A 72,089-nucleotide genomic window follows, 5' to 3' on the forward strand; every position below is an offset into this window, starting at 1 on the left:
CCAACTTGTATAATAGCACTTGTGGCATCACTGGGGAAATTGAACATCGACTTGTTACTAGATAATACCAAGAAATTATTATTTATATTATGATATGCCATTGCGGTTATTAGTAAGGCTTGCACACACCTCTTAGATTTTAATCTGTATAAAAGGTATTCATTGGTTAAATTATCCAACACTTTGAATTTTCTTTAAAATAATCCAGGGGAGAAAAAAGTGTGTGTGAGGATAGGTATTGATGAGATAAAATAAGTAATACCAACAGTTAAATGTTGATAATTTTTTTCAAATAGAGTATATTTTCTGTTTTCTCTACTTTAACTCCTGATCCACAGTAATTATGAGAAAAATGTGTGCTGTTTTAGGATGTTATATGCAGTAGTTTGTTAAGTAGCAATACAGAACCAATACAGTTACCATTAAATTACTGAGCATAAACCAGTTGTTCTACTCAACTGTGTAATTAGCACAACAATCAATGTCAGATAATATTCTCATTCTATAGAGTTTAATTTTGAGACTCAAACCAATTAACAGATAATTGAGCCAAATTCATATTTGATTCTGTCAAATTGCAAACTCCATGGTATTTCCTCTGAACTTCACCCCCTCCCTGCACAGACAGACCAGGGAAACTCCTCAGTCACATGAGAGAACACCGGCCTGTGCACACCACTCGGTCCCCATGCAGGCTGTGATGTTGACTGCAGTTGGGTGGAATGTGAGGTCGCCAAAAGAAGGGGAGTACCTGTGGCTAAACAACAGACACTCAGTGAAACTTCCCTCTCGTGACTTTGTTCTGTCCATTTTTGTTGATGAAAGTGTTCTTGTGGAAAGTGAATGCTATTATAGGTGGAGTAGAAAACCACTGTAGAGCCTGAAAAAAAATTCAGGAAGAGAAACTGTCTTGAAAAACACGGATATCTGTAAATTAATTACTATTTTAACATGTTCTTTCTTTTGAGGAATACTTCAGTATATCAGTTCAAAATATTTATGAATTCTCTGTGGAGGGTACTAACTCTTGCTACCTAATAACTAAGAGAAGGCTTGGGTTTTTTAATGGTATTCTAAATTCATTAAATAGCATACATACATACAAAAGCTGATGGTCAAATGGAATACATTTCGGATGCATTATGAAGGGCAGTAAACTTTATTATTTTGACCTGATTGTCAAGATTTTAAAAATGTCTTGTAATGACTCCAGTAATTACAAATAGCCCAAAGAGGAATACAATCTTTTAATCAACAAGTAAAATATTCATAGGAGCTCTTATCAGCTGTCAAGTTAAGTTATGAATCTAATTATTAGTCTAAGAGTTATTAGTAGCCAGGTATGTGGTACTTTTAGCAAGAAAATATTTCTCTTAGTGATGACGGAAAGTTTCCATTTTTGTTCTAGGTAGAAGAGCTGCAGTGGTAAAATCCTATTAAATCATTAAACTTTGAATGGGTATCTGGAAACACTAAAAACAAACTAGTTTCATAGGAATATGGACTAAACTAAAGAAAAAGTCTGTGGGATAAAGGAAAGTCAGCGTTTTTGGTAAGGCTTAAGCCCATTTAACTGTGCAGTCAACTGGACCAGCAGCTCCACGCCTGGGTAGATTTGGGTAGAAGGATTCCTGGGGTGCAGCACATTCCTCCTAAATATTTCAAAAGAAATATTTGTGTCTAACGGTGTTGAAAAAGAAACGTGACAATGCAGCCTTCTTGCAGTTGAGGTTTTCTTGTGCTAAGTCCCACACAGATTGAGTTGTCTGGCCCTAACCCTTCTAGTTTCAGGCTCAGGGGTGAGCGTGAGGATACCAAACATAACAGAAGTGCCTGCAATACAATTAATCATCTTAACTCAGCGCCTAAGAGAAAACATTAGCACTATATCTGGAATGAAATCAAAGAATTGGAAACCAGAAGAATCAGAAATCCACCAGATCTAGGCACAATGCCAACCACATTTTCCCAGAGCTAAAACTGAGTAATTTTATGGAAATCTATCCCTAATGCTGTTGGAATTCAAGAAATATGAGTCAGGTGTACCAGGGATTTCAGAGGTACAACTGGTGACATACATTTTTGTGTTTGTATTTATTCATCTTTTGTAACTTCTCAATGTTATTTTGGTTCACTCTGCTGTCTGTCCACAAAAAAAGTTTCTGAAATACATTTTAAAGACACATCCTTATCTCTATGAAATAAGGGTCGAAGAGAAGTTGAGAAACGGTCTTACATTATGTGGACAGAGCAGATGATCTAAACGTTGGGTGTGAAGGACAGTGCAGAGACTGAAAATGAAAGCCCAATGTGACATATAGTGAAGAGGTAGTTACAGCTACGATATGTAGACTTGGTGGCACTTTAAGAAATGTTGACTTTATTCTACATGCAAATGAAAAGTTACTAAAGGAAACTATTTAAGAGAGAAGTGTGGGGAAAAGAGGCAGGTGATGATGTAATTCAATATGTATTTAAAAATTGAATAGACACAAATTCCAGTGTGGTTTTAATAGAACTATTGCCTTTGACAATTTATTTAAGCTGTTGAACCCAGTTTTAGTATCTTTAAAATGTAGTCACTACCTGTTTACACTGCCTGAGTAATAAATGGGATAATGAAGACAAAACCTCTATTGCAGTGATTTTCAAATACTGTGTCACAAGAATTTTAATTACAGGTGATGATGTAATTCACTATGCTTGAAAAATGTTAACTACATCTGTATTCTGAGGAATAGATCTGAAGGAAGAATGGATGAGGTAGGAAGCTACCTGAATTTTGAAGCTATACCAGTAGTTTATTAAAGGTCTGCCTTAAACAAAAGTGGTGGCAGCCAAAATGGACAGGAGTGATCAGATTTGGCAGGAGGTAAAATTGATAGGAATTTGTATATTCGAAGGTCTTTGAAATATGTCACATACAGGGATAGGCAGGAAGAATTGGATGAAAATACAGGCAGGAAGAATTCCACAGAGAAGGCTCATGTGATAGCATGAATAAAGGTGCGCATATATTTTGGGTAGAGCAAGGAGAATGGAATACAAGAGGCTGATGCAAAATATTTCTAACTTGCCAACACTTGAAGGTAGAGAATATCCCCTACTCGTCTTTGTGATACTTCTGTAAGACTTTTCCAGACTAAGTAAGTGAGACTCTTGAGGAGGAGAGGTAAGAAATTTGTATCTGCATAGGTTCTAGAAAAGCATCTTAGAAAGCCAGACTGGCACTGATCTATAAACAACACTTTCAAACACAGCCCTTCGTGACCTGCGAAGAAATATTAAGTAAGTACACTGAAGCACAGGTTCTATTGGAAATATTAAAAAGATAAAATATAAATAAACAACAGCAACAGAAGTCAATCCTTAATATTTATACTTAATATTTGGGCCTTTAAAATTTAATGCTATACATACTAAGCCATTTTTCTGTATTTTGATAATGCTTATGTTCAAAGTAATAAAAAAAATTGTTCAAAATTTTATGCTCTAGTTCTACTGGAGCTTCCATACAGAAAACAGTAGGGACCTGATATATTGTAGTTAGTGTTATTTTCCCAGTGCTGGGTAGATGTGTGACCCATGATAGGGACCAAATAAACATATATAGAATAAATAATGTGTAACACAAATTGTAAAACTTTATTCTATGTGTTTAAGAACAAAACTATTAAACTGCACTGGCTTAGAAGGGACATGAAGATCCAAATATGTGTAAGGCCCAGTTCCCAATCCAATCGTTCTTACATTGGTGGGGGAGGTTGGCTTATACAAGACTTTCTGCAGTACAAGGCAGCCAGTGCTCGATTAAATGTAGCTAAAATTATTATCAGACACAAATTCCAGTATTGTTTTAGTAAAACTGTTGCCTTTGGCAATTTATTTAACCTCTTGAACACTGTTTTAGTATCTCTAAAATGTAGTCACTATCTACTCATATTGCATGAGTAATAAATGTGATAATGAAGATAACCTCTATTGCAGTGATTTTCAAACATTGTGTCACAGAATTTAAAAAAACATACAATACTTGACTGTTTAGAAGAGGGCACTGACCTCTTTTCCCTTAGCTTGTCAAATAAAAGTTTGACAATAGCCAACACAATAATAGCTCTCTGGTGTGAATGAATCAAAATTATACCTATTTTTTCAGATCAGCAAAAATATATAGTATGTTTATTGGTGTGCCACAAATTTTCAGTAATTAGTTTATGTGTGACACGAAATAAAAAAGGTCAAAAATCACTGCTTTCTTGTAATGCTTGGCTCAGAGTAGACACCAATACATCACACCTGGCTTTCAGTGACAATGACAACAAGCACCCCAAACCCAATACAGATTTTTAAAAGAAACAGAATTTAAAGAGACAAAGCAAGCATCAGACCTAGACTCAGCTATAGTTCTAATGGGAAAAGTACAAAGCACACAAAAATGTTTGTATAATATAAGCAGAGAAATGGAGATACTGATAGAATGAAAAGGAAGTGCTAGAATCAAAACCAATGTAACAGAGATGGAGTATGCCTTTGGTGGATTTGTCAGTAGTTTGGAGTGACTTAGGAATGAATCAGTGACCTGGAAGATATGTGAATACAAACTTTCCAAACTAAAATTAAATGAAAAATAAGAAAGAAAGAAAAAAGAACAGAGCATCCAAGAACTGTGGGACATTTTCAAATGGTTTAACATGCGTAATAGAAACATCCAATGGAGAATAAAGAGATAGGGGAGCAAAATAATTATTTGAAGTAATAAAGTTTTGAGATTCACAAAACCACAAGTCCAAGGAATATCAGAGAACACCAACCTGTATAACCTATGTACATACTAAAAAAAATTGTACTTAATTGTATCATAATTAAATTGCAGAAAACAAAAGATGAGGAAGAAGGAGCCATAGCTGTAGAAGAATAAGAAAAATAATTGCATCATACTTTTCATCAGAAACCATTAAAGCAGGAAAAGGATAGATGAAATATTTAGTGTTGAAGAACAACTCTACAATTCTATACGCACTGAAAATGTCCTTCAAAAGTGAATTAATATTTTGATAACAAAATACTTTAATATAAATTAGCAAAATATGTAAAGGGTTTATATGCAGAAATTCATAAACCCCCAAAAAACAAATATGAGACTTAAATAAATGGAAAGATATTCTGTGTTTATAGAATGAGAGACTCAATATTTTTTTAATTTTAATTTTTATTGTTATTCAATTACAGTTGTGTGCCTTTCCTCCCCATCCCTCCTCCCCACCCCAGCCAAACCCCCCTCCCTCCCCCACCTCCACCCTCCCCCTTGATTTTGTCCATGTGTCCTTTATAGTAGTTCTTGTAATCCCCTCTCCTCACTGTCCCCTCCCCACTCGCCCCTGTCCATTGTTAGATTGTTCTTAACTTCAATGTCTCTGGTTATATTTTGTTTCCTTTTTTTTTTCTATGTATTATGTTCCAGTTAAAGGTGAGATCATATGGTATTTGTCCCTCACCGTCTGGCTTATTTCACTTAACATAATGCTCTCCAGTTCCATCTATGCTGTTGCAAAGGGTATAAGCTCCTTCTTTCTCTCTGCTGCGTAGAATTCCATTGTGTAAATATACCATAGTTTTTGGATCCACTCGTTTGCTGATGGGCACTTAGGTTGCTTCCAGTACTTGGCTATTGTAAATTGTGCTGCTATGAACATTGGGGTGCACAGGTTCTTTTGGATTGGTGTTTCAGGGTTCTTAGGGTATAATCCCAGCAGTGGAATTGCTGGGTCAAAGGGCAGTCCCATTTTTAGTTTTCTGAGGAAATTCAATACTGACTCAATATTTTTAAATGTCAGTTCTATCCAACTTGATGTATAGATTTATCATAATTGCAATCAAAATTCCAGCAAATTATTATGAAGTTTTTAACAAACATATTCTAAAATTTATATGGAAAGGCAAAAGACCTAGACTTATCAACACTACCTAAAAAGAACAAAATTGGAGAAATAAAAAATTCTATTAAAAATGGCAAAAGATCTGAAGTCACTTAATCCAAGAAAATATGGAAATGGAAAATAAAGGTATAAAATATACAGATGCTCAATATTATTTTATTTGGGAATTGCATATTAAAGTAAGAGTGAAGAACCACTGTATATGTATTGGGCAAAAAAACACAAACAAAGGGTTATCAACAGGGGAGTGGGAGGAGGAGAGAGGGGGGAAAGGTACAGAGAATAAGTAGCATAAATGGTAGGTAGAAAATAGACAGGGGGAGGGTAAGAATAGTGTAGGAAATGTAGAAGCCAAAGAACTTATAATTATGACCCATGGACATGAACTATAGTGAGGGATGTGGGAGGGAGGGGGTAGGCAGGATGGAGTGGACTGAAGCGGGGAAATGGGACAACTGTAATAGCATAATCAATAAATATATTAAAAAACACACAAACAAACAAGCAAAAACACAACAAATTCCGGCAAGTGAGCACCAGAAGCCCTCTGTTTGTGATATGACAAAATGGTAAAGCCACTTTGGGAGATAGTTTAGTAGTTTCACAGAGCTACACATAGTCTTACCCTAAGACTCAGGTAATCACCCCTTAAATATTTTCCTCCTTGTTCTGAAACCCTATGTGCATGCAAAAACCTGCATGTGAATATTTATAGCAGTTTTATTCATATGCATGAAACTAGCAACCAGCTAAGGTACTTTTCAATAGGGGAATGGATAAGAGGCTGTAAATACATTCGTACACTGGAATACTAGTGAGCAATAAAAATCAATCACTATTAAAAGGACACAGGAATCTTAAATGTGTATGCATAAGTGAGAAATGTCCGTGCGCAGAGGCTAGTTACTGTGTGATTCCAGTTTTATGACAATCTGAAAAGGGCAAAGCTACAGAAACATTGAAAAGATCAGTGGTTGCCAGTTTTGGGTAAAAGATCCGTTGGTAAAGCACAGGGAAATTTCAGGGCTGTGAAATTATTCTGCAGGATACTGTAATGATGGATACATGAGATTATGCATTTGTCAAAACCCATAGCATTTATAACACTAAAAATAAAACTTTATGTAAAATATTAAAAATTATTCAGTAGTTTGAGGGGTCCCATAAAGGCACGCAGAATATGATGAAACTATGTAAGTACATTACAAATATATAAAACAATGTTACTGCAGGTGATGTGGACAAAGGTGTTAAACTAAATACCTTGGGAAATGAGTGGAATTTGGAAGATCCGAGGCATAAGGAACAACCACCGAATCAATGAGCTTGTTTTCTGTGGGATGTGCCTTCATAATTCTAACACTTCTATACAATTGCTCTATACTGGAGCTGAACAATTAATTACATGGATGGCTGATGGTGGGGGCAATGTTCTCACTGTTAGAGTTTGAATTTACAAACCCTAGCTAGGGATGTTTGTAGCTAGTTAGGGAAGGAAGCTGGATTTTTCCATTTGGTATGAATTAGGGTTGGAGAGATCACTACCAGCTCATATTGTTTTAATATTGTTATAGATGTTTACATATATAAGTATATACAGATACAAGTATTTATAGACATGCGTATATACAGTATATATCTACACATTCTCTTTCTCTGTGTGCTGAGAAGACTTAAAAACTACCACAATCCATTCATTAGCAATGAGCATAGCTAGTTTCAGATCATGGTTTTCAATTTCATTCTTCAATAAAAGCAACCAGGGATCCCCCAGGAAAAAACGTTTCATTCAAAACTGAGGCAGATATATATTAGATGAGTCTGGAGCATCTTGAAGTATAAGAATGTGTAGGGAAGTGCTCAAAAAATAGAACCAAATTGATAGTTTTTTATACAAAAAGCACACAGGGGTCAACCAGTAGCCAAAGGTGGGACGATTTGAGTAACAAAATAAATAAAGTAGAATAGGATTATAAGCCAAAGAATAAAATAAATACCCAGCAGTCCATAATGATATAAATAAGTATATGAGTACTGTCCAGAAAGTGTCCAGTCATGCACTATGAAAAATAGACATTTATTGAAGAAGATACAGGATACAGGAAACATTGTGCATAGGACAATGACATCTCAGTCGCCTTCAAAGTAGGCACTTTGGGACCTTGCACAGTTATCCTAATGTCCCTTTCACTGTTCAAAATGCTCTGAAAAATCCTTTGTTTGAATCGCCATCAGCTGCCCCATTCTTTCTGCTCTGGTAGCAGAAGCCACAGAACGAATCTTGCCACAACATTTCATACCAAGATCCTGCATCAAAATCTTGGACGCAGTAGTTTTTGAATTCCCCAGATCAGCTTCTAGTTCTAGCACTGTCAGTCGCTGATCTTTATTCACTGTGGCCCATACGTGTTCAATGTTCTCAGTTGTTCTGCTTGTTGCAGGCCTTCCAGAAGGTGGATCACATTCAACAGATTCTTGATCATCCTTAAAGCATCTGTGCCACACTTTCATTTGTGTTGCACTCATTGCATCGTCCTTGAAAGCCTTCTGAATCCTCCAAATAGTTTCTGCAGAGGTATGTCCAAGCTTAATGCAAAATCTGATGCAGATTCATTGCTCTACTCACTCAGTCATTTTCAATTTGATGGCCACTCGGTATACATGCTCACTCAATGGCATCTAGTACACCCCACTGACTAGTACAGTGAAGTCATCATTGTTCACACATGCGCATCCCAGTCCACTCTCCTTGGCTGCCAGGTTACATCAATGCCACACATACTGTTCTCATTATATTAATAATAGCTGGACTTTTTCTGGACAGACCTCATAAATTAGAAGAAGAGACAAATCTCCCATGCAAAAGAATTCCAAATAATTTTTTGTAAATATTCCACCCTCAAAGAAGGGGCACATCACTCCTAATTCTTTAAGTTTGGGCTGCACACAGTTATTCTTTCCTAATCATTACTGTAGGGGGAAAAAAGAGAAAAATAATAATTTTACAGGGAAGAACCCTAACAAATATTACTCTAGCCAGGTCACCAAAGTCAACGCCAGCAGCAATAAGACATGTTGATTTGTATACTTGATATGATGTGATGAAAATGACACTTCCTCTCTATGGTCCTCTTCCCTCAAACCTATAATCACAGTTTAATCATAGCAAAATCACAAAATTCCAATATAAGAACATTCTAAAGAGACTTGGCAAGCACTACTCAAAACTGTTAAGGTCACCAAAAACAAGAGAAGTCTGACAAAATGTCACAGCTCAGAGAAGCATCAGGAGAGATGATTGTAACACAATGATATCCTGAATGGATCCCTGGACAGAAAAAGGACATTAGGCAAATATTAAAGACATCTGAATAAAGGGTCAAATTCAGTTCATAATAATGTATCAGTATTGGTTCACTGGTGTGAACAACTACCAGACTAATGCAAGATGTTAAGAATATGGGAAACTGGATAAGTAGCACATGATACAAATGTATTTTGTTTTTGCTTTTTTTTTTCCTGTTAACCTAAAATGGTTCTAGCATATAAAGTATATTTAAAAGATATCCTTCATGTTTCGTAGGTCATCTTGATTCTCCTTAGATTTTGAGACTTCTGTGTGTCCATAAGCCTCAAGTAGGAATGCCCATTATATATAGACAATTCCTTCTCTATTATGTCCTGCTCTAGCCCCTTTCACTGGAGGAAACCACCTTCTCTGATCATAGTTTTCCCTAGATTTGTTTTCACTTTTGCTTCTAGCAAACCTTGAAACATTTTACTTTCAGGGTTAGTATTATTTCTATCATTTTAACAGCCGTATTGGTTCGGCATTGGGGAAATAAGAGGCTATGAAAAAAAATAATTAATGTTAGAAAATAAGGGGAAAACCACTACTGATTCGGACCAATCCTGAATTGCAGGTGTTCTTGCCTGCAGATGTAGAGCTCACAGACAGGGGTGGATTCTTAATCTGAGAAATTCACATTGGCTAAACTGAACAAGCTGAAAGGCAGCAACGTATAAAGAAAATGAGAGGTGAGACCCGAAGAGGCAAGAGGCTTAAGCTCTGATCCAATCTCCGATCCAATATCTGCCTCAATCTAAGAGTAGGATATTCAGTGAGAAATTTTAATCTTTTGGACCTATTATTTCTACCTTCATAACCAGGAAGGATAGGTTTAGATGTACCCTATCCAGTATTCATTTCCAGTATTCTATGAATTTTATAGATCAACAGATAATAGTAGTGGTTTTAAAAAGTAAGGAGATGACCAAAAGAGAGATTGTATTTATGTTTTTTATTGGTTATATTCTTTATCCACTCCCAACTATTCTTTTCACAGAAAACCAAAATAAAAAATTTGTATTTAAAATCATTTAATGATTTAACACTGTATTTTTAATATAAGGTAAACATCATAAAATATGTTAAAAAGTCCCGCCTGATCTGGCTCCAGCATCCTTTTACTCTGTGAAGGTTATCTTGCCAGTCTCCCAGGAGTTCCAGCCACACTGGTCTCTCGTCCATAGGTGCAGCTCTTTCCTGTTTCGGGTTCTGCACTCATTACCGTAAACTGTTTTTCCACCTCTTTGGTTTTCTAATTCCTGTTCATAATTCAGAACTGTTTCAGATCGACTTTTCTGAAGAGAATTCCTTCACCCTGAATCTAAACCAGGTCTCACTGTTTTATTACCTCATTGCACCTTTTACATCCCCTACAAAGCACTTCTCACATTTTAGATAATATGTGTGAGGTGGTTTTAAAATGTGTTTGCAAAATCTTTGACACTCTTCCCGTTGAGAAATAAGCTCTTCATTCCCTTCCCTAGAATCCAGGTCGACATTAGTGATTCACTTGTAACCAATAGAATGGATCTGACATGATACAATACAAATTTGAGGTCAGAAAAGCCTATGAAAGGTAATTCAGATTTCATCTGACTCACCTCAGATGCTACCTCTCTGGAATCCCAAGTACCACATAAAAAGTCTGGCTGTCCTGACAAAATCGTGCTGCAGAAGTGACCTGTGGAATCCAGTCAATAGCTAAGCTGAGTTTCAAGCTGCCAGCCATGTGGGTAAGTTACCTTAGAGTTGACACATGATTGCAACCCAGCCAAGAGCTTGTTATAACTGTGTAAGAGACTCCAAAAAGGAACTGTTCATTTAAACCATTCCTAACTCATGACCCACAGGAAAAAACATGGTTATGCCAGTTTGGTGGGTGATGTGTTATGTAGCAATAGTAACCAAAATAACAGGTGTGTATGTGGCTATGTGTTTGATATCTTGTTATTCTCTGCGCTGCAATGTGTGTATATGGGGAGAGACTGTGCCATTTTCCCTGCTACACACCCAATACATGGGATGGTGCACATAGAATATTAACATTGAAAGAACGATGGGGATGTTTCACAAAAGACTTAAAATGTTCATTATAAAATGTTCATATAATGTATTCGATATTAATCCTTTTATTAATACAACATTTTCAGAGGGTTTTAGTATACAGCACAATTTAGAAACTCGTTTTTTTTTAGAATATATTTAAACTATAACACTGGAATTTTACTCTTTCAAACAACTTTAACTATATTGCAATCTCACACATTGCTGAGGTTGGATTGTTTAATGGTGCAGACACTTTGGAAAACACTTTAGCAGTTTCATAACATTTTAAACATAATTTATTTTTCAAATTTACCCATGGTCAAGCAAGTGTACTCCCAGATATCCAGAGAAGTAAGAACTTGAAGACTTGCTTGTGAAGGTTTGCGGCAGCATTATTCATAACAGCAAAAAGCAGCACAACCCAAATGCCTATCAGCTGGTACATAGACTGTTGTGTATTCATATAATGAAACACTATTTGGAAGAAAAAGTGAAATATTGATGTATACTACAACATAGGAGATTTCAAAATATCATGATAAATGCGGGACCCAGAAACAAAAGACCACACTGTGTTTACTTTCTTTTATATGAAATATTCACAAACAGATAATTTATGTATATATATGTTCATATATATATATATATAATCATTCATACATACAAAAAGTAGATGACAGTTGTCTGCAACTTGGCAAAGGGAGAAAATAACAGTGATTGCAAGTGGGCAATATTCTTTATGGTGTCATAGAACTGTTTTAAAATTTGCTCATATGCTCTACAACTCTGTAGTACTGCCAAAAATAATTAAATTACAAACATAAAATTAGAGAATTTCATGGTGTATAAATCATCCCTGAGAACAAAGAAAATGCACCGGTCTCTGACATTGCAGAGGTCAGATGCCTGCAGTTTTGAAAGAAAGAGCAGTTATTATAATTATCTACTAATTCTCAGAAACATATTCCTGAATGTGATTTACCTCATGAACAAATTTATAAAAATTTTTTGGTGAATATAGAAATAAATGTAAACATCTATAGATATAGATGTAAAACAGTGAGCTTAAGTCAAAAGTAGAAACTAAAGCAAAGGGAGAAAGACAAAATGTAATGAGTTAACTGAGAAAAATGGAAGCAATTTGTAGCAAATGGAGAGGAAAGGGAACTTAGAAAAGTCAACAATATATCAAATGGCGCACAAACTAGGCAATAGCCTCAGTGCATCGTCTTCTAACTGCTTTACACCACACTTCCAAAGTCCTGTGGTGAAAACATATTAAGAAACTGTGACCTACCAGAGTAGAAAAACAGATACCTGAGTACATCTTGAGACAAGAGAAAATAAGAAAATTGATCAAGAACGAAGCCTTCTCTATGTGATAAATCAGAGATATAGATAGTGCTCTTCAGCAACAGCTAAAAATTGAAATGAACACATCAACAAACGCAACTGATAAAGTTAATCCCTTTTCTAAAACGTGACTTCTGTCTTTGAAACATTATAATATTGAACAGCAAGACATATTTAATAGACAATAATAAAATATCCATAGTTATAGACATTTTATATATTTTAAGAATTTTAATTCAAAATATAATCGAATTCATGTGTAATTTTACAAGCATTCTTCCAGGACTGCTAAATTCACACTAGCGAATTATGACTAACAGAAAAAAGAACTACTTGAGCTGTTTTTGTTTGAAATGCTACAACAATGGTCACGTGTAAAAACTACCCATGACTGAATAATGAAATGACCCTTTAGGGTAGAACATTGTGATCGGCGGTCTAGTCTGAGCAGTGATCTTTGCGTGTGTGATGATATCTCTAACATTTGAAATCGTTTGGATGGAAGTACGGCCCTTCCTCATTAAAATTTGTGTCAGCCTGAAGTTAGGGCTCCCTGATGTCTCTGGATCGCCATCCAGTCACGTGCAATTTTTCAGCCTGAGGATACATTCACTGGGAATTGGGAGTTTTTGACCAAATGGACTCATTTAATTTTCCACAAATGGCTGCATAATTCTTCCTTCAGTACTGGTTTTTATTTCTTCTTGTTTCTGTCATGTGGCTTATTTGAAGATAAATACTCACTTCCTGCATCTAAACTGCTTTCTAATGTGAGTTATAGCTAAATAGAATACCAGGATTATAGGAGAAATGAAGCTTATTTAGAAATTAACTGTAACTTAATATGTGGCGTGAAGTCAAGAGGGTGTGGACTGAAAACTTCAGAGTAGCCACTTTCTTTGCAAAAACAATAAAATGCATAAGATTTAACCCGATATTCAGCGATTTTGCATTTACTTGTTTTTATAAATAATCTGTATATATTTTTATTATTGGGGTGACATTGCTTAATAACATTACATAGGTTTCAAATGCACAATCTAGATACATCATCTGTATATTGCATTGTGTATTTACCACCCACAGTCAAATCTTCTTCTATCGCCATGTATTTGAGCCCCGTAACCCGTCACTGCCCCCACATTTCTTCCTTCTCTTAACCACCATATTGTTGTCTGTGTCTCGGAGGGTTTTTGTTTTGTTTTGTTTTGTTTTTCTTGCTTATTCATTTGTTCTTTCAGTTTTATATCCTACATATGAGTGAAATCATGGTTCTTGATTTTTCTATTTTTATAGATTGTGTTTGTTAGTCTGAATACTTGATAAGTAAAATGTTACTTCATCAATGACCTAAAGTTTTCAAGGTTGTAACTAATTTTTCACTCAATCATTCTGAAATATTTCAAAAAATATTCCATATGTGAAATTTTACTGTGATTCTACTTATTGTCAAATATTTAACCAGTTTCTATATATTCACAGTCCTTCAAGTTGCATCTTACTTTGTAATTTTCTCAGTCCAATTGCTTTTTTTTCTTCTTAAACACAACTTTCTGACAGTGATCAAATAGGGCCTGAAAGTCAAATTATTGGAAAAATTATTTTCTTCCTCCTACTCTTATAGTTCATGTTGACTGCCATTCAGAATGACCTGGTTTATCTCTGTAGATTTTAGTATTTGTGTACTTAAACCTGAATTGTCTTCCTAGTAGTTGGGAAGATTTTTCCTTCCTCTCTAAGAATGGGAAACAATAATTCCTCACAAATACTGATGTTGTTAGAACATGGGGAAACCCTGAACCGGGGCCCCTGGCTAAGAATCTCCCACATGAGCAGTTCATGACTAGTAACACTTAGAGAGTCAATGGCAGAGGAATAGTGCTGCTCTCTGCTAATTCATATAAAACAATTACAGTAAAAAATGCATCAATGAATCCATTTATTTTTATTGTTTTTCCATCTACCCACCAATCTCCTCAAGTGTCTTCTTAGAAACCAAGGATTGGACTACTCTATACTATTGAATCTAAACAAAGGGAACGCTTTTGAAAAATGTAAGATTAAAATATGAGTGCACAAGTGAGATCATAAAGTTATCAAAGTTCTAATATAGGACTCTCTAACTTTTAAATACGTATTGTTTGAGGCCTCCTTCGACTTAATTCACAAATAACAAGAACTATTTCAAGAGTGTATTTCTTGTATTGTGAGGAAATAGTCTAGAAAGCCGCCTTCTCAAACATTAATTTTATAAGCCAATTGAGAAAACAAATCCAGATGTTCAAAACAGCAAGAGCTACCATCACACAACATTATTGTCTTCGCCTATCGGTAATGAATCTAAAAGTTATTATTGAAACGGGAAGAGCTTGCAGAGTTCGTGCTCCGATGTTTGCCAGCAGACTGTCATAGCGGTCTTATAACAGGAACCGAGGGATCTACCTTACTCCCCCGGGAACTGGAAATTAACTAGGTGAATTTAAGTCGTGTGCTCCATGGTGCATAGAAGAAATAATTGTACATGGTAGAAACATGGGCAAACGTAGATCTTTTCTCTCTCAAAATCTGTGCGAAGTGTTCATGCCTGTGAGAAAATGCTTGAACTATCTGGTTGATAGTAGGGGAACATTTTGAATGAGGACTACCATGCAAACTGGATCACACAGTTGTTCTAATTTTTATGAGTCACAAAAATGGCAGTGCTTTAATTGAAGTTAGAAGAAAATGACAGCTCAGAAAAGAAATGTCTTAGGATTTGATTCCCCTAGGTCTATTTCATTCATTTGCTACAGTGAATTTAGAAAGCTATGCAGGAAAACAACACCAGTATAAAAAAAAAATTAACTGCTTGAACTTCCTTGTGACAGAGACTATAATGTGTTCGCCAAAACCTATTTCATTTTCCTATCACATACTCTGTTAGAACTTATTTTACAATTCCCCTTGCACTTAAATGAAGTACTTTTCTAAGTCCTGGCCAATAAAATGTGAGAATAGTCATCTATGTCTATCTTAGGCCAAACGATTAATATTAGGAGTGTTCTTCCTGTACAGTCTTTCTCCCTGTCTTCTGGGAGGGTGGGAGGATGCCGAGGACATGGGCAGTGGTGGCTCACGAGAGCGCCTGAGTCCCTGAGTAGCCAGAGGGAAGGCTGCTCCCCCAGAATACTGCCATTGGACTTTGAGATAATTGATTCTCCTAAGTGACTGATAAATCAAAAAGTGTACATAGCCTGGCTGATGTGGCTCAGTTGGTTAAGCACTGGCCGGTGAACCAAAGGATCACTGGTTGGATTCCCAGTCAGGGCACATGCCTGGGTTATAGTCCAGGTCCCCAGTTGGGGGCGTGTGAGAAGCAACCACACATTGATGTTTCTCTCCCTCTCTTTCTCCCTCCCTTTCTCTAAAAATAAATAAATATTTAATATTTAAATAAATATTTTAAAAAGTAAATAAGTCAAAGTAAATAAAATAAAAATGTGTTTATAGCAGTGAGTGATAACTAAGCTAATAGAGAAATTAGCTCTTTAGGGTACTGCAATAAAAAATCATAAAATTTTTGAAATTGGATTAGCAACTGGGCTCCTAGCAATGAAGTAGCAGGTTGGGAAGCTAGAGATCCATGTTATCAAATGCAAAATATTTAGTTAAATTTCATTTACGGCCTCCTGGAAGGCAGATGAAGCAAGTAGCCAAGGGAAGTGGCAGGAAAGACTAAGTGTATTTGTGTGTTTTTGACGCTATTGACTGCCTTCCACCAGGTACTATAACAAACGAAGTTCATGAAAAAATTGGCTGGATTTCAAAATAAGATTAAAGAGAGCATAGACTGGTTAGAGAGCAAGAGCTCTTAACAAATAGAGAATTGTTTTAACACTCACCTACTCACACTAACATTCTCCCTGTTCTGCACAGTTACTTAGGCGCATCTGTTTACACACTGCCTCTCACCCTGACAATATCTGGAACATAGTATAGTTGCTTGACCAAAGAGTGAGAAAACTGTTTATATTGCTTTCTCAAGTGTTACCAAGCATGCAGAAGTGTGTCCACCATGTAATGGGCATTGAGAAAGATATCTATTGGATGCATTTACATGTTTAAAATATTAATTTAAAGCATCACAGCAGAAAGAAGGGCAGGGTCAAGTCAAGGAACATGTATAATGGATCCATGGACAAAGACAATGAGGGGGAGGATTGAATGTGGGAGGTGAGGGATGGCTAGAGCAGGGGAGACTAATGGGAGGAAAATAGGGACAACTGTAACTGAACAACAATAAGAAATAAAGTATTAATTGAAACAGATTAAAGAAAAAAGAAAGTTTCAGTTTCTATTCTGATATTCTCAGGTACACACAAGTCTAAAAGAGACATGAAGTCACCCACAAAAATAAATCACGAAAATGCGAAGAGGAGTTCTTGTACATGTTTACAGAATTCCATGTATGAATAAACAGTTTCATGCATGTACATAATCACTACTGTGCAAAGTCACGCTACTGTCCTTTAGTCAAAGATTACTAGGAATGTATGGGGGCAAATGACATTGAGGTCACTGGCACACTGAGGCAAGGAAGGCAGCTTACCATTGCATAATAGGGGCATCTCAGTGAGAGGGTACGGAGTTTAGCAAACAACTTAGAAACAGGCCTGGATACATGGAACAGACCGAGAGCTCTCAGAGGGGAAGTGGGGAGGAGAGAACAGGATGCAAGAAGGTGAGGGATTAGCCAAAAAGAAAGAAAAATACACCCACAACACGTGACATGGACAACAGTGTGGTGATAAGAGGGAGGGGGTGCAGGGGGTAGACGAGGGGGAGATAGGGACATCTGCAATAGTGTCAACAGGAAAAATAAAGTTAAAAAAGAAGTTGTGTCATGAGTTGGGCTTCCATTAGATGATTTTTAAGAAAGTTCAGGAAGGAAGTGTTGTTTGCTCCATGGGTAGCTGTTGGAGAGCAAAAGTAATTCTATAATTGGGCATCTTAAAATGTTTTGTGTAGACAGTGAGAGAATAGAGCAGGTCTAAAGCTACAATCGGTAAGAAAATAAGCATCAGTAACTGATGTCATAAGGAAAAGGGGAATGCTCGGTCATTGATGTGGCTGGGACAAAGTTCTTATTTTTGTCCACGCTCAGACGTGATTGAAGAGTTGCCCTGTTTTTGGTCACTTCCATCATGGTTTAGAGTGACTGCACCTGATGTTGGGATCTCCGAAATTGTGTTCAGCAGGGGAAAATGCATGGCTGACCTCTGAAAGCCATGGCTTACCTGTCATGGATCGCTGTTTCCTTTCTTAGTAACGTGTTTGCAAATGAGAAGTGATGACTGGTTGGGTACAATGAAAATATAGAAATCATAAAAACATTGTCATTTTCAATAAAGTGGGAAAATGTTCAATTGCTTTGCTCAGGAGAGGAGATAGGAATTCTAATACCATAAATTTAAAAGCTCAATATATTCCAGATCATTCTTTGCTCAGGTTACCCTCTTCTCAAATATAAATAAAAAATAGTAAAGTTATAAAACCCACTTTGGCTACTGCCAGTCTTTTTTTTCCTTCCAGAACAATTCTATATATTAAGAACACATTTTATTACAATAAGTTAACAAAGCCAGTTGAAATTCTTAGAAAAAAATATTTCTCTTCTATATCCCTTCAGAATGAAACTTCTTTCTAATCAGTGTAACTTATTGAACAAAGTAATCAGAGCATAACATGTATAAACATACTTGGCTTCCCTTTCCTTACAATTTAAAATAGTGCTTCAAACTTCAAGAAAAGTCTAGCAAATGTGTATACCTATGCATGAGGATAGATATATTTAAAATAAGCAACCAAAATTTGATTAAAAACCTAATACGTATAAAGCAGAGTTTTCAAATCAGTGGTTGCATTTCCTCTTGAGTCAGTGTCAGAAATAAGGAATAATATCTTAGTGACTTTTTGAAGAAGTAGACAATTTCTTTTGTGAGTTCTATACCGATATGCACGAAGGGAAAATGTTAAAACAATCTAAATGGTCCCATAGAGGCCAAGGATGAGATTCAAAATTAGATCAAGATACATGATCTAAAATTTCCTTGTGTCACCTAAAACCACAAAAGTCATTTGGCCTCTCTGAGACAATGTATAGATAAGCCTCCCTGCCATTTATGCTTTGATAACAGATATCACATATTATTGGATCTAGCTTTTGTAATTCCTTCTCCCAGAGGACTCCTAATGCCTTAGTAGCAATTTTAATAGAAAGTCAGGATCAGTGCAGGTGATAATCAATATGAAAGAGTGGATTGCGATTCCTGAGTAGTGAACATATGATTACAGAGTGCCGTGATCCCTGGCCTTCTTTCTTCTAAATAACAAGGAAAAATAAAGATACAAAGTATTCCTCATGTTTTTCTTTTGATGTATTACTACTTTCTTTTCCCATAGCAAATAATAATCTGGTAAAATCTTTACATCTTCCATATTTTTTTAGTATAACTGATACAGACCTTTTGACCATGTATATAAAGTGCCTTTTTATTTATTCATATATTGAATATATGATAATTTTTCTTTTCTGATTCACTGAGAGGAAAACACAGTAGTGAAACTTAAATCTTTAAGAACTTTTTTGTACATTTAAATTTGTGACTCTTTTCAATAGGCTTGTATATGGTGTCACTCGGTAATAATTATAATTTAAAACAAATAATATAATTGTTTTAAAATATTTGTTGATTTGTGTCATGTCATAAGTCAAGTTTATGTTTAACATGTTGGCAGTCATCTAGAGTAAATGAATCAGTGGAAGTGGAAGTTTTAAATGTAAAGCTTTAGTTTACAAACAGTTTTATTTGTAGAAAAAATCTTGATTATTAAGATCTGCAAGTATTAGAAATTCTGCTGAATTTCTCCCCTGGTGAAAGTAAGACGATGTTAAATAAGCCTGTAGTAAGTTGTAGGTTATATGAGGTTCTTAAGAAAATCTGAATGGGAGAACATATTTGCCAATGGTACATCTGATAAAGGGTTAATATTCAAAATTTATTAAAAACTTATACAACTCAACACCAAAAAAAAATCCAATTAAAAATGGGCAAAAGAACTGAATAGACACTTGTCCAAAGAGGCCATACAGATGGACAACAGACATATGAAGAGATGCTCAATGTCGCTCATCATCAGAGAAATGCAAATTAAACCACAATGAGATATCATCTCACACATGTCAGAATGGCCATCATCAATAAATCAAAAAACAAGTGCTGGTGAGGTTGTGGAGAAAAGGAGACCCTCATGCACCGTTGGTGGGAATGCAGGCTGGGGTAGCCACTGGGGAAAGCAGTGTGGAGTTTTCTCAGAAAATTAAGAATGGCACTGCCTTATTACACAGTGATAGCACTTCTGGGCATATATCTGAAGACACCCAAAACACTGATTCAAAAGAATATATCCACCCCTCTGTTCATTGCAGTGTATTTACAATAGCCAAAATTTGAAAGCAGCCCAAGTGCCCATCAGCAGATGAGTGGATAGAAATCTGTGGTACATTTAGACATGGAACAGTACTCAGACACAGAAAGGAAGGGAATTTTATCCTTTGCCACAGTGTGGAAGGACCTGGAGAGCATTTTTCTAAGTGAAATAAGCCAGTCAGAGAAAGACAAGTACCAAATGATTTCACTCATATGTAGAACTTAAAGAACAAAATAAACTAACAAACAAAACAAAAAGACTCATAGGTAGAAGGCAGATGGACAGTTGTCAGAGGAAAGGGGGACTGCAGGGCTGGGCCAGTGAGGTGAAGGGATTAGGCAAAAATCAAAACAGAACGACCACATAGAACCCTCACAGACACGGACAGCAGTACGGTGATTACCAGAGGGGAAGGGACACGGGGAGACGTAGAAGAGGGTGTAGAGGAGACACATGGAGATGGAAGGAGACTTGATTTGGGGTAGTGAACACACAATGCATTAGACAGATGATGTTTTATAGAATTGTGCATCTGAAACCTATGTAATTTTATTAACCAATATCATTCCAATGAATTCACTAATAAAAGAAAAAATTGTAACCTTCCTCTAACATGTCAATAAAATGTATCATATTAAGTATAAATAAGCCTGCAGTAATTAGTAGCTCATTTTTAAGGCACTATAGAACTAAAAGCATGTAAAATTTGGTAGAATAAATATTCTTTACAAAATTATTCTTCACTTTGTATGAGTGAATTGCAAATAGTCAGATACCCTACGTGGCATAGCAAAAGAAGTAGGCATTTAAAAGAAATTTGACACTAAATTTGTTAAGAGCCTGACAAGCCAGATCCAGAAATGGGATTGTACTGGAAAAGATTTTTTATTCCAATGACGTTCCCATTTAGGATTGAGGGAAAGAAGATACCTAATTTTTGTATCTCATGTGTGTGTGTCCTCAGAATTAGATTTTCTCTTTAAATGTCATATTAGCAAAATTATCTTATGCCCAGTTTAAGACTACATGAATATAAAAGTATATAAAACTGAGTGTTACGGTGTATAGACAGAGCCCAGCCTCCTAGTGATACCTTACATAATAAAATGTCATGACAGCTAAGTTACTATGTACACCTGAACATATAAAGAAATAAATTCATCAAATATAAATTTCAGTTTTGATATTTTGAAGCCAGTGATTTTTAACACAATACTAAATAAAACTTTCAACTAGAAATGGGATTATACTTAAAGCTAGCTTATTTGCTGCCTGTCTAGAATATAGATTTTTGAATGTTTAGGATAAATAACAATAGAAACCTTCAGCCTAGATAAGTACATTTATCACATAATCTTCTACAGGCATTCTTTGCATTACTCACTGCACAAACTCAGTGATGCAACCAATAATTTTTTTTAGGATTATTGCTTAGATTTCCTCTATAATCTATAGCAATTTAAGATTTTATAAAGATACATGAAACTTGGAAATTGCAAAGTATTTGTATATCTTTTATTCTTTTTCAAGTAGTTATGGTACCTTATCCTGACAACTTGGTAAAACTCCTAATTTTTAAAACACAGTAAGCTATTTTCCTGAGGTTTATGTTCCTCTTGATTATTTTTAAAACATTTCTTTAAAAAAAAGAGCACTATATTAGTTGAATTTGTGGTCTTTAGAAGAACAGTTACCTATAAGAAAACTTAATCTATAGGCAACAAACTTTAACTTCTGATCTGAATTCATAAGGTGGAAATATTTCCCTTTGAATTATAATAATGAAAGATCATGGTTCCCTAGAGGTATTGATTGTTAATATCTTGAGGACTTGAATTTATTTGTAGGTAATAAAAATTTGTAAGAATGGTAACCTAGAGTAGACCAAAATGATTTTTGCTTACCTTAATTTTTCATTAGCATACTAGTCTTAACATGTAACTAACAATCTCATAGAAGGATTAAAAGTTAAAGTGAAATTTATAGTCCCAATAAAAGTTGTTTTATATATAATTCTATATCTCAAGTAGAATTTGGGAACTGCTATTATAGTCACTTGTTTTGAGGGAAGTTCATGCTGAATGATAAAATTGAAAAAGTGCTAATAATACATTATTTTTGCTAAGCAAAGATCCTGCATTCCTAAAGTTGAAAGCTGAGAAAAATCATCAAAAAAAATTTAGAATGAGGGTAGTCTCATAGAGAAATTCTTCTGTATACAATGCTAATTCTTGATGAAATCTGCAAAATTTAAACATCTGCACTACTGTTTCAGGCTTCCTGTAGAATAAAATGTTCTGTAATAACTACACACTGAGCAGACTTAAGTCACATGCCCTGAGAATATGGGCTGTACATACATTGTATAACTAGGGTAATTTGTAAGTGTTAAAGGAATTAATATAACATTCTATGTATAGATGTCTCAAATTGACAGAGCATACGGTGTTCTTAAGTTTTGCTTTGGCTACCTCTATTTCTCACCCTTTCCATAGTAGATAGTCCCTAGAAGCTCCAAAATCCTTGTACTGAAGACAAGATATTATTTTAGCATCAATTGATAACTAAGTCTAAGAGCATCAGAATCCCGTCTAGTACTTGTTATTTTCTAACTAAAATAGTTCCCTCTCACACTAATTTCTAATGACAGGTATTACTATAGTAATTACACTAATACAACATTTATTTGACTCTTTGATGTTCTTTATTATATTAATAACTTTTTAATATTATAGCATATTTTCATTACTTGGATAAGCCCTTTATGATCATGGTCTATTTTTAATTAAAAAATTATTGTCTTAAATATTTTATAAGTATATGCACAGTTATAGTGAATTTTATTCAGTGCATTATTTTTTTTCTTTTGTGATTGACCTTCTTCTTCCTATGTCTTTTTTTCTACCTAAATTCAACAAAGTTTAAAACATCTAGTATATGTTCTTCCATATATTTATTTACATAATTATTTTTCATATGCATATTGTGAGTCTCTGTGTGTGTGTAAGCATTAGAAAAATTGAAGTTTTAATGTCTGATAAAGCTTCATCCCATTCTTTGTACTGAATGCATAACATAGTCTATTTCAGTCTGGGGAATGACTGCACATATTCCATAGCACATGATAGAGCCCTTCTTCATGTTTTCCGTGGTATGTTTATACAACAACTTAGTCTTGTCATCTAATGCTGCTTATTATTTTTTCCTTCCTCAGCAATGTCACTACTATATGCTTCAGTTTCTTCTTATTCTATTTTATTTTTAAACTAAATTCACCCTGGCTGGTGTGACTCAGTGGATTGAGCACTGGCCTGAAAACCAAAGGGTCACTGGTTCAATTTCCAGTCAGGGCACATGCCTGGGTTGTGGGCCAGGTCCCTAGTAGGGGCTGCCCAAGAAGCAACCACACATTGACATTTCTCTCCCTCTCTTTCTCCCTACCCCTGTCTAAAAATAAAAAATAAAATCTTTTAAAAATAAATTTATTGTGGTGACATTGGTTAATAAGATTATATAGGTTTCAAGAATGCATTTCTATGACACATGAGCAGTATATTGCCTTCTGTACCCACCACCAAAAGTCAAACCTATAACAAAGTATATTCTCCCTGTTCCTTCTATCATTGCTGTCCTTTATTTTACTTATTCATAAGCTATAATCACCAGATACATTGTTGCTATTATTATTATTATTATTATTATTATTTTAAACAAGCTACATTTTGTTAGATCTAGTAAGAATATAAAATATAAAAAATTTTATTGTATGCTCACATATTTATTCTTTAATATCCTTCTTTCTACGGGACTCCTTTTAATGTTTCTGTCATATATACTGGTGAAAAACTCCCCCAAATTTTGTTTGAGAAAATCTTTATTTTTTCTTCACTTAATTTTTCCTACACATATTTCACTGAATACAGAATTATAGGTTACTAGAGCAATTTTCATACAGTATGCTGCAAGAAATTGTAAAACATGCAATACCTGACCATTTTTTCAGGGCCACTAACCTCTTTTCCCTTAGATCATGGGTGGCAAACACGAGGCCCGTGGGCCGAATCTGGCCCTCCACCTGGTTTTACCTGGCCTGGCACCTTGTTTCTACCCAACAGCAGTGCCAAGCTCCTTGCCCCTAGTCAAGGAGTAGTTACATTTATACAGTCCTAAAATCACATTTGGCCCTTTGAAGGCAACTGCAAGGCTGATGTGGCCTCCAGTGAAAGTGAGTTTGACATCCCTGCCTTAGATTGTCAAATAAAAAAAAATGATAACAACCAACAAAACAATAGCCATCCATTGTGAATAAATCAAAATTATACCTATTTATTTTTGTCAAATCAGCAAAAAATATAATACACTTTTTGGTGTTGCCACAGAATTTTAGTAATCAGTTTATGTGTGTCATGAGATGACAAAGTTTGAAAACACTGGGTTAGTGTTATTTTTTTTCTTCCAAACCTTTTAAGTGTTTTATTTTACTCTCGTCCTGCTTGCATGCTGTCTGAAGAGTAGGCTGATACTCTTACCCCTGATTCTCTATAGATAAGGTGCGTTTTTTTTCTGGCTTCTTTAGAGATTTTTTCTTTGTTTTTGAATTTCTACAATTTGAATATGATATGCCTAGGTGTAGATTTTTTAAATTTTTAGCCTCTTGGTATACCTTGAGATTCCTGGATCTGTGGTTTGGTGTCTTACATTAATCTTGGACAAAATATGTGTCATTATTGCTTCAAATATTGCATCCTTTCCTTTCTCTCCTCCTTCTTCCAGTGTTCTCATTCTGCCTATGTTTGAAAATGTTTTAGAACATATCCCATCGCAGATCCAGTGCGAGTCAGGGAACCGGTCCATGCCTCATTTAAATAATGCTTGAATATACTGGAAAGTGCTGTATATGTTGATAATTACTGGCTAACTCTTGGGACACTAAATCTTATTAAGGGCATATTTTTGGAATTATAAAAATATTACTTATGAGAGTTACTGAAGGGAATTAAAAGTTTTCTTTATAATGTGTGTTTACTCCATTTCAATATGTTGTGTAAATATACAATGACATGACAAATTACTGAATTTAATAACTTCGCATTTTATATTTCTCAATTACTGTATACTCTGATATATGCTTTTTATATTTTAATATACTTATTAAAATTGTATGTTCTAGTTTTGAATGTCATATACTTTAAAATTAAATACCAAAAGTTTATAATGGAAAGTAACAATCCTTTTCCCATACTACCTGATTTCCATTTTTGCATCTCAGAATATTTCACTTAATCCTTTGAATGTATATTCCTATATATGCTTTTGCTATTAATGTTTTATTCTAGGAAGTTTAAACACTATCCATGGGCAAACTACAATAGTATAGATTTAATTAATTTACATATTTTCCCTATGACTCCCTTACACCTCCACCCAAAACATTACTATTTTAGTTCCTCCCTTTGATAGGTAAGAAACACAAAGTATTTTTTCTGAATATTATAAACTAAATTTCTTCATTATGTATTTGTAAGCTCAAGACAGTACTGATTCTAAGTCTTAGGCAATATTTCTACTTTCCTACATCTGTCATAAATTATTATCCTTTCTAGTTTATTGCATAGATTACCTATCAAAATTGAAAATCAACACTTCATATTATTATGAATAATAATTTTTATTGTGATGTGATATATGATACTCTTTCCTTTTTGTTTAGTTTTTTTCCTTAGCTTAGTAAATACATGCTTCATTTTCTTGTTCTGTTTTCCTTCAGTATATTCTTAATTTTTGTACGTAGGTATCATTATTATCTCTGCATGTCCCATTCCTTCCCTCAGAGCACGCCCCATACCACAAACACTACTGCCTCCCACATCCATCCCTTGTCCAGAGCTGTTGTTACTCTCTGGGCCTTTCGTAGCATCATCTGGGGATATTCTTCCATAAGTCTCTTTGTTGGATCCACTATATGTATCTTATATCTTGTACTTCCTCGATTTAATACTTTGCTTTGCTGAGTTCATCACCAAATAATTAGCTTAGAAGGACTTTGTAGGTAGAATATTTCACCAATGAAAACCTAAAAATATCTATTTTGCTGTCACATTTGTTCGATAGTTTGGCTATTTATGCACATGTAGATGCAAATGAATTGCCCTTCAGAAATGTAAAATCGGAGCTGAAATTCTGTGAGGAGCTTGGCAAACTCTTTCTCCAAAAAGCAGTTGTAAAACTGTACAAACTTGATTAACAAAAAAACACTTAAAGTTCTGGAAAATGGCCAAATGCAGAGTTTATTTAAAAGAAACTTATTAAACCTTAAAAAAAAAAACCCAGTGGGTTATCTGTGGAGACAGGAAACAACTTGTACTAGTGGATCATTGGAAGGGATCTTTATTTCTTCATTTATAGATGCTGCCATTTAGAGTTACAGCGAGAAATGATAGTCATTGGTATAGGTTGTAGATTGTCCCTAGAGTATGCTGTGTCTAAGCTGTCATCTCAGATCCATCTTCTGAAGGACATACTTTTGGTTTATCAGTCAATGTGAGTTGCTGCCACTTTCACTGTGGAAAATGTCCAAGGCAATCAACTTGCCTCTGAGTTACTGATGGATTTTCTCCAATGAAGGTGTTGATATCCAGCGCTTTGCATTGGCCTCTGTTGCTGGAGTGATTAGGCATCAGCAGCTGCTCTTTCTAACCCTGGTTAAAGGAAGGCTCATGGTGTTGGGCCCATGCATAGCCTTCATGACTATGCATGGGTTCAGTACTGAAGTGAGTTAATGACGGAGCTTAATTTAAATCAACTGGTCAGTTCATTCTGATTGTTTTGTGAATCTTCATGGTGAATGATTTCTGGAGAGTGTTCATATGCAATAAAAGATTTTTTATGCATCCTACCCCATTCAATAGGTCTGTTAATGTGCCATTATCCCAATTCTTGTCTCTAATTTTTCAAATTCCCCATTTCAGAACACTGATTAACCAACAAAGCTAATCACCATTACCCATCTGTGCACATGTTCAAATTTCTGACCAGTTCCCTTTCCACACAAACTGAATGCTCAGGGGTATTACCTGAACCTCTTCTGTTCAGTAAAATTCACCTTCCGCTCTCTCTCAGAGCCACTAATATCCAGGCTGCAATGCAACCCCAGGGTCCAGTAGCTCTAATGAATACAGTAGTGGGAATACAATAGGTCCCCATGGGGTCTGAAATGCCCGTGTCTCTGCATGGACGTTGGCTGCTGACAGCCCCCAAATCAGTCTTTTCTAAGCAATTCTATTTGTTGAAATTATCTTCCCTTGTCATAAATTATACCCCTTCTCTAGGGCCAGCAGGCATCTGTGGACTAGTTGATATAGAGTTATGTAACCCAGCCTCAATGTTGGACAATTATGAAGGACAAATTTTAATTCTTGGATATGGTATATGTCTCCATTTTAAAAATCTGTTATTTTTTCCATAAGGATTTGTAATTTTTTCTTTGTCAGCTTTATACATCTTTTGTTAATTACAACCGACTTTGGTTTTTTAACTATTCTAAATGAATTTAACAAAAATCATTTAGATTTATATAAGTGCTAAATTCATGTAAGTTATAAATCATGTACTAGTGACCTTAGTTTATGCACTTCTACTTTAATTTGGAGAGATGTGTAGCAGCTTCCAGGAGTGTTTGACCTCTAGTTTCTCTGTTCTGCTTTTAACCAATTGTGTAATCTCTTCTTGATCTTTTTTATCTCATCCCTCATAGAAACTCACGCAGGACCTCCACATTAACTTCTCTGTATTACCCTCTACAGAGTCATTTTGACTTCCCTGAAGTCTGATCTCTGCTTCTTCAGCCCCACAGTGTACCATGTTTAGCTGTATTCAACCTGTTGCTCAAAGTTAGGAAATTGCCCCCAGGCAGAGAGCCGAGGTAATTGTGGGATAATGTCCTGTTTCCCTTTCTTTTGTATCACAGCCTTGTTCTGTCTCCCATGCAAAACTTAAAAACAGTTGCTTCATGCCTCATGTATTGTGTACTGTTTTGTGGTTATTTATAGCATCATGACCAGAAGCAGAAGTTTCTCCCACTTTATTTCTTTTGATACTTAATGCTTTCAACACATTTTCTGGGATTCCAAATACATACATATTAGGATACTTGATATTGCCCAGTAAGACATTGGGTCTCTTTCATTTTTTAGAACTATTTTCCTCTATTTTTCAATTTGGGAGTTTAAATAGACAAATGTTTTCATCTATTATGCAATCTTCTATGAAACCTAGCATTGAACTTTTCTAATCATATATTAATGAAATATCAAGATCAGGTGTTTTTTAAAATTCTGTCTGTGAGTATGAAAAACAGAAGGCATGCTTTATGTAAAAGATGGTGTTGCCTTATGACTTTATTTTGTTTATATACAGGAGTCATTCACATACAATAACATCCACCTATATTAAGTGCACAGTTTGGTGAGTGTGGGTAGCTGTCCATAGTTGGGTCACCATCACCACTGTCATCACAGCAGAAGTTCCCCCGTGCTCCGTGCACTCAGTCCCCTTTCCCTTCTCCCTGTCCTTAGGCATCCACTGGTCAGCTTTCCCTGATAGACTAAGTAGTGTTTTCTAGAATTTCATACAACTTGAGTGATACAGTATGCACTTTTGGGGGATTCAGCTTCTTTAACTCAGTATAATTATTTGAGACTCATCTATGTTGTGTGTTTTATTCTCTTTTATTGCTGACCAGTGTTCCATTGTATGGTTATATTAAAATCAATCCATTCACTGTTGATGGACACTTGGGTTGCTTCCAGTTGTTGGCTATTATGAATACAGCTATTACAAACATTTGTATATATCTTTGTTTGTACTCTGCTTTTATTTCTTGTGATATTGTATACTATAAATTTGCATTGTCTTTTTTTAAAAATATTTTTTGATTTTTTAATTACAGCTGATGTACAATATTATATAAGTTTTAGTTGTTCAACACAGTGATTATTAGATATTTCTATAACCTATGATGTGATAACCCTGATGAATCTAGTACCCATCAACACCATACATAGTTATTACAACATCATTGACTCTATTCCCTATGCTATAATTGGAATCCCAATGACTATTTTGTAACTACCAATTTGTACTTCTTCTTTTTTTTGTACTTCTTAATCCCTTCATCGTTTTGCCCCTACCCCCAGACCCTGTCCCATCTGACAGCCTTTACAATGTTTTCTGATTTATATATGAGTCTATTTCTATTTTGCTTGTTTATTTTGCATTTTAGATTCCATGGATAAGTGGAATCAATGGCATTTTCCTTTCTGTCTGTTATTTCACTCAGCGCAATACCCTGCACAGCCATCCCTGTCGTTGCACGTGGCAAGATTTTATTCTTTTTTTATGGCTGATTCATATTCCATTGTATCTATGCATAACTTCTTTATCCATTCATCTCTAGACGGACACTTAAGTAGCTTTCATATTATGTCTATTGTAAATAATGCTTCAATGAACATATGGATGCATATGTCTTTTGAGTTTACTAATCCAGATAAATACCCAGAAGTGGAATTGCAGGGTCCCCCTTTTTCTTTTGGTTGAAATGAGTCTCTTGGAGGTAGCATATGTAAAGCTCTTGTTTTCTTACCTATTCATACACTGTATGTCTTTTGTTTCGATCATTAAACCCAGCTCTTTTGTCTGGGAGAAACTGCCCCTCCAGCCCTTGTCCTAATGCTGCACCATTAATTTCCTCTCTGTATGTCCTGGTGCCTTTCAAGTACTGATGAGTCAGAATAAGTCCTTGCCTGGGCCCTTTAATAGAAATACCTGAGACTCAGGAACCCTCCATCTAACTCAGCCACAATCCCTGTTGGTTTTTACAGCCAAAGTTATGGGGACTTCTCTTTCTGACACTGGACCCTGGGCTGGGGAGCCTGGTGTGGTGCTGGGAACCCTCCCTCCTCAGGTGGGACTTTCACAGTCCAGATATCCATCCCAGTTTTTATCCACCACACATGGGTGTAGGACCAGCCAGTTCTGCATCTCTGTCCCTTCTACTAGCCTTGACATGGCTTTTCTTTGATACTTAGTTATTTAGCTTTTCTTCAGCTAGATTTCAGGCAGTTCTTAATGATGGTGGTTCTGTAGTAGTTTAGTTGTAATTTTGATGTGGGCATGGGAGGAGGTGAAGACCGTATTTACCTACTCCCAGGTGTTTGTTGTTTTTGCTTGTTTATAATTCTCTATGATTCTCTGTCTTCTTTCTCATTCTGTTTATGTTTATCTTAAATCTCTGTCATATATAGTAATAATAGCTGTTTTAAAGTAAGGTTTTGCTAATAACAACAGGTCTGTCATTCTATTGATATTACTGATAATTTTTCTGCACGTATTTTTGTTTTGTATGTAGGAAATTGTGGATATTATTTTGTTGAATATTTGCAGTTTGTATTCTTTCTTTAAAGATGGTTAAATTTTGTTCTGATATGCATGTATTTTATTACATTTGAATATGATTTTTAACCCCTTTAGGGCTTGCTTTTAAGTGTCTTTAATACATTTATTTTTGCATTTCTTAATTAAATTAATTTGGATCATATTGATTAATAAGATTACTTAGGTTTTGAGTGTACAGTTCTTTATTACATTTAGAATGGCCCTGAACCTACCATTTGAGTGAGTAGTCCTTGCTCTAGGACCTAGGGAATAGTATTTGTGGGGTCCCAAATGAATGATTGGAGTGTTCAGTAAGATTTCTCTACTGTAGTTTGCTGGGACTCTATGTCTCCCAATCCTATGTAACATCCGGTTCTCCAATTCTTTGCTCTATTAACAAAATGTTTGAAACCATTTCCTGATTGCTTATGTAGTTATGGTGTGGACAGCTGTATTTGGACAATGACATAAATAGACCCCATGCAGATTTCTGCAGTAAATGCTATGAAAAACTCCTATTTTCTGCTATGCCATTCCGAAATCTCAGCTACGTCAGCAACTGAGAACTTCAGTTCCTTATTCTTTAGCTTAGCGAGATCAGTGTGCTCTGTTTGGGCTCATTTCCTTGAGATGAAGTAAGCAGAATCTACAATAAAAAATTTGGGGTTATCCTGGTGTTCAACTTGTGACTTTCCATTTCATCAATGGTCTCTGTCTTACAATGCTATTGTCCAACATCTGAAAGTAGTCGCTCTAGTTTCCCAGTTGTTTTCGGCAGGTGACCTGGTCTGTTGTCAATTACTCCACTGTGGATGGAAACAGAAAACATTTTTTTTTTTAAATGAAGATAGTACTCATTCAATGTCCACACTTTAAATGAAAGAGGGAAAACATTTTTGCCTACATAAATACAAGACTGTTAGATTTAATTGATTTGCATATTTTATTATTAGCTTTACATCATTACAAATGATATTTTGAGGACAAATTGGAATATAACAGTACTATAATTATTTCAATTCTTAAAAATTCCTTTAGTGCATGCAAATTCTTAGGAAAATAAAATGCTATATGTAAAATTATCTCAGACCACTTAGAATATATGCACGAAATCTTCATAGACTTTATAGCTTTTGATATTTGATTTTTGAAATAGCTGCTGGTTTTTTAGAGCAATGAGTTCTTATAAATTTATTGATTACCTGAGAAAAAAACCTAATATATATTTAAATAAAGCCTGGAAACATTTCCCATACTTTTTGAATTGGAAGTCACAATCTTCCTATGAGAAGTTTAATGTCTGAACCCCTTTTGCATTGGAGAACAAAAATAAATTAGTAATTACCTTTTGAGGTTTCAGTTTAAAAGTGACCACAAAGATTTTAAACTAGTTCTTCCTATGCTACAATTGTTTCTCCCATATATAGCTTCTACGGGATATGGGGTCATGGTCATATATTATATATTAATTCTCCTCTCTTTTTCCCACCTTTAACATCTAAAGGGAGGAATAATAAATAATAATAATAATTTATTATAATAATAAATTATAAAGATTTTATTATAATAATAAGTTATTTATTTTTAGCCTTCTCTGCCACTAACATTATTGGACTTACCATTTGAGTTTTTTCCACAAAATTTACCCCCCTTATCTTTTCTGCAAGGGAAGAATTGCAAATTTTGTTGTTGCTGCTTGTTTGTTTCTTTGGTCTGCATGTTATTATGCCCATTATCTGAGTTTTAACAGTAATTATTCTATTATAGTAATACATCATCTTAAGGCTCCAGTGTAATATAACCTTCAAAATTTATATTAAATGTGTATTATTTAGACATCTCAGCTGTGTAAATATGATTGACATAGGAAAGAATAATGCATTTTTACTACATTTATGGTATAAAATATAAGGAAGAGTATTTTAAGCTCCCCATGTTAACTGTACATTTTTTGGATAAGCAATAAATATGTGTTGGCCAAATAACAATTGTGACATAACATAGTAATGAGTAGACATCAAAAATAGAATTTCCATTAAGGTAATTACTTCTGAGATAATATGTTTTTTCTGAGTCATAATAAAGTTTTCCTTCAAGTGCTTCTCAAGTATTTATCATCTGTGTTTATTTTATGTCACACTTTTGGGACATGTCTTTGCCTTCCTTTCTATAATGAAAACATACTATTAATTGTATTTTATACTTCAGACCAAAATTGTTATATTTTAGCATTGCAATATGTCATTAGAAGTTTCTGGAAGCCTATGAAAAGTAAATACATGGTGTGCATTGCAATGTGTAGTAGAGACCATTCAATTTGATTATAAGATGGTGGAAGGATCAGGAAAAGCAAAGGACTGAAAAAGTTGAGAGATAAGAAACAAAATAATGATGCAAAAAATAATAAAAAGAAAACTAAGAATGCAAGCAAAATATAACCAGAGATTTGAAATAAAGAACAAACTGACATTAGCCAGAGGGGAAGGGGGAGGGGCATAATGGGGGAAAGAAGGGGAAGGCTCATCAAGGAACTTGTATGAAGGATGCATGGACAAACCAAATGGGGGTAGGATCAAGGGTGGGAGGTGGGGGTCAGTGGGGTGCAGGGCATGATGGAGGGAAAATGGAGACAATTGTACTTGAACAGCAATAAGAAAATCACTTGAAAATAACAAATACTACCTTCAAGTTAGGATACATAAAGAATATTTAAAGAGAGAAAAATGTGACATAATCGACTCTCCTATTTTTTTGAGGATCAGTAAAACTGGTTAAAATCTCATTTTCCATCACATTAGCTCCAATGCATTCTTTCTGCTGGTCAAGAAATTCTTGTCCTAGATGGTTAAATTCTAGACTGTTTCAAATTTGCATAATTCTACTGTAAAGTGCAAATGATTTTTCTATACATGAAACGATTCTACTATGGGCATAAGTCTAGTCTTAAAATGCAGCCCCAGCTGAAATGTTTATAAATTTGAGATTCCCTCACTGTAGAATGAAAGGCATGCTAGTCACTCTTTGGGTTTTATCTGAAATACTTAGGATATTTTTCTCTCTTACTAATTTTCCTTATTTATTTGTATCATATTACCTCATGGATTGGTTGCAAACCAAGAGGTCTCTGGCATCAGGAAAACAATGAATGGTTAAGGAGTACATGTGTTTTCTTTTTTTTAAGATTTTATTTATTTATTTTTAGACAGAGGGTAAGGGAGGGAAAGAAACCTGAATTTGTGGGTGCCTATTGCGCACCCCACAGTGGGGAACCTGGCCTGCAACCCGGGCATGTGACTTGACTGGGAATCGAACCAGAGACCCTTTGGGTCGCAGGACCATACTCAATCCACTGAGCCACACCAGCCAGGGCAAGGAGTACGTGTCTTATAATGTAGCAGCCACTGGTAATAAGGCATGACCTGGAAATCACTTAAATTATGGTAGGCCTATGCTTTTTTTCCATAAGGCAGCATCAGCCATGTGCAACGATAAACTAGCGATTAATGTACTCAACTCAGAGGGAATGATAAAGAAAATAGTCAAGCAAAAACAATATTACTTATTTTCATGGGAAAATATAAAATTAAACAAGAATGTAATTGAAAAATTAAATATTTGTGAAATAAAAAAATCAATTGTGTGGCACAGTGACTTGAACAGAAAAGAAAATTAACAATTGAATATTTTTAATATTTAATAAATATATAGATGTTATATTTACAAGAAGACTTTAGGCTAAAGGATGTCTTTTTTTTTGTGGTGAAAGTTAGATGTTGTAAAAGAAATGTATACTTTAAACCTTTGTTTATCTATACTCAATTTCAATTCTAATCTAAAATATATACACACTAAAATTTTTTTACTGCATATTTGTAGAATAGTTTTATCTAATTGAAGTGTTTAGACAAACTTATTTCTGGAAATACATAATGATTTCACTGGAGATAAAAATGTAAATTTTCACATAATATTCAAAACTAAGAAAATGATTTTAATGCCATAGATAATTTGGAATTAGTCCTACTCTTTGAGTTAGGCAGCTATAATGCAAATAACTCAAATAATACTTAACTTAAAATTGATATAAAACAGGGTAAAGTCTCTGCTACATATCATTGAACAACACTTAGTGTTGAAATTAGGAACTTTTTTCCTTTTCCAAATGATCTCATTAGGCAAAATGCATTTGTTATGACATGTGAATGATACATTTAGGCTGAATAAGCTATTAATATATCAGGATATAAATTTTTTATTAGTAGCCATGGAATTTAAACCATGGCCTTCTTTTCCTACCTTTTGCAAATTTCTGCTTATTTCTAAATAAGGTAACTAAAATATATTTACTGCTCTGGAATTCAGAGACACACTGTTTCATGTTTAAGTCAATTGTATATCTGGATATATCAAAATAAGATGTTTGAAAAAAATTAAACAGTTTCATCAGCATACATTTTTTGTAGATGCTATTTTGCAAAGACATTACTACCATGTTAGAATACAATATTTGTATATTGTACAAATGTGAAATTTTGCAGACAGTATTTATGTTAAAATAATGTATTGATGCATTTAACCTAAGCAGACGTGGTGAGCCATGATTGCATTTGTGTAATAAGATAATAGAGAAACAAAAGTTTACGCTGCAATTAAACAGCCTTCTCTTTATGTATTTACTATAAGGTCTCTACAATGGGAAATACGTCTTTTAATATACTTTAATGAAAGTAGGTACCTGGAAAATAATACTGTAAAATGTATACTCATTAGGGGAAACATTTTTATTAAAACAAGAAAATATTACATAATTAACACTGATATTAAGTAAATTCTTCAGTATTTTTCAATCGGCCTTTATTTTCTTTAATGTGATTATAAAAAAAGACTAAGAACTTGGTATAAATACATTGGCTCAGTTAATGTTCACCAACCTCATGTGTTTGCCCAAAGCCATATAACTGGAATCTCAATACCAGAATTCTGACCTTGATCTTCGTGACTCCCCACTGGCACTCTCCTCATACAGCCTTTGTTATGACAAATGAATTAACAATTAAGATGAAAACATTGCAGTTAACCTACAGCTTTGCTGAAGGGGGTATTTTCCTTAACTTAAATCAAAGAATAGAAACAAAATTAAAATTATCACCCAAGTAGCTAAAGTTTTCTTCTGTGGCTGATTGAATGCAAAGACAATTTTAACACTTGAAACAAACTTCGGTGTCACTGTTACCAGTGTAGATACACTGCTAATTACACGGAGGAGGCCCTCAGAATTCCTAGGTTAAGTTTACAGACATATAGAGTAAAATTAGAGAATCTGGAGCTACATGACAAAAAACTAAAATTCACTGTTACTTCATCATGCAGGATATCATTTCAAAAATGAAAGTGTATCTTCTCCTTAAATTTTTTTTAGTGAGCTTGCTTGTGCATGTGTTTTCATGTGTGTAATTTGGCTTAATATTGACCAAATAAATACACTATTTTTAGAATTTAATATTGCATTGACAATTTACCTATCCATTAAATATTCACTGAAATGATGGTTTTAATTAACTCAAGATAATTTTGCTATTTTTTGAGAGCCTCTTTGAGAATTAATCATTCATATAAGAAAGCCTCAGTTATATTAAAATAATAGATTTTTTCTATTTGGTTCTATATCCAGTAGAGTATATAAATTGTTTTCCTGGATGCATTTTTTCTCAACTATTTAGGAAGATGAACTGTTATTATTGGTCCCTTATAATCATCAGCACAAAAAAAGTGACCCTTGCAGAATTTCACAAGTTCCTCCCTAATATGTTAGGAACACTCATAATATTAGTTGCTCTTCAAATTTAACTAGAGACTGTAGATTCATTACTGTTATTTGGAAAGAGGACCTTTTCTCCATGAATTGCCTTAGCTTCTTTGTCACAGGTCAGTTTACTACATTCATGTAGTGTGTCTCTGGGCTCTTTGTTTGGTTCCATTGATCTGTTTTTCCATTCCTTCAGCAGGAACACACTGTCTTGATTACTGTAGCTTTATTATAAGTCTTGCGGCTGATGATTGTCAGTCCTCCAACTTTGTTCTTCTTCAATATTACGTTGACTATTCTGGGTCTTTTGCCTTCCCATATAAAATTTATAATCAGTATGTCACTGTCCAACAAGACATCTAAATGCAGAAAAATGAATCCAGACACAGATATTATACTTTTCTACTTAGAAATTATTTCTACGCAATACCCTAAACAAGGAATTATCTTAGATCTTTTATTTCTCACAACACCACATCCAATATATCACTGAATAAATTTTTCATCCATCACCCAAAATCATTCTCCAAACAGCAAGAGTGAACATTTTATAAATATAAATGAGATCATGTTGCTCCTTAGCTTGAAATACTTCAAAGACATCAAATTGCATTTCAAATAAAATTCATATTCCAGGCTTTTGACTTTCTATATGATCTGATTATTTCTTCAACCTTGACTAAGACTGCCCTGCACTTCACTAGTTTGTTGAACAGATCACAAACTTACCCAACTCAGAGGCTTTGTACATGGTATATTCTTTTTTGATTTAAATTTTTTTCATTTTTTAATTAGAGTTGACAAACAACATCATATTAGTTTCAGGTGTACAACTCAGTGATTAGACATTTTATAACTTACTAAGTGTTCATCCCAATAAATCTTGTACCCCTCTGAACCATGCATGGTTATTATAATATTATAAGATATTAATATAATATTATACTATATTCCTAATGCTGTACTTTACATCCTCATGACTATTCTGTAATTACCAATTTGTACTTCTAAATCCCTTCATTTTTTCTCTAATTTTATTGTTGTTCAAGTCCAGTTCTTGCCTTTTCCCCCCACCCCAGCCTAACCCCCAGCCCTCCCCATCTCCCTCCCATTTCCACCCCCCCATTATTGTCCATGTGTCTTTTATAATTGTTCCTACAAACCCTTCAGCCTTTTCCCCTGAAATTCCCTCCCCTCTCCCCTCTGGTCACTGTTGGCCTTTTCTCAATTTCAGTGTCTTTGGTTATATTTTGCTTGTTTGTTAGTTTTATTGATTAGGTTCCTGTTAAAGGTGAGATCAAATCCCTTCATTTTTATAAATTCCTCACCTGAGGATATGTTCATTGATTTTAGAGAGAGGGGGAGGGAGAGAGAGAAAGGAAGAGAGGGGAAGAAGAAGAGAGGGAGAAAGAAAGTGAGAGAGAGAGAGAGACATGGATAGGCATAGATAGGTTGTCACCGGGACATGCCCCAGCCAGGGACTGAACACATGGCCTAGCTATGCACCCTGATGAAGGGTGGACTGCAATATTTTGGTGTTTGGGATGATGATCAACCAACTGACCCACCCAGCCAGGGCAATATCTCCATTTTTTTACCTGTGCCCTCAACCCATCTCCCATCTGGCTACTAACAAAATGAATTCTCTATCTATGTCTGTTTCTGTTCTGCTTGTTTGTTCATTTTGTTTTTTATATTCAATTATTGATCGGTATGTATTTATTTCCATTTTATTGTTCATACATTTTTATCTTTATTTTCTTCCTCTTCTTATGAATATTGGTTTGGCGGTGATGAACTCCTTTAGCTTTTTCTTGCCTGGGAAGCTCTTGGTCTGTACTTAGATAATAAAAAATAGCTTTGCTGGTTTGGGTAATTTTGGTCTCAGGTCCTTGCTTTTCATCACTTTGATTATTTCTTGCCAATCCCTTCTGACCTGCCAACTTTCTGTTGAGGAATCAGTAGACAGTCTCATGGGAGTTCCTTTGTAGGTAACTGCTTTTCTCTTGTTGCTTTTAAGATTCTCTCTTTAATCCTGACTGGTGTGGCTCAGTGGATTGAGCATTGGCCTGCAAACCAAAAGGCCACTGGTTTGACTCCCAGTCAGGGCACACGCCTGGGTTGAGGGCCAAGTCCCCATTTGGGGTGTGTGAGAGGCAACCATGCATTCAGGTTTCTCTCCCTCCCTTTCTCCGTCCCTTCTCCCCTCTCTAAAAATAAGTAAATAAAATATTTAAAAACATTAAAAAATATTCTCTCTTTATTATTAACATTTCTCATTTTAATTACGATGTGTCTCGGTGTGGGCCTCTTTGGGCTTATCTTGTTTGGGACTCTTTGCACTTCCTGGACTTGTTAGTCTGTTTGCTTCACCAGGGTAGGGAGGTGTCCATTGTTACTTTTTTAAATAGGCTTTCATTTCCTTGCTCTTGCTCTTCTCTGGCACCCAGCGAATGAATGTTGTTATGCTTGAAACTACCCCAGAGCCTCTGCATACTAGCCTCATTTTTTAATTATTTTTTATTTTTTGCTCTTCTGATGGGATGTTTTTGGCTTCCTTATCTTCCAAATCTATGATTTGATCCCCTGCTTCATCTGCTCCACTGTCGATTCCCTGTAATGTATTTTTCATTTCAGTTAATGCATTCTTCATTTCTGACTGGTTATTTTTTATGCTTTTAGTTTTGTTTTTGTGTTTCCTATCTCTTTTTCATGTTCTCACTAAGTTCCTCTACTCTTCCCCTAAGTTCACTGAGCATACTCATAAGCAGCGTTTTGAATTCTGCATGTAATAGGTTGCTTGTCTCCATTGTTTAGCTCTTATACTGCAGTGTTGTTCTCTTCTCTCATTTGGGACATGTTTCTTTGTGATCTCATTTGGCAGCCTCCCTGTGTTTGTTTCTATGTATCGGGTAGAGCTGCTACATCATGGAGTGGTAATAGGTGTCTTGTAGGGCCTAGTGGCACAACTACTCTGTCACCTGAGCTGGGCACTCCAGGTGTGCCTTTTCTTGGCCGACACCTTGTGTGGGCCGTGTACACCCTCCTGTTGTAGTTGAGCCTTCATTGCTGTTGACACATCACTGGGAGTAATTCATCCACAGATGAATGTGTTGGAAGGACTGACTATGACCGCCATGGAGTATAAGCTTTGCAGGGACCCACCTCATGGAAAAGGACTAACTTCAGTGGGGGCTCTGGTGCCCTCTGAGTCTTCCCCTTGAGTATGTCCCTTTTGGGGGTGGTGGTGCTTCAAGGTGTTCTGAAAGTGACCACCAGGTGCCCTGGCTCTAGGGCATCTTTGGAGGTGCAAACCAAGGTCAGCCACTGCCTGCATTCTGCTCAGGGCCACATGGTTTGAACTGAAAGTGATTGCAGATGACTGCTACTGGTGTTGAGCTTGGAGGTGCCCAGCAGAGGCAAACTGTGAGCCAAATCTAGCTGCCACTATTGCCGAGACTGGGGCCACTTAGTGAGAAGTGTGTGCAGAAGCCAGATACTGCTTATTTGAGAAATTTTAGGAAAGTCTGAAGCATGGGCCAACATAGGCCATTTGTATGAAAAAAGTCACTGGAAACAGTTTGGGTGCGCCTGCAAGTTGGATGGGGTGAGATCTCAGGGAATCACCAGGGCAAAGACTCAGATATGGTGCCTGCTTGCTGGCTCTGTGGAATGAGCACCCAGAAAAAGAACAATGGCCTCTACCAGCACTTCTGTCTGGGAGAAAGTTGCCCCCCCAGTTCTCGACCTGATGCCAAACAATTCAGTTTTTGCTGATATGTCCCTGGTGCCTTTAGGGCTGCTTCCCCAGTGCTGGAGCTCGGACGAAGGGAATCTGAGTTAGTTCATGTGTGGGCCCTTTAAGAGGAATGCCTGGGACCCCAGGAGCCCCTGTTTCACTCATCCACAATCACTGCTGGTTTTTATGCCACGATTAAAAGGAACTTCTTTTTCAGGTACTGAAACCCTAGGCTGGGGGCCTGGTGTGAGATGGTACACATTTTTCTTGGGGGTGTACTGCTCCAGCACTATTTTTATCACACGTAGGTGTGAGACTGGCCTATTGTTCTGTGTCTCAGCCTCTTCCACCAGTCTTGATATGGATTCTTTTTTACATCTTTAGTTGTAGACTTCTATTCAGGGAGATCAGGCAGTTGTGAACAATAGTTGTTCTATAGTTTAATTTAATTTTGTTGTTGTTCTGGGAGGATGCAAGAGCGCATTTACACATGCCACCATCTTGACCGGAAGCCCATATTCTTTTTTTTACTGACTGAAATGTTTCCTTAGAAAATTCATACTGGCCATATTACTTGAAATAGCCACCCTACATCATTCCTCATCTCAGCCCCTTGTTTATTTTATACATGATTCCTATGATTATTCGAAGTTTTTATATTTGTTGGTTAATCTGTAATCAATCTCTACACTGAAATGTACATTATATGAGAAGCTGTCTGTGCTCTTTCGCGTGGAATCTCAGGTGTGTAGCACAGCTTCTAAAACCTTGTAGGTACTCAATAACTAATTTTGGATGAATTAAACTAGACTGGGACCTGAGGATAGGTTTTCTATTTATATATATTACATATGCAATCATAACAATGAGTGTGAGCTAGCCATTATTTGGTCTGCTTATGACATCTTCTGAGAATAACAGCCCCTTCCCAAAACCTTGCTTTTCTCCAAACAGTTTTGCCCATGATTTAACTTCTTCATCCTTTTATCACCTAAGTAAACCCTAGCCATGTGTAGGAACTGAACCCAAGCTGGGATAACTATACATTTTACATAGGATTAAATTTTGAAAGCAGAAAAGACTTAAGATATAAAGTAGAAATTTTGAAACTGATATTTGCCAAGTTTTCTGTCATGTAGGGAAAATGTGAAAAAATAATATCAATACAAATAGAGAAAAGTATGTTAGATAAACCACTCAGTGTTTGAAATCCAAATTCTTTTGGTCCAGCATCCTCCCTGCTTTTTCATTAATTTGTTTAATTTCTTGTATTGACTTAGCCACTAAACACTACACTTAACCTTAGCAGTATATTTCTTATGATCTATCATATATTTAACTGAAAGAATCCTAAATAGTTAATTATACATTTTTATTCTTCATTGTCATGCAGTAAGTATACACCACATCTGATTACTTGAGGATTTAAATAAAACTCTATATCTTGCTTATCACATGGGAATAGATACAAAATCATGTTATTTATCTATTGAGCCAATGGCCAAATCTTGCATAATTTTCTAAATGTCGGTACCAGATGATACATTTTCCCAATTGAATTTAATTTGTCTTTTACAATCAAAATTTCAAAGCCATTCAAATTTTCTGCATTTCTTGAGTGTGTTGTCTCTGTTGAATTTTATTGATGGTTTAATTTAGCATTAAAATGTTTTCCAAATGGGATTTTAATAATCTGTTCATTATAATAAGAGCCTTTTTAAAGCCTTTTTAAAGTAGCATGCAAATGGAGACACAAGATAAGTACCTTTGAATATCTGGTTGTTAATAGATGGCAACATAGTTTTGATATCTCTAGTGTAATTCTTATTAACATAACTGCCAGCAAGCTACAGTGCATCTTACCAAATGATGATATGATACACAGTAATTTTTATTTCTAATTCTACAGTGTTCTCTGAGCCCTGTCATTTCTGTTTTATCGCTGTTGTTACTTAGCCAATTCATAATGCACACTTAGTTGCAATAATACTTTATTTTGTATTGTCTTAGTATCTATAATAAGGGCTATTTCCCAGAATTACAGTTTTTGTTACTATATAAAATAAAATTATACTTTAGTTTAAATTGTGATGAAACAAATAAAAGAGGGAGTCTAATCTGGTTATCAAGTATATCATTTGCACATGTATGTTAACAGAACCTAGTTATAAAATTGCGCATTTGTAATGTGATATGCTGACGTTTGCCAACTGAGACAAACATATGAAGATGTGACACTATTTGTGTTTCTAAAAATTGTGTTAAAATTTTAGAAAATAAACTATTTAGGTATAGAACATTAAACTGTGATAATCTGAAGTATTTAGTAGTCCTTTTATTTTTAACCTTTGTATTACTTTACTAATGAAAAGTGATAGATTTCTACCCTGTGAGAAGTAAGGTTAAAGTATTTGAAAATTAATATCTACTTAGTTCTGATTATTAGAAAAAAGCTTTTAAAAATGCATCCATAATTTGGGATTAATTCTTATAAAGTTAATTTAAATGTAATTAGTATAATTCCAACCTACCTATCCTGATTTGACAGAGGAGTCATGTGTGAAAGGCATACCATTGGGATTAATATTATACTTTAGGCTTACTTTGGTTAACAAGTAGTTGAATCCACAAATACGAAATCTGACAATAATGGGGCTTTGCTTGTTTAAGCAGCTATTAAAAACTTAAAATCAATACCTTATCAGGAGTAGAAATTATTATCAAAATTTAAATGTTAAAACTTCATATCACTTTAATAAATGTTATTTCAAGATATAATAACTAATTTGAAATTACTATCAGTGGATAACTAAAACATAATGAAGATTTGAAAACTGATTTGACTTTTAGTTCTTGTTTGAGATGGAGAATTTATTAATGCAATTTAATTCATTTGAAAGAGTGGGTAAGGCAAATTGAACTATAGTATACCGCTGTGATAATTTTCTTCTCCATCTCTTCACTGCTCCCTAGGTAAAATAAACTGTTAATAATTCAATACAACACTTTAAATCATGCAAGTCATTTTTGTAGTATTAGTTGACATTAGGCATGTTTAAACTGCAAATAAGAGAAAACCCAGGTTACATATGTTTTAAAAATTAGAAGAATGCATTTCCACAAACTATCTATATGTTAGCAGGTAGGTCTTTTACAGTCTAAGTTAATTCAGCATTAAAAATATAAATATCTCAGAGGCTTATATTTTGTATATTGCTCTTTTTCTGCATGTCAGCATTGTCCTCAAGGCAATTACTCTTTTGGTTGCAAAAGATTCAGACACATTGAGGCATCAATTCAGATTTTTAAAAATCTCTAAAGAAAGAAGGAACTGTTTTCACATAATCTCATCTTAACTCCCCCAACAGACTTCCCGTAGTGTACTATAGTCTGGAACTGAGCCAAAGCCTGTGCCAAACCAGTTGCAGGCAAAGGGAGTAGGAATTCACAAGGGACTGAGTGCAGATTCTGTCAATAACATAGCAAAGTGAAGCGAATACAAACCTAAATGAATTTAGAACTTTCATAAAGAAGTAGGAAGAGGAAGTGGATGTGTAGTAAGCAATAACTAATGTCCACTACAAATTACATGTAACACTTCTTTAAGTGATTATATTGGTTTAGGGAGAGACATGGCATTACAATTTCATGTACAATTTGTTTTTCTAATTTTTTTATTGTTGTTCAATTACAGTTGTCCCCATTTTTCCCCCATTAGTCTCCCCTGACCTACCCACCCCCATGTCCCACATTCAATCCTCCCCCACCATCATTGGCTTTGTCCCTGGGTCCTTTATACATGTTCCTTGACTTGACCCTTCCCCTTCTTTCCCCCTTTGTCCCTCTTCCCCCTCCCATCTGCTTACTGTCACTTTGTTCTTTTTATTCCTTTTTTTTATTGTTGTTCAAGTACAGTTGTCTTCATTGTCCCCCCTACCACTTTCCCCCACCCCAGCCACCCCCACCTCCCCCCCTCATTTGTTCTTTATTCCAGGTCTCTGGTTCTCTTTTGCTCACTTGTTTGTTTTGTCATTAAGTTCCATTTATAGGTGAGATCGTATGGTATTTGTCTTTTATTGCCCAGCTTATTTCACTCAGCATAATGCTCTCCAGTATTACCCATGCTGTTGTGAAGAGCAGGAGCTCCTTCTTTCTTTCTTTCATATATTCCATTGTGTAAATGTACCATAATTTTTTGATCCACTCATTTACTGATGGGCACTTAGGCTGTTTCCAGCACTTGGCTATTGTAAATAGCACCACTATGAATATACAACTTGAAAGCAAAAGAATCTCAGAAATATTTAAGATATTACACAATATATTTTGACGTGTATGTTATTTTTCAGCTGTGCTTATTTATTAGTGCTTTTATTTTCATTGACATGAAAGTTTGCTTTTTTATTCATACAAAAGGTTTATCAAAAATGTTTTGTCTGCCTATAATTTTTACTTACAAAAAATTATAAAAAATCAGTGACTTAGATCACTTTTTTTTCAAAGATCAGATACTCAAGTGTGCTTAAGTAAAAAATGGATTTCACGTAAGATTTTTATGATTTTTTAAAGATTTTATTTATTTATTTTTAGAGAAGGGAAGGGAGAGGGAGATAGCGGGAGGGAAACATGAATGTGTGGTTGTCACTCATGCACCCCCTATTGGGGACCTGGCCTGCAACCCAGGCATGTGCCCTAGACTGGGACTCGAACTGGTGACCCTTTGGTTCTCAGACTGGCACTCAACCCACTGAGCCACACCAGCCAGGACTGATATTTTTATTTTAAAAAATTATTAGGCAATCTTCAACCAAACACATGTTAAAGCAAAGCATGCATTGTTTCTAAGAGAAAAAATCTTAAGAAATTAGTTCCAAAAATAATTTTATGATTACATATGACACTAAGTATAGGAACACAATAAGGAGGTCCTATCAGATAAAAGAGAAAACCTTAAAACAATAATAATAAAACTATCAGAACATGGGATCAGACTAGAAGAAAAACTGCTTGATGGAACAAAATAGGTACCATAAAAAATCTATATGTAGAAGTTTTAGTCCTTGGTAAGGTGAAATTTCAAATCATGGAAATAATTAGTCAATTTGAATGGAAAGTGTTGGTTGAGTTTCATGTTGGCATCCTTGATCATCCAGTTTGCAAGTCCATTCTAAAAGGCATCTCCACTTCCCCAGTCCAAATGGAGCTCTTGATGCCTGTCCATCGAGCCTTTCCCATTTCAACAAAGGAGAAAACTGTCTACTAGATTACATAAAATGAAAAATTTTCTGTCTTACTGGATTCGCCTCTTTTCCTCAATCCTAATACTAGATAAATGAATTACAATAAAAAAGAAAAATACGCTACATTAAAATGAAGTATATGTATAAGATTATAACATATAAAGAACCCGATAAGAATTTTCTGTACTACAAGCAGGAAACAAAATAACACAATCATGTCTGTATGTAATTTTTATAGAGACTAATGAAATAAATGTAAGTAGAGTTAAAGACAGCAGAATATTATTAGTATGTATTTATGATGTGCCAGAGGTGATTTATATGCTTAGTTTATCACTTCCTCTTCCTGGATGCCCAGAAAGACCATATTTTTCAGTCTCACTTGCAGTTAAAATGAGGCCATGTAGCTAGGTTTGTTTCTAAAAATGGGGTTGTGGAATGGAATATAACATTTCCAGTATTGGCCCCTTAAAAACATCAGATACAAACTTCCAGTAATAACCTTGGAGGCCCTATATTCCAGTTGGAGAATTTAAAAGGTAGACGGGGGCTATGTAACCTACATCAAAGTTTGGGTGGCTGACAAATAAGTATCTATTATACTAAGGTACTGATTAATATAACTTAGAAGTAGAATAATAAGAACATTCACTTCATAGGTCATACCTTACTAAAATGTAATCTGTAACAAATAACTCACAACCTCAGTGGCACTGTTTAAGTATCCAGTGCATTTTTATTTAACTTTTCCCTAGACATTTGCAGATGAAAGTCTGAAATACATCTATTATTGACTGAATAGTACCCCACCAAGTTCATATATTGAAGTCCGAACCCCAAGTGTGACTGTATTTGGAGATAGGGATAATTTAGGGATAATTCACAGGTGGAATCCCTGTTCAATGTTACTGGTGTCTTTATCAGTAAAGGAAGGGATCTAGGGATACATATGCACAGAGCAAAGGCAATGTGAGGACACAGCAAGAGCCAGTAATCTGTAAAGGAAAGAGAGAGGCCTCAGGAGAAACCAAACCTCCTGCAACTGTGATCTTGAACTAACCTCCAGAACTGTGAGAAAATAAATTTTTGGTGTTTAAACCAGTCAGTGGTATTTTATTATGGCACCCCTAGAAAACTAACATGACTTCTAAAACTCATTTTTCCTTGTATATATATTTAATCCTAGGTGTTTGTATATCTCTGTTTTTGAAACATCCAGATTTTATTTTGCATTAAATTCTCTAGGTGCTACCTCTAACATTCCTTATTGTTTTTTTAATATGTCTCCCTGCTGCATCTCAGCGTCCACCGCTTTGGTTAGCCTCCATTCCTCTATTGTCTGCACTAGTGCAGTAGCTTTGTAAATGCTGCCTGTGTCCCCAGTCTCTCCTTGTGGAATTCTGCCACCTGTAACTGAGACCACAGCGATGATTATGAAACGCAAATCTGCTTGTATCAACAACTTGTCTAAAAAATCTATGTGATCCCCAATATTTTATAGTATGGCAAAAAAAAATCCTTCATAATTTATTATCAATCTATTTGTGTTTTCATCACATCCAAGCTTAAATATTTCTGTTTCTTTCAAGTGTTTCCTCATTAACCAAAAAATAATTCTTCTCTTCCCTAACTGCATATAGACAACAGCCTTTCCACAGTATTTATCTTGTTGATGCAGTTATTTTCCTGTCTGCCCTTTCACTGAATGGAAGCAACAGCCTCTCATTCATCATTTTACTGGCTACAGTATGGGCATGTACTCAAGCACGTTATGTATATAAAAACTGTATGCCAACCTAACTAATTCATTCTTTATTCATTCTTGGGGGGTTCTTTACTTTTTTTGCAATAAATAGAAGGACATCTAGAAGGCATACAAGGCATTTACAAATAGCTCCATTAATATACTTTGTCTTCCAATAAATATTACAATATTTACCTGTTTGGCTAAGTTAATATGTTATAGGAATCTTATTGAATTAAATTTAACAAAAGACTATTCAGCATCTATGAAAATGTCTTATTAAGTCTTGAATACTTAAAAACAGTAACTTAGATTATACTTTCTTGACTGATAAAAATCTTTCTAAAGTTCACTTACGTGCATAATCTAGAAATATTTTTATTTGAAAACTTAGAATTTTGAATTTTCCATAAGCAGTGAAAAACATTTATTCATTCTCACCTGTCATGCCCTCCCCTCAAAATTTATTTATAAACCGTTGACTTCATTTGCTCCTCTATTATTTTTCTACTTGTCAATGTAGTAATAACTGTAATCAAGGTGAAGGTCTTGTTCTCCGTCTTGTGTCAGTTTCTGCCTTTATATTCTGTGGAATCTCATGGTAAAGGCCTTTTTGAGTAATTGGGGCCTGACTGTTTTGAGAATTGATTCTTCAGGATCTAATAAAGAGTGAATTTTGAAAATCAGAGACAGTACGCAGTATTGACATTTTCTTTCTTCGAGGTCATGATGAATTGTGAATGTCACTCTCTTTCAAATTTCCAGATGAATCTATTGCTTTAAAACCAAATGTAGCAAGTTTATCACAAACTACTATATCATGTGTGTTTAGCTGTATAATTAGCATAGACATTTGAGAGGGGATCCCTCTGCCATAAATGAAACCTATTGCAATGAAATTTCATTACAATTTTTCTAACATATTCCCTTTTGAGCCTTGCATTACCTTGTACTGTCATGCAATTATACCAACTTTTAAAATAGGCATATTCTAACGTCTTTTGAATTCTAGGGACTATAGCCACAAAAATAATTGATGAGGAAATTTCTTTTAAAATTATGCAAGACTGATATATCTAATTACTTTTCTTTCTTTCTTTTAAAGATATGTTGGAAACAAAACAAGAAAAATGGAATTAAAGAGGCTATAGAAGACAAACAAAGGTGTCATATTTCCTCTATTTTAAACACCAAGCTTGGGAAAAAAAAAAGCAAGGTTACTTTACAAAAAAAAAAAAAAAAAAAAAGAAGAAGGATGATGGATTCAGTCAGTAAACAACTATTTTGCCTAATGTATTTCTTCTTATTGAGCAAGGACAATATTTATCATTGCACTTGGCAATCTTAGCTTCAAGCCAAAAATAATTGCTATACATTATATTTATGACAGATTGAAATTCAAATACATTTTGAGTTCAAGAAGCTAAATACAGTATCACTAATGTATATAGATAAAAATCAGACTTCTGATAATTGAAAATAATCAAATATAAGCTGGGTGTCTTATGTTTTATCAGTCTGAATAGTTCAGGTATGATTTTTCACATTTTATCCAGGATGACTGTAATAACATTTTACTACGTATAACTGCACTAAGTCAAAACTGACACCAGGTTTTCCTTTCCTGTTATCTCTGGAAGTTCCTGGAGAACACCTTTATGCCCCACAAATGTTCCGGTGGCCCAAAGCTCCTTTAGAAGGAGATCTAATTCCTCTCTTCTGTAGTTCATCTGGTATATTCTTATGGCATTTTCCATCATGTTTCTGCTTGTTTGAGTCACAATTCTGTTTTTAGTGTCGGCAGCTGATTGTTCCACTATGGCTTTGCAGTGGGACATTGACCTTCATTTGCTATTATTAACAAAATACAAGCTTAACAAAGGACAGGCTTGATAGCAGTTATTAAAAATAGTTATTCTAGAAAACTGTATACCAAACACACCACATTCTTTCCCCGTCTTCCTGCCCTGCTTCAACATGCCTCCACGTGGCAGGCAGGAACCCACTGACTCTACCCCCTGCCCCTCCCAGGGATTGCCAGGGAATTCCGTGACTCACACCCCAGGCTAAAATGATCATTCGATTCTTAAGATAGAGTTTTCTAGTTATTTCCCAAGGTTAGTAGGCATGATAAACAGGTGTGATCATTTAATTATAAGGAGTCTGTGACCAGAGACCTGGGGTGGGCTGTGAAGAAATACACCTGTGCCCTCAGTTCCTGCTAATATTTAGTTTTCAACTCCAGTTTCTGATACTGAGTACCTAAATCTCTTGGAATTTCATGGGAGAAAGAAGCACCTTTTATTTTAATGAGATGACTTTTGGTGGGCTCCTCAATGGAGGTTGGTCACTAGAAAGACCAAGACTTGACTAGAAGCTTGGAATTTTCAGCCCTGTGTCCCCATCACCCAGAGAGAGGAGAGGGGCTGGAAATGAGTTAGTAAACAATCATGCCTATGTGAACATCTCTAAGGTATGGGATTCTGGTAACTTCCAAGCTGGCAACACATTCATATATATATATAATTCATATATATATATGTTTTAAATTTTCATATAATTTAAAACATATATATATAATATGAGCCAAATGTTACTGGTTAAAGAAATTTTCAAACAGAATGTTAAGTGTAAATTAGCTTCTTTTTGCTACATTTAACATGTTGTTTCCAGGAAGAGATGATTTACTACATAAACTGTTCAGTTGTTAAGCAGAATTTGTGGAAATATGTCCACCTAGCACTTTCTGAGTTCAAAAATAAAACAGTTTTTCATTCTCAGTATATCCAGCTAACATGATATTCTCAAAGGAAAAAAAAAAAGCCTTATGGAAAAGATGAAATCCAGGATGCTTCTAGTAAAATGTGATGTTAGGGTCAAGATCAAATTAGGGGAAAAGCTCTAGGACCTTTGGTAAGACTTCAGGATGACTTAAAACTGCCTCATGAACACCCTAACTTATGAGGAAAGACATCTAGGAAATATAAGTGAGTGTTGCACAGGGTTCTGATTCTCAATCCAAGGTAGAGAGGGAATCTTTTGTCCTTTACCACTCCTCTTCCTCTCAACTGAATGTGGCCTCAAGAGTGACTTCAGCTCCACCTTCTGGAACAGAAGAACCATCCATTGAACCCAGTCAATCCATATAATAGAAAGTTACTAAGGGTTCAGGTGGTTTGTTTCACAGAATTAGAAAGTACTACACAAATCAAAAGCAATATGAAAATATAATTAATAGACGTATATGTAGGTATGAGTGTTCATAGTTATACTTTTTAGCAGATATGAAATATCATAAGTCATTCTTAAAGAAAGCTGCATTAAACCCCTATATTTAGTTTTTAAAATTTTTTTTATTGTTCAATTATAGTTAGCCCCATTTCCCCCCATTATTCTCCCCTGCCCTACCCAACCCCACCTCCCACACTTATTCCTACCCCTACCTTGGCTTTGTGCCTGGGTCCTTTATACACATTCCTTGACTTGACCCTTCCCCTTCTTTCCCCGTCATCTCCCTCACCCCTCCCCTCTGGTTACTGTCAGTTTGTTCTTTATTGCCATGTCCCTGGTTCTATTTTGCTTGCTTGTTTGTTTTGTTGATTAGGTTCCACTTATAGGTGAGATCATATGGTATTTGTCTCTTACCACCTGGCTTATTTCACTTAGTGTAATGCTCTCCAGTTCCATCCATGCTGTAGTAAAGGGTACGACAGCATGGATTGTAGGAGGGTAGGAGCTCCTTCTTTCTACTGAATAGTATTCCATTATGTAAATGTACCATAGTTTTTTGATCCATTCATTTACTGATGGGCACTTAGGCTCCTTCCAGCACTCTGCTACTGTAAATAATGCTTCTATGAACATTGGGGTGCATATGGTCTTTTGAATTGGTGTTTCAGGGCTCTTAGGGTATAATCCCAGCAGTGGAATTGCTGGGTCAAAACGCAGTTCCATTTTTAGTTTTTGAGGAAATTCCATACTGTTTTCCACAGTGGCTGCACCAATGTGCATTCCTACCAACAGTGCACTAGGGTTCCCTTTTCTCCACAACATCCCCAGCACTTGTTGTTTGTTGATTTGTTTATGATGGCCATTCTGACCGGTGTGAAGTGGTATCTTATTGTGGTTTTAATTTGCATCTCTCTGATGGCTAGTGATGCTGAGCATCCTTTCAAGTTTTAATAGTTGCCATGCAGATGAATTTTTTAAATCTTGTAATTAGAAGAAGGAGTGATGGTTTGAATCTAACATTATAATAGAGGAATTCCATATTCCTGTTGTTGATATTCTGTATTCCTGATGTTGATATATCAGTAATGATTTCCACCTGTAACAAAAATTCCATTTATGTAAGAACATATTCCGCCAATGTATCCAAGCTGAACTGTACACTTTAATGTCACTACCTATTTGAAGCTGACAGTCTGAAGTGATTAAATAAATAATGACACAGAAGGATGATACGCAGAGAGCATACCAAGGCCATGCATGCATATACCAGCTATCTTCAGATGCTTCCCGATCTTCAGAAGATATTTGTTTACATTAGGTCAATGACAACAATTAACCCTGTATCTTTACATTTGAAGATATAGTAGCACCCTTACATGTTTAAGCATTTATAATATTCTTATTCAAAGTTGATATATATATATATTGTTGTTGACATTTGTTTTTTAAATGTGTTTTTTTATTTTTCTGTATTTGTTTTTACAATGATAACCTTTGTTTTCCAAATTATTTTAACTAGTCCTACTCTGAAACACATCTAACATTAATAGTGCTATTTCCACTGTTCCTCAGTAGTTATTTCATTTTAACAAATTTAGTGAAGTTGCATGATACAAAAAAATCAGCATACAAAAACCCATGGTATTTACATACACTAAAAATAAACTATCCAAAAAAGAAATTTAAAATCAATCCCATTTACAATAGCTACATAAAGAATAAAATACTTAGGAATAAACTTAACCACAAAAATGAAAGACTTATACACACTGTGAACTATAAAACATTAATTAAGGAAGTTAAAGAAGACACAGATAAGAAGATATTTCAATAAAGGTAAAAGTTAAAGCTATACGAAGTGATACACTAAAAAATTATAGGCTAATCAAAATGTAAGTCTAAATATATTTAAGTAACATGGAAAACAAAGAAAATTAAAAATATATGCTAAAATGCAAACAAACATATTAACGGAGAGAAACAAAAAAGAAAATGACAGACTTAATCCCTAACATATAAATGTGTTAGATGTAATTGGTCTAAGTACACAAAATAAAGATGGAGTTTGGCAGAGTGGGTAAGAAAAACAATCCAACTGTATGTTTTCTTCAATAAATTCACTTTAAACACAAGAAAAAAGTAAAGTTGGCATTAAAATGATGTAAAAAGACATATCATACTTACCTAAATGAAAAGAAAGCAGCAGTGGTTATGATAACATCAAATAAAGCAGATTTAGGATCAAAGGAAGTTCCAGAGAATGAGAGGGATAATATATGATGCAAAAGGGTCCATCCAACAAGAAGACATAGCAATCCTAAATGTGTGGGTACATAAAATAATGGGAAAATATATTAAGGAAACTAATAGACTTGGCAGGATCAATAATATAACTAAATCCACAATTATAGTTGAAGCCTTCCTTACCCCTCTCTCAACAATTGATAGGCTAACTAGACAGATATATAAAAGAATGAAAAACACAAACAATCAGAAAGATATATACAGAATATTTTAAATTACACAGAAAAATACACATTTTTTTCAAGTATCCATAGAACAACATCAAACAATACCCCATAACAAAAACTATCCCGTATCCTGTCCATAAAACAAACCTCAGTAAATTTAAAATACTTGCTATCAGTTAAAGTGTGTTCTGTGGCCACAATGGAATTGAAGTATATATCAATAATAAAAAGATATTTGAAACAGTTCCAAAAATTCATCAACTGTGGATTAAAGAGGAAGTCTCAAGGGAAATTTAAAAATACATTTGGGTAAATTGAACCAAATTAAATATATAACATTAATATTTGTGGGACACATTTAATCACTTTGGCAACAGAATATCATAACAAATGCTTACATTAGAAAAGAGGAAGTGTTTTGTATTAATAATCTAAAAGCAGAAATCAATAAAAATTAAATTTAAAAAGTAGTTATTTGGAAAGATTATAATAATTGGCAAACCTCTAGAAGGACTGACAAAAAGAGATGACACAAATGACGAGTATCAGGACTGAAAAGGGAACTGTTAGTACAGACCCTGAAGACATCAAAAGGACAATAAAGGACAAAAAATTCTAAACACATAAATCTGATGACTCAGATGAGGTAGACCAATGCCTCAGAAAGTACCGATTACTAAACTTACCCAATGTGCAACAGTTCATTGAATGGCCTTATGACTCTAAAAGAATTGAATTACTAACTAAAAATATGTCAAAGAGATATTTTCAGGTCCAATGGTTTCACTGGTGCATCCAGCCAAATATTTAAAGAGGAATTAACACCAATTCTACACAATTTCTTCTAGAAAACAGAAAAAAGAAGGACCATTTCCTTATTTTTAATTTAATATTACTCTGATATCAAAACTGGAAAAGACAAAACAAAACAAGCAAAAAATTATAGACCAATATCTTCATGATTATAGACATAAAAACCTTAACAAAATACCATTAAATATAATATGATAATATATAAAAATAATTATACACCATAGCCAGGTAGTAGGGTTTATCTCAGTGATGCATGGTTGATCCAATGTTCTAAAAGTGGTTAACATGATTTATCAATCAAAAGACTTAAGAAGAAACATCATATTATCATAATAACTGAGCAAAAAATGTGAAAATTCTTGATCAGTCGTGATACATACTCTCAGAAAAATAGGAATAGGGAGAAACTTTCTTAGTAAAAATCATGTACAAATAACACCTGTCTTCCACATTATGTTTAATGATGAAAGACATAATGTCTCCCCTAAGATTTGGAATAAGACAAGAATATCCTGTATTCAGCCCAGTACTAGAAGCTGTAGCTAGTGCAGAAAGGCAATAAATAAAAGATATACACATGAAACAGAAATAAAATTGTTCCTTTGGGAAATGACATGATTGTCTCCATAGAAAATCCCAAAGAACCTACAATAACTCCTAAACCTAATAAGTGGGTTCAGCAATGTCGAGAATACAAGATAAACATAAAAGATTATGTAATTCCACTTACGACCATTCAAAGAAACAAAATGCTTAGGTTTAAATGTAACAAAACATGTGTAGGACTGATGTGCTTGAAGCTACAAAACTCTCATGAAAGAAATAAAAAGTTTACATGAAAAAGCTGGAGAGCAAACTGGGTTGGTGGATTAGAATGCTCGAAGACTAAGTATGTGACTTCTCCCCTAATGCTCTGTTTAATGCCTTTCTGTCTGGATGCCAGTGAGATTTGCAGCAGAGACAGAAGAGGAAATGCAAAGGAACTAGAATTAAAATTTTAAAGGCAAACCACTTGGTAAGAAAAGGTTAAGGACCTAGAACTGTCAAAATAATTCTGAAATGGAAGACTAAAGCACGAGGAATCAGTCTGCTTGTCGCTCAGACTTACTGTGCGGCGACAGTAAGGCAGACTGTGTGGTATTGCAGAGGAACAGATACATAAGTCTCATCCCTTGTGCAGAAATTAATTCAAAATGGAACAAGGACTTAAACGTAAAAGTAATAATATGAATGTTGTAAAAATATAAAACATTATCTTTAGGATTCAGGACTCAACAAGCATTTCTTAGTCTTGACACCTAAAACATGATTCTTAAGAGGAAAACAGTAAATTTGACTTCATCAAAATTAAAAACGCTCTGCAAACGCCTCTGCTGAGGAGATTAAAATGGAAGTACAGCCTGGGAAAAAGATTTGCAAACAACATGTATGACAAAGGACCAATATCTAGAATATATAAAAACCTCCAAAAACTCGAGTGAAAACCCCTAATCATCTAATTAAAAAATGGTCAAAACACATGACCAGACATTGAACCCAAGAGGATATACAGACGGCACACAGGCAGATGAAAATGTGCTCAGCAGTGTTAACTGACAGAGAAACACAGGAAAACCCTGACATATCACTACACATCTATCAGAATGGTTACAATCAAATTCTGTGACAACACCAAATGTTCATGAGGACACAAAGAAACTGAATTACTCCTGCACTGATGATGGGAATGTAAAATGTAGCAACCACTCTAGAAAACAGTTGAAAAATTTCTTAAAAGAACTAAGCACAGAACTGCAATTAATCCAGCAGGTCCTCTCTTTGTCTTTTAGCTCAGAGACATGAAAATCAGTTTTCACGCAGAGACCTGTAGATGACTGTTCATTACAGCCTTATTCGTGACAGCCCCAAACTGGAAACAATGTATGTGGTCTTCAATAAGTGAGTATTTAAACAGACTGTGGTTTGATAAGGAACAAAATATCGACACATGGAACAACCTAGAGGCATCCCTGGAGAATTATGCTGACTGAATTAAAGCCAATCCCAAGAGACTGCAGACTGAATTATTCAATTTATATACCATTTTGAAATGACACAATTATAGAAATGCAGAACAGATCAGTAGTTGTCGGGGGCGGAGAAGAAGGGTGAGAGGAAGGAGGGAAGAAGGCTTCTCGTGGTGATGGAATTTTCCTGAAACGTGATGTGCCAATATCAGTATCCTGGTGTTTAGTGGAGAAAACTGGGTGAAGGATGCACAGCACCTCCCAGCATTATTTCTTAAAACTTCATACCAATCAACAAATATCTCAAAATATAAAGTTTAATTAATAATTTTAATGAATAAAATTGCCCATTTTTTGTCAATCTGAAATTTCTAAGTATCATTTCCAACAAATGAAGCAAAGCAAAACAAAAACATGTCAATAAATCTAAAATTTTGTTTAAATTACATATTATCTAAAATTTAACTCAGTAGAGAGAAAAAACAAAGTTACTCTCCACTCAATGCTCAGAGGAATATTTGTTTTGTCGAATCCCTGCATTAGAAAGTATTTGTATAATAACATAATAAATCTTTAAAATACACAACCAGTCCATTTGCTCTCTGCTGTACCCCTCTGAGTGACACCTAGAGAGGAGTTATTCAATTGTTTCGCAGTGTGCATTCCTGTTTTTGTAAATCTGTGTTTAAAAAAAAAAGAAAATTTCAATAATATCTTGCCAAGTGCTGACAGCGATGCAATAATTCTTGGTACTTGACCTCAAAGCACTTACCAGACATATAAAAATTAAGAATATCTCTGGACTTTGTTACTTATGTAAACTTATGTTGTCACTTCCCAGTGTTCTACCACTGAACACTTAGTCAAGAACAAAGTCGCTCCTGAACAACTGTGAATGCCCAAAGTGTACAAAAGCCTTTTTCTAGATATTTATCAAAGTATCAGTTGACATAAATTTTATTTTCCCATCCTTACCATTTCAAATATTGAATCAGACCCATTTGTCCTTCTGATTCAGAGCTTATTTTTCCAGACTGAACACATAAATAGAATGAAGAGTCCATTTCTTCTTTTCTTTAAAAACAAACAAGCAAAGCAACCACTGCAAAAATTATTAGAGGTGTGTGGAAGAAGAGAGAGGGCCAGATGTTTCTGAAAGAAGGAAGCCGATGGGACCGAGATTCTCCTGGAGCGGAGGGGTAATTAAGGCCTCGGGGCTCTTAGTGTAAGGACGCTCCCACTGCCCCCATTCTCGTGGCTTTCTGTAAATAAGAAAGTACACAAAACCCGCATTTATAAATCATGCAACAAAATACTTGAAAACGTGTTTGTGTGTACTTTTTTATATGTTCCTATATCTTTACCAAAAGTAATAAGAATCACAAAATACTATTTAATGGCATACAGTGACTCTGCATACTATTAAAAGTGTCATTGTACTAGTCCCACCCTTCCTTTGCTTCATGGAATCAGAGAAAGCTCTTGAAATGAATGGTTTTCAGATAGTTCTTTTCTATTGATTCACAGAAATCTTTGAGAAGACACTTAGGGACTCATTGGACTACATAAATAACCTTGGATTAAGTGATATCAGTTTTGCTAACCTTAATTTTTGCTTGTATGTTTGTTTTAATTTATCTGTGGCGCATAAGCAATAGCTGCCACATTGCAAGGCTTTCTGTTTGAAAACAGTCTTTTTTCTTTTTTTAAGTGGGCACATAAACCTCCCAGGTTTATTTCTACAATAGAATTTTTAATTTTTAATTAAATTCATTGGAGTGACATTAGTTAATAAAATTGCATAGGTTTCAAGTGTAAAATTCTATAACACATCATCTGTACATTGCGTTGTCTCTACCACCCGAAGTCAAATCTCTTTTCATCTTTTTCTCACTTCTCACTAAAACTAGTAATCTAAGCTTGCAAGGTGTACCTGAACTTTAAAATTCATGAGCCAACTCTTCTAATGAATTTCTCTCTCTTTGATCTTTTGCCATATTGATGTTTCACAGAGTCAAAGAAGAGTTTCAAACATTTGGCAAAAATATAATGAGTTTAATCTTGAAGTCCACACATTGATTATTTTCATTTTAATCACAAATTCTCAATGCAACTTTATAAAAATATTTTGCAATGATTACCTTCTCCCATTAACAAAATAATCACAAAATATTTTCCATCAAGGCTATGCTAAACTTATAGAGAGGTTTTAAAGATTTTAGGCAACGATTTTTATATTATGACTAAAATTTTGTATTTCCCCAGACGTCTTAGGACAGAATTTTCCAAATGTACTAATTTAAAACATTACATGTGAGCCCATTAAAGAATATAGACTTGGAAAACTATTAAACTAGAAACAGCAGTAAATAACAGCCTGATGTTGCAGATGTACCATAGCCGATTGCTACAGGTACCGCAAAAAACCAAGTAGGGTTAATTGGCTGAAAGTAAGAAATGCAGAATATCAATTTTATACACACACACACACACACACATGCATGTATGTATGTATGTATAGTTATATATAGTTATATATTTATATGTATATAGTTATATATAGTTATATAGTTATACGTATAGTTATATGTATATAGGTATATAGTTATATATAGTTATATAGTTATATGTATATAGTTATATATATAGTTATATAGTTATAGTATGTAATGTTTTTTCTGCTGCAGACTCAAGATTTATGGTATATAAGGAAAGAACATTTCTGCCTCCAAACCTCCATAACTATATATTATATAACTTGATATAATTTTTAAATTACTTGATATAATTTTATGCATTTCTCTGACAGAGTCTTGGGACTCTTCACAAAGTAATGATTTATTATCTATGTATATGGCAACCTCATCAGCAAATACAATGTTAAATATATAGTAGGTGTTTGAGAAAGTTTATTCGCCTATGCAAGTTCATATCTCATGAGGGCCATCGGGTTACACTTGATATGTTTAATATCAAACTTCAAGAATCACCTTTTCCTCAGACTGAATAATACATGTCCTTATTTCTTTTTTAATTAAATTTATTTTGGAACCATTTGTTAATAGCACTATGTAATAATGCTATTCAGGTGTATAACTTTATGATACCTGTGCACTTTATTATGTACTCATGAGCCAAAGCCCAGTCTTCTTCCATCACCACATATTTGACCCCTCCCCCCCCCCCCCCCCCCCCCGGTAACCACTATTCTGTTTTCTGTGTCTATGAGTTTTTTCTTGTTTGGTTTCTTTCTTTTTGTTCTATCTCCTATATATGAGTAAAATCATATAGTTCTTGTCCTTTTTGTCTGACTTATTTACTTAGCATAATATTCTCAACATCCATCCATGTTGTCACAAATGGTAATATTTCACCTTTTTTAATGGTTGAGTAGTATTTCATTGTATATTTGCATCATATCTTCATACAATTATCTGTTAAAGGATGTTTAGGGTGTTTCCTTGTTTTGGCTCTTGTGAATAAAGCTGCAATGAACATAGGGTAAATAATTTGTACAAATAAGTTTTTTATTATTAGAGCTCTTATTGAAAGAATAAAGCCAACATTAAATAATATTAGCCATTTGAATTAATATATGAAAGCAGAATAGTATTTCTGTCTCTAAATGCTCAATTTGTGACTTCAAACATTTGCTAAAGAAATGTATGTCAATTATAAATGAATGTTGAAACAATTAGGTAAACTTTCAAGAAAGTATTAATTTGAGAACTAAAAAGAAGAATTCTTTGAAATGGAAGGATTCAGCCCACATGCCTATTCCCAAGAAGAGAAATAGTAAGACTTTATTTCTTTTTAATATATTTATTGATTATGCTATTACAGTTGTCCCATTTCCCCCCTTCACTCCACTCCATCCTGCCCTCCCCCACCCTTCCACGTTCCCCACCTATAGTTCATGTCCATGGGTCATACTTACAACAAGAAGTATTCAAAGTCATGAAAGGCAAGGACCTACATCCAAGATTACTGTATCCAGCAAAGACTTTATTCTTTATGTTTCCCTGGAAATTTCACTGTGAAAAATCTTAGGCGGAGCAGGGAAAAGGGAAGAAATCACTGGTACCCTATATTGTAATCCACACCTGACCGTGTTGGAGTTCCGTATTTCTGATGTGGTGATGGTTTGAGTTCTTTGTCTTGCAAAGCATTCAAACCTGTGGAAACCAGGCTAATAGTAATTGGATACAATTTTCTTTTTTAAAGTTTGTTTTGGATAACTCCTAGAGACAGACAATTCTGATAGTCATTCTATAGCTCTCTAATAAAAACTCTTGAACTAAATTTAAAATCATAATAAATAAACTGTATCTTGAGAATACATTGCTTATAAAGATAAAATATTCTCAAGAGCTAGTCAGTTTTGCTAAAATATTAAAGTCACCTACAAAAAACATCAATTTACAAAATGTGAGCATGGGTATATTTTTTATCTTCACCCAAAGATATATTTATTGATTTTTAGAAAGAAATGAAGGGAAGGAGGAAGAGAGAGAGAGAGAAAGATCGATGTGAGAGAGGAAAATTGATCAGCTGCCTCCCACACATGCCCTGACCGAGGGGTCCTGACTGGAGATGGAACCCACAGAGTTCTGGTGCACAGGGAGATGCTCCAACCAACTTAGCCACCTGACCAGGTATAGGTATTGGTTTTTAAAATTGAAAATGTCAAGAAATATATGAAATTTTGATAACTAATAATTATTCAATAAATTGCACTTAGGTAATTAATAAATGAGGAGTTGGTGATAAAAATCATAATTAAAACGTTTTTTTCTAAAAGATTCCTTAATTTTCCATTTTACACAGTAACATTCCAATGATGGTCTCTCCATGTATTCATTATTTTTTAAAGGACCACTGAAGGAAATGTATATAATATGAACAATTTCCCTGTAATTTTGCTGCCATCTGAATTTTAATATATTTAAATTTTTTCTAGGTTACATTTATATTTTTCTTTCTTTTTTCCATTTATGTATTAGGGCAAGAATCATATTCTTCATTCCTCTCCTAAAAGGTTAGTTTTTATAAATTCAAAATGGAGGGGATTATTCTCCCATTGTCTAAGAAACAAAGTATTTTAGGAAATATAACTTTGCAGAAGAGGTCAATGCACCAATTAACAGAGAAACACACATTTTTTCTAGCATATTAATTGTATCCTTTTTATTCAATGCTTAGTTAGTTTGCCTACATGTCTTATTATTGCCAATTCATCAAGCTTCAGATATTACCTCCTACTTAACTTTAAGAATTATTCAATACCCCCTGCTTTCTTTTCCATTTATAAAACCTTAATATTCTAAAAAGAAACACAAAAATTAACATAGTGGAGACTTTATAGAAAATAAGTATCATTGTTATTATGAATAAATATAACAGAAAAATTTCTCTTTAAAAAAGCCGAAGTGGAATAGTATAACAAGGTTAACTTTTCAATAAAGGAGAAGTTACAAACTACCATGAACACTCCCCCAAAGTGAGCTTCATGCATAAAAGGTATTATCTACATTGATAAATGACATTCACCATCAGTTTACATGCCAATGACTTTGACAAGATTACAAAATCACATGTAATCAATGCCTTAGAATACGATTGACAAAATTCAATATACTTTTCAAAAAAATTAAATATTAAGTATTTATTGGGGTGACATTGTTTAATAAAATTATACATGTTCCAAGTGTACAATTCTTTGATGCATCATCTGTATATTGCATCGTGTGTCCACCACCCAAAATGAAAACTTCTGTCACCGCATACTTCACCCCATTTACCCTTCACTACCCCCTCCCCCCCTTCCCTCTGGTGTTCACCATACTGTAGTCTGTGTCTATCAGTTCTTGTTATGTCTCACAGATGAGTGAAATCACAGTTCTTGAATTTTCTAACTCACTTTGTTTAGCATATTTTCAAGACCCATCTAAGTTGTCACAAATGGCAATATTTCATCTTTTCTTTTTTCAATTAATTAATTTACTTATTTACTTATTTTTGTTGTTGTTCAAGTACAATTTTCTCCATTTTCACCCACCCCCCACCCCACCCATCCCTGCCTCCCACCCTTGAATGTACCCTTGTCCATGGGTCCTTTATACATGTTCCTTGACGGCCCTTCCTCTATTTTCCCCCATTATCCCTCTCCCCACCTCCTCTCAGGTTACTGTCAGTTTGTTCTTCATTTCAGTGTCTCTTGTTATATTTGCTGGCTTGTTTGTTTTGTTGTGGCTGGCGGCCACAAAACCTTCTGTTGTATATGGAATTCCATTGTATATGTGCACACATCTTCATTATCCAGTCATCTGTTGAAGGGTACTAGTGTGGTTTCCGTGTCTTGACCATTGTGAATAATGCTGCAGTGAACATAGAGATGCATGTCTTTGTGAATAACTATCTTTGTGAATACATATTTTCGAGTGTTTCCAGTAGATACCCAGAAGAGTGATTGCTCAGCAGATGTAACCCTAGAGGCTGAAGAAGAAAGCCCCTGTGGCAATTACCCTGATAGTCTGTGATACTGTAACTGACAGAGGTTTCAACACTTCCATTCACTTAGAACTGGTCTGTCCAATATGGTAGCCAGTAGCTACAAACAGTTATATATGTATATAACATAAATTAAATAAATGTAAAATTTCTGTTTCTCAGTGGTTGTACTAGCCATTTTTCAAGGGCTCAATTGGTACTTGTGAACACATGCATGTGTCTATTATTCTAGAGAGATCACTAGAATAACACAATGCCTGACATTCAAATCTTCTTTTTCAAATCTTTGAAAACATGGTCTATATTTTTTAATCTAATTAGTTTGTTTCCTCTTAATATAAGAGAGAAATTTTATTTCACCTTAAAGAACTGTATGGAAGTATTAATGGTCTGTGTAAACAAGGCTCAACTAAAATTAAAAGGGTTATTCGCTTTTCAGGACAAATCTGGTTGTTTTCCTCTATTGTTCATTCTCTACAAGTATTTTTAAGACACTTTACTAAGTTTCCTTGCTACTATATGAGAAAACTTTAATTACTGATAAAATACTGAGAATCAGCCTACTTATTTCATATAATTTATCAGATATATTCTAAAGTGCTAAAACATTTTTTTGCATTTATTTATTTTTATTGTTTTTCTTTTTTTAACTTATTTTATTGAATTTATTGGGTTTACATTGGTTAATAAAAGTATATAAGCTTAAGGTATACTGTTCTAAAATACATCATCTCTATATTGTGTGTTCCCCATGCCAAGTAATGTCTCTCTCCATCACCATTTATCCCTCATTTACCCTTTTAAAAGACATATTTGAGATTTTAACTTTCCCACTTCAGGTTTTAGGCCCTAAAATCAACCACTGGTATTACTTACATCCATGTTTCAAGAGGTCATCACTGCTGGTTCCATCTCCTAAATGGTCTTACCTACTTTTGGGTATCATCTACCCCTTTCTACAATCTCTTTTCCAAATGTTTATAAAAATTTCCCTCTTTGACTGCCATGTGTTATGTAATATATAGGACTTTAACTGAAAGGGAGACTGACTATGCTACCTTTCTAAATACAATGTAATGTGTTATCTAATGTTAAAATGGGAAAAAGCAAAATTTGTTATGTATTTGTCATCTGTTCATCAAAATTTCTAAACCTAACATAAACCTCAAATGAAAATGTAAAAGAAATTAGTCATACAGATAGCAATTGTTTCTTTATAGTTTTTAACAACAGTCTTTATTTTCACTGTAAACAGTAGAGAGATAATTAAAATACTCAAGACAATGATGAAAGTTAAACCCACAACAAAATAATAAGCTGATGAAAATATAATGTCAAGTTGGCCAAAAGTTTGGGTTTTTTTCCCCATAAAAGGCCCTAGTAGCGTTTAGTTGTCTTAACATCATTTGAAAATAATTTTGTTAGATTGCATTGTGACAGCTGACATATCAGTGTGAATTAAAAAAACACATCAAAGTTGGTGAATTTTTGTGTAACCACTTTAATATTGAAGATGGGAGAAAATACACAACATATTCAGCATATTATGCTTTATTATTTCAAGAAAGATAAAGATGCAACTGAAATGCAAAAAAAAAAGACTTGTGCTGCATATAGAAAAGGTGCTGTGACTGATCAAATGTGTCAAGTGGTTTATGAAGTTTCATGCTAGAGATTTCTCCCTGGATGATGCTCCAAGGTTGGGTAGACCAGTTGAAGTTAATAGCGATCAAATTGAGACATTTATTGAACAATCAACACTTTACCATTTAGGCAATTGCCAACATACTCAGAATATGCAAATCAATGAAGTTATTAGTGAAAATGAAAAATTAGTGAAAGTGAAAACTAAAGTTATTAGTTTTATTTTACTGAAAAAACTAAATGGACTTTTTGTCCAACCCAATATATACTCATTTGAGCATATGGTATGCATATTTCTTGCAAATATTAATTTTTTGAAAGGGTAGTATGCCACAAACAATTATTCTGTTATACTTTCTTAATGTTTTAAAAGGCAAAAGGATAAATTAATAAATAAATTTCATGTATCTGGATGTCTTTTGGTTTTTTTACGTTTTTTTTTTTAATCAGTATTTAAGATAACGGGGGAACAGGTAAAGTCTGTTCTTGCCTTCTCCCAGCCCCATACTAGAAATATGTACAATTAAATTGAAGAACAATCGACCAGAGTAACCAACAGAAGATAAAACAGAAGTCTTACAGCTGAGGATTTACAGGGGCCACAGTGAGACTGGTAGGAATTGCATAGAGACTGTAGGAGGGCTGGCCCTGTGCCTATGTGCAGCAGCTGATGCAGGGACGTCCAACCTTTTGGCATCTCTGGGCCACACTTGAAGAAGAAGAGTTGTCTTGATCCACACATTAAATACATTGTTACATATAATCACAAAAAAAGTCTCATAATGTTTTAAGTATATTTACAATTTTGTATTGGGCCACATTCACAGTCATCCTGGGCTACATAAGGCCCACAGGCCACAGGTTGGGCACCCATGACTATCTCAACGGCAGAGGTCTCCCCTGAGGAAAATGCCATCTCAGCCTTGTGGGTGGGGCTCCCCCAGCTAGAACAACAGAGCTGAAAGGAGGTACGCATATAACATATGGTGGTGGTTATTCTGTCCACCAGAGGCAGAGAGGAGATGTTAGAGACCCAGGTACACTCTTGAAGAGCCAGCACACAGGATCTCCTTTGCATCCCTTGCTCTGGGATCCAGGAGAGGGAGTGTGGGTGGGAGCGGACTAGAGTCTTGCCTGAACAGACTGGGCTGTGTGGCTCCAGGGGAACAGATGAGGGGACAGCTACCTAGGTCCCTGTGCTGGATCCATCTCCCGCACTGTCCACAGATGCCATATTTCCTGGACCAACACTCCCCCCCAATCTGTATGGGCATAGGAGTACTGTACAAACCCCACTCTCCCAGTGCCTTGTGGCCCTGCCCTAACTCAAGCCCTGCAAAGCAGGCAGCTCCTGTCCGAGCCTGTGGTACAGACTCTCTTGAATGGAACTTGAGGACAAACCCCAAAATGATTAGAGACAGAGCTGTGTGGCTCTGGGAGAGGGACACCCATTCCCCTCCCTGCCCACTGCAGGCTGGGGGTATCCCAGCCTTGGAACCATAGAAGCCCAGCCTCCTGCTGGCCTGGAGCAGTGCCAGGTATAGTGGAGGAACCACCTGTCCTGGAAAGCACACTCCCCCAACACAGCAGCAGTGGAGTTCCCAGCCAACTGGCTGATGTGCCTCCCCTGCAGGCTTAGCAGCAGAGCTGACTGGGACAGGAGCCAGGAGTGTCCCACCAGGGCAGAACCCTTAACTCTACCCTCCTGACTCCTGGTGGTCCCCACCCAGCTGATCTGGTGCTACTCAATATTGCCAGCCAGGTTTCCAGTGCAGGAGACTCTCCAGGTCTGGGCAGACTGTGGGAAAAACTTGATTTGTGTGGCTCCTGGGGGAAGGGGTAATTTTTCCTTCAACTCCAGACCGGCATCACCATTCCTGTGCAGGGCCCTCCCTTCACATGGCTAAACCATAGTCTGTATGGGCCTCATGAATACTGCTGGACTTACCCTGATGAATCTCTGAGACCCAGTCGTACAAGAGTCCACGTTCACAAGGCAGGTGGTCACTGACTTTGGTGTACCTGGAGACTGTTACTGAGTGGCCTCAGATCCAGCACAGGCACACGTTTGAATCTGCATCAGTCTGATGGAACACCACTCACCCCTACCTGATGACTCACTGAGATTCTTCCTCAAGCAATTCATATACTCCCAGAGACTCAGTAATTGAGCCTAACAGACAGATAACAAATAAAGGCAGATATTGGAGAGCCTTGGGCCTTTTGTTGACCTGCCTGTGAGCTTGGTACTGGTGGAAACCAGCCTTAGTGTACAGCTGGGCCCCTGCCAGGCACACCCAGGCCCCACAGAACAGCCACAAACTGCATATCACTTTGTACCTCCAAACAGGGCCCATCACAGGTAGCAACTGCCATTGACCTCAAATGGATCCCCTCGCAAGGAACCCCAGAACCAACACAACCAGATCCGGCCACATCAGAGCACAACACAGTAAGCTCCACAAGCTGCACACATAAAGGGAGATCTCAACAGACACCAGACTCTGTTGAGGCAAATTCATCTTTGTGGAGAGCCAACCCCTGCATAGCAGCTCATACACTGGGCTCCGGTCAATCCCAATAGCCAGTTGAGGGGCAACCCCACCCACAGACAGGCCAACAGCAATCAAGACTCAGGTACAACAAGAGGGTTTGCATAACAAAGCTCATTTTATGAGGCCAACATTATGCTAATTCCAAAACCAGATACAGACACTGCAAAGAGAAGATTATAGGCCAATGTCCCTGATGAACATAGATAATAAAATCCTCAACAAAATAGTAGAAAAATAGCTCCAGCAATACAGTGAGAGGATTATACACCACAATCAAGTGGGATTAGTTCCTGGGATGCAAGCTTGGTACAATATTCAAAAATCAATTAATGGGATATGACACATAAACAAAATGAAGGATAAAAATCATATGATATCAATAGATACAGAAAAAAGCATTTGATAATATCTAGCACCCATTTATTATAAAATTCTCAGCAAAGTTGGAATACAGGGAACATAACATAGTTAAGGCCAAATCTTGGGCTAATATTTTACTAAACTAAAAGTGTTTACCTTAATATCAGGAACAAGGTAGAGATGTTTACTTTTAGCACTGTGACTCAACGTAGTTCTGGAAGACCTAGCCACTACCAGACAAGAGAAGAAATAAAAGGCATCCAAATTGGAAAGGAAGAAGTAAATCTTTCATTATTTGCAGATGGCATGATATTGTATATATAGAACCATAAGAACTCCACCAAAAAAACCTACTAGAACTGATAAATAAATTCAGTACAGTAGCAGGATATAAAATTAATATTTAGAAATAAGTTCCATTTTATATACCAATAATGAAATATCAGAAAAAGAAACTAAGGAAACAATTCATTCCATTTATAATTGTGCCAAAAGCTATAAAGTACCTAGGAATAAATTTAACCAAGGATGTAGTCAGAAAACTATAAAGCACTGAAGAAAGAAATCAAAGATGATACAAATAAATGGAAGCCTATAATGTGTTCATGGATAGAAAAAAATTCATTAAAATATCCATAATACCAAAACTAATCTTTAGATTCAATGCAATCCCTGTCAAATACCAACAATGTATTTAGCAAAACTAGAACAACTAATCCAAAAATTTATGTGAAACCACCAAAAAAAAAAGAAAGAAAAACCCTGAATAGCAATATTAAGAGAGAATAGCGAAGTTGGGGGTATCATGCTACCCAATATAAAACCATGGAACTATAAGGCCATGGTAATGAAAACAGCATGGTCCTGGCATAAAAACATATATATATATATTATATAAAGTCAATAGAGAGCTCAGAAATAAGCCAACATCAACATCATCAATTAATATGTGACTAGGGAGGCAAGAATACACAGTGGCATAGACAGTCTATTCAATAAATGGTATTAGGAAAATTGAACTGATACATGTAAAAAAAAATCAAAGTAGACCACCTCCTTCTATCTTATATAAGAAAAGACTCAGAATGGGTTAAACACATAAATGTATGACTTGAAACCATAAAAACCCTAAAAGAAAACATAAGCAGTAAAATCTTCAACATTTCTTGTAGCAGCATTTTTTCTGATATGTCTCCTGGGGCAAGAGAAACAAAAGAAAAAATAAATACAAGAGATTACATCAACTAAAATGTTCTTGTCTAGCAAAGGAAATCATCAAATAAGCAGAGACAACCTACTAAATTGGAGAACATATTCACCAATGATACACCTAATAAGGGGTTATGATCCAAAATTTATAAAGAACTCACACTATTCAACACCAAAAATTCATTTTAAAAATTGGCAGAGGATCTGAATAGACACTTATCCAAAGAGGACATACAGATGACCAAAAGACATATGAAAAGATGCTCAATGTCACCAGTTGTAAGAGAAACACAAATTAAAACAATATGGTATCACCTCACACCTGCCAGAATGGCTATCGATAAATCGACAGATTACAAGTCTGGCAAGGCTGTGGATAAAAGGGAACCCGAGTGCACTGTTAGTGGGAATGCAGATTGCAGCAGTCACCTGGAAAACAGTATGCCATTTCTTCAAAACGTAAAAAATGGACCTGCCTTATGACCCAGTGTTTTCATTTCCAGGAATATGTCTGAAGAAACCCAAAACACTAATTTGAAGATATATGCACCCCATGTTCATTGAAGCATCGTTTACAATAGCCAAGCTATGGAAGCAACTTAAGTGCCCATCAATAGACCAGGATAAAAAAGCTGTGGTACATTTATATGATAAAATGTTAGTTGGCCCTAAAAGAGAACGAAATCTTACCATTTGTGGTAGCATGGGTGGACCTAGAGGGTTTTATGCTCAGTTAGAAAAAAGAGAAAAGCGAATACTACAGAGAGAGAACTGGTGGTAGCCAGAGAGGAGGAGGGGTTGGACCACTGGGTGGGGGAAGGAGGTGAAGGGACTAAGGAGCACAATGCTGTGGCTACAGAATAGTCATGCGAAGTAAGTAAAGCATAGGAAACATAGTCCATAATATTGTGATAACTATGTATGGTGCCAGTTGGGGTGCTGGAAGTATCAAGGGGAACATATGTATGTATATTACATGATTTTCTAACCACTAAGCTGTGCACAGAAACCAACACATAACACAAAAATAAAAGTGAATATATGAATAAGTTTTTTGTCAAACATTTGTTCAAAATGAGTACTTATATTATAAACTTATAATTCATATAAAATAAATATTGATATGCAAAGTCTAACAAACATTATTTGCTTTTATTCTTTATCTTCCATGTTATTTAAGTTAGTAAATCTAAAAATGTTCTAACATTATGTTTCTCACATTGTCTTTGTTTTATTTCTTCAGGTTTATAATTATATGTGTGCTAAATTACTATACATGCAACTTTCATGCATATATTTATCAGAGAACATATAAATTCTAAGATTATATAGGAGACCATTCATTATTTTCAGAATGGAACTTTCTGAATTGAATAAAATTGAGAATTTTAGAATAAAACTAAAAAATTAAGGTCATTTACAAAACTATAAAAATTAAAATGCAATACTTTGGCCAAAAATAATGACAATAATCTGAAATAAAATCTTACATATGTTACTTTTGATTATTTTTAATTAATTTATTTACTTTTATTCAGTTACAATTGTCTGCATTTTCTCCCCATCCCTCCACCCCACCCCAGCCAGTCCCACCTCCCTCCCCCATCTCTACCCTCCCCCTTGATTTTGTCCTTCTGTCCTTTATAGTAGCTCCTATAGACCCCTCTCCCCACTATCCCCTCCCCACTCCCCTCTGGCTATTGTTACAATGTTCTTAATTTCAATGTCTCTGGTTATATTGTTTGCTTTTTTCTTTCGTTGATTATGTTCCAGTTAAAGGTGAGATCATATGGTATTTGTCCCTCACCGCCTGGCTTATTTCACTTAGCATAATGTTCTCCAGTTCCACCCATGCCATCGCAAAGGGTATAAGCTCCTTCTTTCTCTCTGCTGCATAGAATTGTTAGACTAAGTACAGGAGATTTTCTGCCCAGAAGTCAGAAGTCACAGGTCACCAAATCTGGGCTCTAGGGGGTCTGAGTCACCTGAGATTCTGCCCTAATGTGGGCATGTTCCACCCAATCAGTTCATGGCCTGAATAAAACAAAAAGTCTGACCCTTCTGGGAGTAAGGGGCGGTTACCACCTGCCTGACAAGCTTAAGTGGAAATGTTGATCTTTACCTGCCCTCAGACTAAAATTGAAAGACTGACTATTCTTGTATCTTGAGGCTGCCATCTTTCAGTTTGGAATGTACACCGACAGTTCTCCTGAGTCTCCAGCTTGCTTACTGCCAATCTGAGACCTCAGCTTCCATGATCATGTAAGCCATGACAATCTCTCTCTCTCTCTCCATGTATGTGTGTGTATGTGTGCGTGTGTGTGTATATATATATGTATATGTATATAGATAGATCGATTGATCTATAGATCTATCTTTCTATCTAGTCTGTCCAGAAGGTATCTGGCCACATAACAGAGACATTTACTGAAGAAGAGACAAGATACAAGAAACATTGTACATAGGACAATGGCACCTCAGTCCCCTTCAAAGTAGGCACCTTGAGATCTCACACATTTCTCCCAATCACCATCAGCTGCTCTGTCATATTTTTCTGAATCTCATTGAGGGTCTAAAATCTCTTGCATTTCAAAGATGATTTCAGTTTGGGGGAAAGTCAGAAGTCACAGGTCACCAAATCTGGGCTCTAGGGGGTCTGAGTCACCTGGGTGATTTGATGTTTTACCAAAAAACTCTGTATGAGACGTGATGCATGAGTGGGAGTGTTGTCATGGTGAAGCTGCCAATCACCAATTGCCCCTAGCAGTATCCTTCTGAATCCTCTCACTAGTTTCTGCGGAGGAATGTTCAAGCTTAATGCAAAATTTGATGCAGTTTCGTTGCAGTCCGTGGCATCTATGGCTCCCACTGACTAGTGCAGTGAAGTTTTCGTTGCTCACGCATACGCATTCCAGTCCACTTTCCTTGGCTGCCAGGTTACATTGATGTCACACAAACCATTCTCATTATATTAACAATGGCTGGGTTTTTTCCTGATAGACCTCGTGTGTGTGTGTGTGTGTGTGTGTATGTGTATTATTAGAGTTAGACAATCACCATACCTATACCTAAACTCGAGATTAGAATCATGAAAGAGACATGTAAAATGTACTTATGTTTATCAAAACAATAACATTTATATGAAATGTGTTTCCTGAAAATGAAAAAAAAATCCCTAAGTTTTGCTTTTCTCTAAAAGCATACAGTCATTTTGACTCTATTAATTTTTTTTTCTTGTCTCCACCTGACTACTTGGCATATATTTTATTTGTTTGGCTTCTGGAAACAAACATTTAAATAATCTTTTATCTTCTCTTTATAAGCAAATAAAATTATTGTAAAATAAACAAGTAAATTTAAGAATTAAATTAAATTTAATAAACCCAAGTAAATTTAGAACCAACTAATATACATCAGAGTTTTCTTCAACTAGTGCTAATTTCTGATTCTATACTTTTCTTTTTATATGGTGCTATTGAGTTACCTATACTTTTAATTATCCTGTTTCCACAGATATTTATTACAAATTTTAAATGTCAAATGTACCCCAAATATAACTATAAAGTGATAATCTCCTTGGTACATAAAACTTTTACAACTTACTATTTTCTCAAAGTGAAAAACTAAAAGTAAAATCAGGTCAAAATTATTTAATTTGGTAAGGTCTCATTTTGATATATTGAAAAATAAATTATATTTTAAAAATATATTTTTCATGAATATTACTACATAAGACTTTTAGTGATAGTTAATATCATACTTACACCATGCTTTAATATTTAATATTTAGAATTAGTTTTCATTGCTGCTCTACCAAGTTGCAATTTTTAAAATATATTTTGATGTTATTTGATTTATTATAATTTTAACAGGTATTTTTCTTTTTCTAGGCACATAATTATAATTTACCTTGTTTTGTCAAAATTCTATTTTATAAACTTATCCATTAGTAAATATTTTGTCCACATTTAAATTTTACATAAAATAAAAAAGCAGTTGCTCCTGAAAATATGGCACTATACAACTTAAACCTTGAATAAAGCAAAAATGGTCTTATAATGTAAGTTTTATTATTCAGACTAAAGTACTCCTTGGAGATTCAAGGTTTGAAATGGCCTTTTAAGAATGGTAAGTGAGGCTTCCAGTCTTAAATATATGACTTTATTTATAATA

Source organism: Desmodus rotundus, chromosome 4, assembly GCF_022682495.2.
Source record: "Desmodus rotundus isolate HL8 chromosome 4, HLdesRot8A.1, whole genome shotgun sequence".
In the NCBI taxonomy this organism is placed as follows: Eukaryota; Metazoa; Chordata; class Mammalia; order Chiroptera; family Phyllostomidae; genus Desmodus; species Desmodus rotundus.